This window comes from Nicotiana tabacum, chromosome 23, assembly GCF_000715075.1.
Source record: "Nicotiana tabacum cultivar K326 chromosome 23, ASM71507v2, whole genome shotgun sequence".
Taxonomy (NCBI): domain Eukaryota; kingdom Viridiplantae; phylum Streptophyta; class Magnoliopsida; order Solanales; family Solanaceae; genus Nicotiana; species Nicotiana tabacum.
This window is the reverse complement of record NC_134102.1, coordinates 72240026-72312114: the sequence shown is the minus strand read 5'-3', so window position 1 is coordinate 72312114 and position 72089 is coordinate 72240026. Positions and strand designations below refer to the sequence as shown.

At 36.6% G+C, this 72089-nt stretch overlaps 1 protein-coding gene across 2 annotated transcripts; it reads left to right on the top strand.

Moving 5' to 3' along the window:
• The first annotated feature begins 36403 nt into the window (after positions 1-36403).
• LOC107801815 (uncharacterized) lies at positions 36404-68257 on the top strand. 2 transcript variants are annotated; one of them, XM_075245438.1, is made up of 23 exons: positions 36404-36598; positions 37347-37644; positions 37748-37816; positions 38737-38874; positions 39015-39132; positions 40086-40168; positions 40598-40693; positions 43015-43183; positions 43267-43409; positions 43483-43569; positions 43719-43904; positions 45523-45690; positions 46827-46947; positions 51862-51931; positions 52760-52847; positions 52952-53072; positions 54220-54413; positions 54520-54628; positions 56711-56866; positions 62453-62555; positions 63810-63983; positions 66470-66615; positions 67707-68257. In XM_075245438.1, the coding sequence occupies exons 2-23, from the start codon at positions 37399-37401 to the stop codon at positions 67898-67900; spliced, it is 2979 nt and encodes a 992-aa protein (XP_075101539.1). In that variant the 5' UTR covers positions 36404-36598; positions 37347-37398; the 3' UTR covers positions 67901-68257. The 2 variants fall into 2 exon arrangements, with proteins under 2 accessions (XP_075101539.1, XP_075101538.1); XM_075245437.1 differs by having other exon boundaries at positions 36542-36880.
• The last annotated feature ends 3832 nt before the right edge of the window (positions 68258-72089 follow it).

Genomic DNA, 72089 nt, shown 5'->3' with positions numbered 1-72089 from the left:
TTTCCCACTTTAGTTAAACTTTCTCTTTTAAGAAACTCCTCGGCTCCTGCTTTTCCGGCACCATTTCACACTACCCTGCCCCGAAGGCAAATTGATGAAGACCATAACACCAGTGAACCTTAACGCGTTCAACAAGGACGATGACACCACATCACAATTCAGAATTCTACCACGCTCGAAAATACCAAGTCGCATTACTCCATTATCCCAACTTGAACATTCATAGTCCGATTTCCTTTTCTCCGCTAGAAATAAAATGTTGAACCTCTGAATCGTTCACTGATAAAAACCTCTTTTCAAGTCATTCACTGCCCTGATACATAGACAAGCACCCTACCATTACACGAACAGTGGTGATAATAACGTTTGAACATCATAGCAACCTACGCGTAGCCTTGAACCATCGAAAATACAGTTATTGGGCTGAAATAACAGAACCTCCTTCCACAAGAAAACGATAATAACCTGCTCGAATGCGTAGGGAGAAACACCCTGCTCCCCGTCTGTAGTACCAATGCAACTCCTCGATGCCCAAATGATACAAGCATTGAACATCGTATTAAAATGAGTAGGAAGGATATAAAGGCATAAGCCTCAAAGGAATCAAATCACATGATGAGGAATCAAGAAGGGAAGTGCTCTTAACAGCCATGTAGCCTCTCGAAGATAAGTACAGACTTCTCCATACCGATCTGAAAGACTCTACTAGACTTGATAATGACTCGTGAGACCTAAGTGAACCTAATGCTTTGATACCAAGCTGTCACGACCCAAAATCCACTAGGGTTCGTGATGGCGCCTAACATCGCCATCAGGCAAGCCAAAAGTGAATGTTTAACTTAATTACTCATTTTAGTAGTTTTTGAAACCATAATTTTCACCAATTAAATAATAAAAAATATAATTTACAGGGTTACTGATAATTGTTTCATAACTATAATAAAGGGCAACCCATAAGCACCCCAAAAACTCGGTGTCATAAGTGCATGGGCATCAACTAGGAAATAAAATAAAATAAAATAAAATATCTGTCTGAGATACAAATTAGGCAGGAGAATACAAATAACTCTGATGGAGACTCTTCAGGCTGCGGATCGTAACATGAAATGTAGCTCATGGTAATTCCCCGCAATAGTCGTGCCTATATACCCAAAAGATCACCAGACGTATATGTACCTGCACAAAAATATGCAGCAAGTGTAGCATGAGTACGTAAATCAACGCGTACCCAGTAATTATCTAGCCTAACCCCAGAGAAGTAGTGACGAGGGGTCGTCATCGACACTTACTAGTGGTCCAATAAGACAGTTATAATAAGAAGTAAATAGATATGGGGAAATGTAAGGAAACAAAATAAATAAGTATAAGTACGTGGTGCAATCCTTTCTCTCAACAATGGACTCAAACTCTCGATTAGCAGTTGCCTCCTCCACCAGAGTATATGTGTGTGTGTGTGTGTGTGTGTGTGTGTGTGTGTGTGTGTGTGTGTGTGTGTGTGTGTGTATATATATAAAGGACCTCACCAGATAGGTCGTCATAATTCAAATCAGGAAAACTCCCAGATACACTGGCTTTTTGATAAATGATACGCACGTTTCCATAGAAGTATTTTATAGAAATGTCGATGCGTACGACCCGATCCCATCAAAATCTAGTATATAACCATAGATATATCTATTATATATTGCCGAGGCAAATGGCATGCTCCCATGAGAGTGTGGTACATAATCCTGCCTAGGCGAATGGCCTGATCCCATAAGATGTACGCACTGTCGAGGGTCGAATGACACGAACCATTGATGTCTCTATTCTACTGAGGCGAACGGCCCGATCCCATTAGAATAAGAAACTTTGACGGGTTCTCAACCCCACTCACGAAAGGACATGTGAGTTATAAGAAGCTTTGGGGAAACCTTTTGATGAGAACGCATAATGCGGGAGGAATTCGTAAGAGGAATACAATTATTCCGTGGAAAATCATGAAATTCGTCTGAATCTCTACAATAACGAGTCTACCACTCTACACAAATCTAGTCTCAAATTGTAACGTTAAGTAAAAGAATTTAATAGGCAAGAGATAACTCTAATAGTACAGTTATAGCATAGTATGAACTTGAGTCTACCCGGACAATAACATGAATGTAGTTGCATACGGACTCTCGTCACCTCGTGCGTAAGTAGCCCCCAAAACTAGTACCAATTATCAATTACAACACCTAGGGGTAGTTTTCCCCACATAGAGTTAGACAAGAGACTTACCTCGTTCCGAAGTTCCATAACCTTCTCCAACGCCGTTCTAGCACCTCAAACTAGTGTCTGTCACTCCAAAACTAGTCAATCAATGTGCAAATCCATAAATATATACTCTAATACTCATCATAAATCCAACTATAATAATTTCCAACTCTATTCAAAAAATCGATAAAGCCGACCCTCGGGCCCACATGCCCGAATTTCAAAAACTTTCGAAGATAACCATTACCCATAACATTACGAACTTAAACATATAATTTATTCTCAATTCCAAGTCATATTTCGTGGTCAAAATTTAAAAAAATCATGTATTTAACTCACAATTTAAAGAAATCACTTATCCCTTAATAACTGATTACGATGGCACTCCAAAATTGCTACAAAAATCAGATCCTATGGACGAAATGAAGTGGAATTAATCCAACCCCTTTGTATAGAAATAACACTGCCCAGCGCGACTACTGCACCTGCGGCCGCTTCACCGCATCTGCGGTCTCGTAGGTGCGGCCAAAACATCGCACCTGCACATACCCTCTACACAGCACAACTCCGCACCAGCGAAGCCAAACGCGCTCTTGCGGTCTCGCACATGCGAAGACCTTCCGCTTCTGCGACTCTAGTTGCCTAGCTCGCATTCCGCTTCTGTGGAGCTTTCCTCGCATCTGCGGCCTTTTTCACGCATGTGCGATTGCACCAACTATCAGCTGCCTCAGCACTTCTTCCAAGTCCAAACTCGATCTGTTGATTATCCGGAATCCACCCTAGGCCCTCGAGACCTTAACCAAATATACCAACACGTCCCAAAATACGATACGAACTTAGTCGAAACCTCAAACCACGTTAAACAACATCAAAACTACAAATTGTGCATTGATTCAAGCGTAATGAACTTTTGAACTCCTAACTTCCACATTCGATGTCGAAACCTATCAAATCACGTCCGATTGACCTCAAATTTTGCACAAAGGTTACATTGAAATTACGAACCTACTCCAATTTACGGAATCCGAATCCGACTCCGATATCAAAAAGTCCACTCCCAGTCAAACTTTAAAAAAAAAAAAAAAAACTTCCAACTTTCGCCAAATGACCTACGGACCTCCAAATCAATATTCGGACGCGCACCAAAGACCATAATCACCATACGGAGTTATTTCCAGACTCAAAATTCCAAACGGATATCGATAACATTAAAATACACTTCAACCCAAAATTTATGAAATTTTTCCAAAATGCCAACTTTCCATAATAGGCGCTGAAACGTTCCCGGGTCATCCAAAACCTGATCCGGACATACGCCCAAGTCCAAAATCATCATAAGAACCTGTTGAAACCTTCAAATCCTGATTCCGAGGTCGTTTACTCAAAAGTCAAACCTTAGTCAATTCCTCCAACGTAAAGCTTCCGAAATTAGAATTTTCTTTCCAAATCAACTCCGAACTTCTCGAAATTCAATTCTGATCACGTGTACAAGTCATAATACCTAAAGTGAAGTTACTCAAAGCCTCAAATCTTCAAACGATGTGCTAGAGCTCAAAACGACTGATCGGATCGTTACAAATTCACTCCATAGTAAAAATATATTTGTATTAGAAATTAAAAAATATCACTTTATAAATGTCTTGAGAAAAATGGCATCATCATTATAATATAACTACGTTCATATTGAGAATTCTATGCAGTTTATTTATTTAACATGTTTTCTTGTAGTTCCTCTTACATAGGTATTTTGTATATTCTACTAGTTGCTCATACACTTGTGACACTGGGTCTTGGGAATATGCTAGTAGACACTTTATAGTTTTGGGTATTTATTTCCCATATCTTGCTTTTTCATTGGTCCACGCTTTACTTTACTATAATCTTTTCACTTCTCATTCACTTAATAAATTAAAAATCAACTATCTTGAAATTATTAAAAAGAATTAATATATGGCTAGTTCATCGTTGGCTTGCCTAGCGGCGACGTTGGGCGCCATCACGGCCTATAGGAAAAATTAGGTCGTGACAGTAACTATTTCTTCAAGCATGAGTCTTGGTTTTAGGCCATATTGTACACATTTATCCCGTGAAATGTGAAATACGACCACTGTGCCATGAAAGAAGAATCATAAGTATGGCCAAGATGGCCAATGAAATAATAGTGATGTTGTGAATGGTTGAAGTTACTAACGAGTCTATATATAGTGTGAAAGGTAATGGGGTGAATATAAAAATATATTTGTACTTTTATTTCCCTTGTGTGCAAAACAAAAATATTTTTGGGAGTATCATTAGCAAACAGAGGAAGGGTGGGTCATAAGTCCCAAACCCGAAACTACACATGTCGGTGTAGGGGTGGATTGTGATTATTTCCCTTATTTGAGATGAGATTGAAATCTTGATGTGATTGTGATTATTCCCCTTAATTGGGATGATATTGATATTAGTTTTGAATTGGAAAGTCAACCCACATTGTCCGTTGGGAGATGGCCTAGCCGATCGGGCGTGATCGAACTCCGTGCTAAAAATACGATGGTATATCGGTGCTAATGATCTCCCAACCAAAAATATATATTATTTTTGTATTTTTGAAAATTGTTATGTTTTAACTTGGCATTTGGATATCATTGTTTGTTACTTGTTGCTTCCATGGTACTTCCCCTTCTGATATTGGCGTTCTATTTCGAAATAGGACATTTAGTTTTACATACTAGTACTATTCCACATGTACTAATGTCCCTTTTGTCGGAGGCATTGCATCTTCAGTAGATGCAAGTGGTTCATTAGTGGGCAGCTTTGGTCCTCGGTAGCATTCACTCTCTATTCAGCAGGTTTTGGTGAGTTCTACTCGGTTCCGGGCCTTGTGTCATTTGACGAGGTATTTTGAGCTTTGAGGTATAGGCAGGGCCTTGTCGCCGACACTTCCATTCTTCTCTTATGTTGTACTTAGAGGCTCCGTAGATAAAATGTGGGTGGTGTTTGATGTTGGGTAATGAACTAGAAGTGTTGGTATGTGGCAAACATATTTTTTATCATATCTATAAACTTGTAATATTTTGGAAGTCGTAAATGAATCTCTTTTGAATAATGGGAAAAAAATGGGGAACACTTAACTCTTCTCATGTCTATGTCTTGTACTGATTCTTATATTGTTAATGGGCAAGGTTGAGTAGAAGATATCTAGTAGGCTTGCTTAACCGGGGTATCTCGGTTGAGCGCCAGTCATGCTCCCCAAGGTTGGGGCGTGACAGATAGCCTACTCTTTAAAAAATAATTACAAATTAAATATTAGTGCAACTTTAGCCACAATCAAACTATAAAACACTGATCTAAAGTTTGAACTGCTACAGTCGAACTTCAGACCAATTTGAATTTTTGTAGCTTAACTTCAGACCATCAATTGAAGTTTGAATTTCTTTAGCTCAAGTTTAGACCCTTGTTAATAATCTGATAGTTAGTTTTGTATTGTCCATCATGTTCTCTTTTTTGGTTAAAAAAGTGAAATATTGCGAATATAAAAATAAAAATAATTGAAGAAAAACTCAGAAAGAATATAAAACGACATCACTCATTATTGGAACACCCAATTGTGGAAAAATATATTAAGATGAGTTCATCCCATGACGACTGTACTGTTAAATAAGTAATCTTAGTAAATGTATTTTACTACAATAATAATCATAAATGAGATATACTTCATCACTTTGGAAGAGCTTCTAGAATCACAGTGAAGGGGTCCTTCAATTCCAATGGAACTTTCATCTTTCATAAAGAAGAAGAAGAGGAGGAGGAAGAAAGAAGAAGGCGTAGGCAAAATAAGATGAGAGATGAAGTAGAGGAGAAATGGTGTGTGTCGATGATGGTTAAATTTACAATATCTTTTATATTGTGGCTAAATTAAATGCATGCCACAAAATGGTTTCATGATGTAAATAATACCCTAAACTAGTTTATTTTCAAGACATGGGAAAAAATGCAAAATATTTTTCCATCAACATAATTAGAGGAAAGTTGTTCAGTTTCTTGCAAAAATTAAAATACTACTACTTCACAAGCGTATTTCAATTTTCAGAACGTTTTTCAATTTTTACAAGATAAAAAACTTTGAAAAGAATTTCAAACATTTTTTTGAGTTTTTTTGGATTCTTTTTACTCTTTCTGAAAACAAAGCCAATAAAGTGCTTTGATTAGATTTTTTGGGGGGCAAATATTCGTAATCTATTCTCTACCTACTTGTTCAGTGACATCTTTAAGAACTCTTATTTTCAACATCCCCTTCAAGTTGGAGGGTGATAAAACCCCTAACTTCGCAAGATAAGGTGATGCCCAACACCAGATAAGACCTTGGCGAACACATCAGTAAGCTGGGAAGAGGTAGGAGTATGCAACAGGTGAATGAGATCCTCATTGAGCTTTGTCTGATCAAAATGGCAATCTAACTCAATGTGCTTGGTCCTCTCATGAAAGACGGGAATGCGAGCAATATGCAAAGTAACTTGATTATCACAAAACAAAGGCACAGATCAAGGAGCAGGCAGACCAAAATCAAATTGCAGTTTGGAAACCCAAGAAACTTTAGCAACTGCCTAACTCATAGCCCTATATACAGCTTCAGCTGAAGATAAGGAGACAATGGTTGTTTCATGGATTTCCAAAGCACCAAACTACTAGCTATGACACAAAAACCAGAGACATGCCTTCAAGTATCATGGCAAGCAGCCCAATGACTATCATAGTACACAGTTAAGTTAAGATCAGGAGAATTGTTCAAGAAAACCCCAAAATCGAAGAAGCCAATTAAACAAAAGAAATAAAATAGGCTTTGAGGTTCCCATCGATCGATTATAGAGGTTTCTACCACTGAACTCATTTTGTTGATTGAAAGAGAATAAGCGCTATCCATTGAGTAAAGAGAGGATTTTCGGTCGGTTCCCGTTCGCCTTCCCTCCCTCATAGTCCATTAGTGGGTAGGGTGGTCAACTTAGAGGATCACCCCAGCGGGGTCACTCTAACACAGAGGGCCCTGAGAAGCGCAGTACTTATTAGTCGCCGAGGAAACTAGTGTGCGTAGATCAAAGCTTAGTGGAGAGACCATACATAGGAAAGTTACAAGTACAGGTTATCAATAGGGATCGATGTTAACCAAGACGATTTCTTTTTGCCCATCAAAGGACCTCGAGATGCTAATCCACGAAAAAGAATACGAGAAATTTTTATCATATACAGAATGAGGGTGACCCGTGTAAATACATCGGTTTCTTACTCGTGCAAAGGAACTCTTTTTTGGCTATTTATTTCATCTTTGGTGCCATTGCTGGAGTGATGGGCACATTCTTCTCAAAACTAATTCGTATGGAATTAGCACGACCCGGCGAATAATTTTTGGTGGGGTCCCTTTTAAGTATCTCAACAAATGCAAAACAGCTTTCATGTGTGGGAGGCAGATTCTGCATAAACTGGGAAAGGTGTTGGATAACAAAGGATATGTCCGGCCTAGTATGGGTCAAGAAATTCAAATTACCCGCAAGACATTTGTACTTATCAGGATGAGGCAATATATCACCTTCACCAGCTCTCAATTTGGAGTTGATCTCAAGTGGACATACTACTAAGGTAGCATCAGAAGAATGAAACTCAAAAAGAAAATCATGAAGGGATTTCTTTTGCTGAAGCAGAACACCAGAAGCAGAAGGCAGAACCTCAATTCCAAGAAAATAGTGGAGAGACCCCAAGTCCTTATCTTGAACCGAGCATGTAGAAAACTTTTAAGTGCTGCCAACTTAAGAGGATCAGTCCCAATTAAGATATTATCTTCCACATAGACTGCTAGGATGATAAGAGAATTACCAGAAGACTTGGTAAAAACTGAGTAGTCATTAAGAGAGTGAACATATCCTTTGGAACATAAGGCTTATGATAATTTGGCATACCATTGTCAAGAATCTTGACGCAAACTATATAAATATTTCTACAATTTACAGACTAATGGAGCAGAAGAACAAGAAGAGGATGGAACGACTAAGCTAGGAGGAGGTTTCATGTATACCACCTCATTCAAATCACCATGAAGAAATGCATTATTAAAATCCAACTAAATATAGGCCAATGCTTCTTAATGGCTACAACAATAAGAGTTTTGACAATGGATAATTTGACAACAAGAGAAAACGCCTCAGTAAAGTTAACACCCTCAACCTAAGTATTACCTCTAGCAACCAACCTAGCATTAAACCTTTTTTATGGAAGCATCAATCTTTTATTTAACTTTATACACTCATTTGAAACTAATGGGCTTCTTCTCTTTAGGAAAGGGAACAAGCTTCCAAGTCCATTAGCTTCCAAGGCATCAAATTCCTATCTCATTGCATATTGCCACTCAGAAATAGTTGTATCCGAAGAATAGGTATGAAGTTCAAAATCATGATGATGAATCAACATAAAAAAGTAGAATTGGATCAAGGAGAGGATACAAGAGGAGCACAAATATAATCCTTGAGATAGGAAGGAGGATTATGAGGTCTAGAAGATTTCCTAAGGGAAGGAGCAGAAGGAGTAGGAATGGCAGGAGAAGGACAAAGAGAAGGTGGAGAACAAGAGAATTTTGAGGAAGAGTAATTAGAAGAAGAAGAAGAAGAAAAAAAAGATGAGGAGGAAGTAAATGAAGAAGTTTAAGCAGGCACCACAGAAGGAGGAGAGTTATCAGAGAAGTCAAAAATAGAGAAAGAAAAAAGAAGAGTTGGTAGAGAAGCAGTAATGCTGGAGGATTGAGAAAAAGGGAAAATGAGTTCATGAAAGTAAGCATCTCTGAAAATAAAATAAGACTTAGAGACAAGAGAATATAACTTATACCCCTTTTTAGCAAAAGGATAATCTAAAAAGTCACAGAGAGTAGCTCTTGGCTGAAACTTATCCCTGTGAAACTTTGGAATAGTAGAATAACAAAGATAACCAAAAGATTTAAGTTGGGAAGATGAGGGAGTTTTGTGATAAAGCACTTCATAAGGACTTTTGTTCTTCAATGAAGGAGATGAAACCTGTTGATAAGGTAGGTAGCAATGAGAATGCAATCACCCCAAAATGTAATGGGAAGAAAAGATTGAAAAGGCAAAGCTCTAGCAGTTTCAAGCAAATGTCTATGTTTTCTTTCCACAACGTCATTTTGCCCTGGTGTGTGGGGATAGGAGGTCTAATGAATAATGCCCTTTTCAGAAAGAAAAAAAGAAAGAAGAGCCAGACAGACTAGAGCCAAATTTCAAGGCATTTGCACTTCTAACATTATGCACTTTGGTGGAAATTGTGTTTCGACCATGGATATAAAAGCTTTAAGAAGGTCAAAAGCATTGCTCTTAGCTCCCATAAGATGAGTCCAAGTGGCTCTGAAAAAGTCATCAACTATTGTTAGAAAATATTTGGCCCCATCTGAACTGACAATATGATAAGCCCCCCCAGGTATCCAAATGAATTAATTGAAAAGGTTTAATAGTTTGTATAGAACTGTCTAGGAAAGGCAACCTGGTTAGTCTGGATAAAGGGTAAACAACACAAGGAAATGATTGTTTATGTGAGATGGATGAGGAAATATCAGCAATATATCTCATTTTTTGAAAAAGGAGCATGATCAAGTCTATAATACCAAAGAACATCCTTTTTATAGATATTATTTACACTTGAAAGACTACCAGACTCATTAGATGAAGAACTCTCAACAACAAGGAAAGAAACAGATTCAAAACATGCAAGAAATGAAGAAACATGAGTAAACCTATCAACAACATTAGAACTAGAAATGGAACTTGTAGAATTGAAAGGAATGGCACATTCAGTGAGAGGTGTCACCGTAGGCGTGGAGTAGAACTTGTACAATACATTGTCCAATTTACCAAGTACTAGTGGCTTCTTTATTGAAGGCCCCTGAAACATACCTATAGTACTGGTAAATAGAACAATACATTAAAGTTGAATGGTCAATTTGTGAATAGATATTAGGTTGTAGTGCAATGTGGGAACATATAAGACATTGTGAAGAGTGATGCCAGCAGACAAGGTTATAGAGCTTATGTTAGTAACCTTAAATTTATAACCATTGGGTAATTAAACGAGATAGAGAATATGCAGGACTTAAATATTAAAGAGAAGGGAATTATTTGAAGTCATCTTGTCTGATATTAACTAAGTGTACCGATCTTTAGTTAGACCTGGGTAAAAGACCTCTCCTCATTGCTGGAACCATCAGAAGTGGATGGACATGCATGCACGTTGGCAGCAAACTCAACTTCAACATTACTTGCAGTATTTCTAGGTGCAGAAGATGACTTGTTGAACTTAAAATTTGGAGGAAATCCATGCAATTTATAACTCGATAGAATGTCATGGCTTCTTACAGTATTTACAAACAACCTCAGTCTTTAGAGGCTCAAAATTGATTTTAGAGGAAAAATTCTGCATAGGAAAACTCTGCTTGTACACTCGAGCATTAAATAAAGCAGAACTGGAGGAACATTGAGACGTATATGGAAAATGTCTTTTTGCTTCTCATCCAATAATAGGATGCTATAAACTGTGATGAAGGAAGGAAAAATCTTAATCATAAGGATGTTGCTCCTAGTTTGGCTATACATGTCGTTCAGTCCCAACAAAAATTCATAATGTCACGACCCTATTTTACCAATAGGTCAGTGATGGTGCCCAACATCACCGCTAGGCAAGCCAACTAGTGAATTAGACATATTATTCCTATTTTAAATAAATATTCGAGTAATTAAACTTTCCTTATTGCAAGATTTAAGAAAAAATAAAAGGGTTTAAATAAATAAAACCAAATAATAGTTCAAAATCACAATTCTACCAGTGTGTGTTCCAAGACCTGGTGTCACAAGTATAAGAGCATCTAGTATATTATACAAAATTCAACTACTGTCTGAACATAAAATAGACAGAATACAAATATAAAGGAGAGGCTCTAGGAGCTACAGAATAGCTCAAAAAGCAGCTCACCACTAAGCCACGGGATATCTGGGATGCGCGTCGGTAAGACCGCCTGATGCACCTATCTCAGATCCTGCACAAAAAGTGCAGCAATTGTAGCATGAGTACGTAAACGACGTGTACCCAGTAAGTATCAAGTCTAATCTCAAAAAAATAGTGATGAGAGATCGACTTCAACACTTATTATGGGTCAATAATATTAAGATAGGAATATTTAAATAAACACGATTTATGGGTATAATAACAAATTTCCTTACCAAATAGGAAAAAAAAAAATTTTCACAAGTTTAAAATTTTCCAATAAGTCATTTATCTTCACAAGTTGCAATAATAATGTCAAGACACCGTGTAATTGTTATTATTAAGCACAATTTATGCCGAGGTAGTACGGCCCGATCCAGAATAGTAGCTACGCACAGACAATAGCATAATAGTAGCTACGCACGGACTCTCGTCACCTTGTACGTACGTAGCCCCCACAATTACAAACAAATATTTATTTGAAAAACCTATGGGGTAAATTCCCTCTTACAAGGTTAGACAAGAGACTTACCTTTTCTCAATGCTCACTTTTCGATCACAATTTCGCGTTATAGCTTCAGTTTGGTGCCGAAAAATCCAAAACTAGTCAAACGTTATATAATTTAATCAATAAATACTCAAAATTTCATAATTTATCTATTAGACTAATTACCCAACCCAAATTGGTAAATTTCTAAAATTCACCTCAGGCCCACATGCTCGGATTCCGGAATGTTTTGGAGGGAATCGTCACCCATAACCTTAAGAACTCAAATATACAATTATTATCCCATTCCATAACCATTTTCGTGGTTAAAATTTTATTTTTATCAAAACCTAGGTTTTTCATCTAAACCCATAATTTTTACTAATTTACATGTTAAAATCTACTCATAATCTAAGTATTTAACTCACAATAGGTAGAATTAATTTACCTCCAAGTTGATAGGTAAATACCCCTCTCAAGAAGCTCAAAATATCGCCCCAAAATGAAGGAAATGAGTCAAAAATACTCAAACCCCAACTTAAAAGAAGGTTCTGTCCTTCTTTTTCTTCGCACCTGCGGAGGTACAGCCGCTTCTGCGGTCCCGCATCTGCAGAAAAATCCTCGCAAATGCGGTCTCCTCCAGTTGGGCTAAATTCCGCACATGCGGACCATTTGCTCGCTTTTGCGTGTCCGCTTCTGTGGGTCTCGCGCGGCTTCTGCGACTTCTCCCTCGCACATGCGCGCTCGCAGGTGCGCCTAATAGCTCCACTCCTGCGACTTCTGAGTTGCCTCTGCTGGACCGTTTATACGGCTTCTTGCTCGCATCTGTGAGCTCGCACATACGGCTGTTCATGCGCAGGTGCGGTTACACCAGAAGCTGGAAGCTTCAGCCATTGCTCCTAAGTCCAAACTTGGTCCGAGCATCGTCCGATTAACACCTGAGGGCCCCGGGGCCCCGCCCGATCATACCAACAAGTTTGAAATCATAAAACGGACTTGCTCGAACCCTCAGAACGCATAAAACAATATCAAAACTAAGAATCATACCCCTAACCAAATTGATTCAACTTGAAAATTTCAAGTTCTTCAAACTTACTGCGAACGCGCCGAAACATACTTCAACTACTCGGCATGATACCAAATTTTGTGTGCAAGTCTTAAATCACCATACGGAACTATTCCCAATCCCGAAATTTCAAACGGACTTCAATTACTCCAAAGCAAATTTGAAGAACTTTAAACTTTCAAATAGCCAACTTTCACTATTAAGCGCTAAAACGCTCCCGGGTCGTCCAGAACCCGATTCGAACGTACGCCCGAGTCGAAAATCATCATACGAACCTATTCGAACTGTTGAATTCTGATTCCGGGGTCGTTTACTCAAAACGTTGACCGAAGTCAAACTTACCCTTTTTAAAGCCAAACTAAGGAACCAAGTGTTTCGATTTCAACACGAACCCTTCAAATTTCTGAACTAACCATCCCCGCAAGTCATAAAATAATGAAAGAACATATAGGGAGTCTTATTTAGGGGAACAGGGTTCTAAAAGGCAAAAAAATCACTTGGGTCATTACACATAAACACTCTGGACATCTTCATCTATTTGGTAATCAGATTTAGCTCCACAAGAAGAACAATTCCTCACTCGACTCACGGATAAAGCAAGAAATATCAAGAGATCCTTGCGACATATGGGTTAAATCCTTATTAAGTTCATAAACCCTAGCAACATCAGCTTTTCCATAAAGTTCCTCCAATTCATTCCAAATATCCTTGGCGAATTCTGAGTACTCAACACTCCGCGCCATTTCTTTAGCGAAAGAGTTGGTTAGCCGTGAGATAACAAGAACGTTGCACCTTTGCCATTGTCTGGTAAGAGGTGAAGTAAAAGGCGGCTTCTCATATGAGCCATTAATGAAGTCTAAAATGTTCCTTATAAGATAGAGTGACCAGAATAGTTCGCCTCCAGCTCCCATAACAACTCCCATCAAAAGGATCAAAAACCAAAGATGTTCCTAGAACGTCCGATGGATGAACATGTAGAGGATGGAACTGATGCGTGCAATCATCCTCATGAAAAATGATGCGAGATGAGGAGAAGGTAGTAGATAAAGAATTGTCATCTGGTATTTCAGAAATCAGAACCCTAGCTTTCAGGAGAACAATCAAAACTGATGAATCAAACGAATCAATATATGAAGATTGCAGAGTATAAAATCACCAAACAAATCCCAATTTTTTGGTGAAATCGTCGAAAATATAGATCAGCGGAAAGTAGAATCTCAACAAAATTGAACGAAAACAAGATCGATATGCAGCTAGTCATCATCAAAGGCTAAATCTCTAGCTCTAATACCATGTTAACATGAGAAAATTGAAGGAAAATGATGAAATGACACGAGGATTCATATGTATTGAAAGAGCCAACTCAATCTCATTATCAGTTGAAGAGAAAAATGTCAGAGAGCCTTTACAAGTATTGGGTCAGTGCTATATATACATGACCAGAGTCCACTACCGATTGACTGGAAAGAATAAAAGAAATACATGGGTACATAATTATATTTTAGGCCAGCCCAATATTATCAATAGCAAATAAAATAAATCTGTAGTCTGTTAAGTAAGTTCATCAACAAGGTGTTCAATTGAACTATTATTTCCAACATCATCTAACAGAGAAGAATTTTGTTTGATTCCTTTACAAGAATTAATCTTATTCAACTTCTTTGTATTTATAAGGAAAATAATGCATCGTCTATATCTGCTAAGAAGACCCAAAAATTGATTCTTTATATTGATCTTTCACGTTTAAATACAAAACCTCCTTTTCCACTGTACATTTTGCAAAATTAGTGTTGCCAAGTTAGCTATATTCCTTGGAGATCGATGGAGGGGAAATTGACACCAATTGTGAAAGCATTATTTTATTGGTTTCCTCATATGTTCTTGGGATAAAAAAATTGGTGTACTGGAAAAAAACAAAAAGAGGTTATTCCCGGGATTTATCTTGGAAAAGGGATTTACTTTAGTTGTGAAGGGAAGCAGATTGCTTCTTGGGTTTTTATTTTGTGAGTGGTTATAGTTTATAATTCACCATTAGAGGAGGTTGAAGAGAGATTGTGGTGACGATGTTGAGCAGGTTATGATGTGGAGAAATTGGTTGTGGGTGATGGGTGGTTGGGTGATGGGTGGTGGGATATGTTGCAGATTTGAATAAAATTGTTGAAGAAGAAATTAAACAAAAGTAAAAAAGAAAAAAACTATCTCTTGGAAACGTGGCATAAAGACCCTGTAATTTTTAATTTGCATTTATCTTGTCATGCGCTAGATAAATGTGCAATACATTACTAGTGTGTCACAACCCGAAATCATAATCTCGAGATCGTGATGGCGCATAACATCTACTTGCTAGGGAATAAAATGTTAGAGAGTCAATTAACCATTTTAGCAGTTTTTAAATAGATCATTAATAATATGAAACTGAAGAAATATGAAATAGTGGTGATGTGTACAACATGGTGCAGTCTAAAGATATCCTATAAATACGGAGTCATGAATACATGAGCATCTAGAATACTACAAACAAAGTCTCAACAAAAATAATATAACTGTTTGAAATGAGGTAAACAGTAAAGACTTAATAGAAGGGGAGTTCAGGGATTGCGAACCTCAGCAGCTCTACCTCAAGTCTCCTACTGAAAGCTGGTCCATCAAAGATCTCCTCTACACGCCGTTGGGACCAACACTGGTATTTGCACAAGAAGTGCAGAAGTGTAGCATGAGTAAAACCAACCTCATGTACTATGTAAGTGTCAAGCCTAGCCTCGACGAAGTAGTGACGAAGCTATGTCAAGTCACTCTAAAATATAATAATAATAATAATAATAATAATAATAATAATAATAATAATAATAATAATAATAATAATAATAATAATAATAATAATAATAATAATAATAATAATAACAACAACAATAATAGAAAAGAAATGAGGACCCGAAAGTAAACTCAAATCTCATATTAAAATACCTAGAACAATCTCTACAGCTACAAACAACTTGCAATACATGAAATCCTTAGTGGCGCGCAATCCGGTCCCACTATATCATCATCTGTTCATGTTGTATTTTGTCCTTATTCCTTCATATCATTTCAATACCATTCCGGCGTACAACCGGATCCCAACAATTTTAAATTTATCAACATAAACAACTCAACAACAATATTTACGAAATATCAACACAAAAGAATATGAAACGTATTGAACATTTAAGAACTACCAATATAACAGAGAATATCTTACACCTCGAAATCCCAAACCTTTCTCATTCATCAATACAAGAATAGCTAAACTGCTCACATAAGCGAAATAACATAATAGAGTGCATCGAGTAATATAAGGATAATAAAAATAGGTAAAACATGTGACAATGAGAATGTACAATTAAGACAAGTAGAAACAAGTAGCAAATAAGCTGAAATCGTGTGAGAAATGAACAAATTAAAACAAGTAAGAATCTATATATTTATATAATTGAGGGACATTAGGTAGTGATGTGGCAGCGTCCATCAACTAGGTATTCTATTTATCTTTTTTGTCCCTTTTTTTTCTTCTTTTTACTCCTATTTTTAATTTTTAATTTTATTATTATTATTATTATGAAAACCCAACAGTCATTTAAAAGATCCTGTCCTATTTTATCGGAGGTGGCTAAGCCATGTTTCAAAAGAAACCGTAAAGAAAGCGGTGGTTCCCTCCTATTAAAGGAGTTAGGGCTTTTACTATCAACCAACTCCTCTGCCAAAAGTGAGATGAAAATCATAATCGAACACTTCGATCGGACAGCATTACTCAACCTATATGCATTGGATGCCTGTCACTAATCTTCTTGGTAAACCGCTGTAAAATCATAGCCTAAGCTCACTTTGGTCCGGATATTTTTCCGAAAAAAGCCACAAATTAATAAAATGGCTTGCTTTCATTACAAATAACTCTCTGAAAGGCAAGTGAAGATCGAATCTTTTGATGTTTGATGTCTTTCTATATTTCAGTAAGGAATAAAATTGTAACATGGTTCTTTAAAAAAGAACTACTTTTGATTTTGCGAAAAATATGATATCATGATTAATTCTTTTGCTTAGATGCAATTTAGTACATATATATTAGCGAGGACGAGGAGACAGTGGTCCGCATGAAGTGTGTTAATTTCATATAGTATTTTAATCTATTTTCATTTAACTCTTTTTTGTTTCTCTTGTAGTAATTTTATTGTATTGGACAAGCTTTTTGTTTTCCTTTTTTTTATTTTGTTTTTGGCACGCGTAATAGTGGTCATGTATTTTCATGTAGATAATAGTGCTTAATTGAGATAATAGTGCACCTTTTAGTTTTTACTGGTCATGTAGATAATAGTGCTTAATTGAGGGGAATATTCTCTTTCTGGTGCGTAGAAGGGCTTTGATATACTACTAACCTAACCTTGGAGAAAACTGAAAAAGGAGTATTTTAGTTAGATTAGAGGCCAACTGTGTTGTAGAAAACAAAAGAAAGAAAAGAAGAAAGAAGGGAAAGAGAAAAATAAATAAGAAAAATAGTGACAAAAATTGCAATTTGATTCCATCTTCGAATATTAGTGCGCGAAATTGGTGCCATGATTTGTTATTTTCATTCGACTGTCCTTCATCCTTATTTCAAGTTCCGCATAATTATTTTGTAAAACTTATATTTTCATCTAAGATCTCTCCATTTGCTCCCACTTTCAGAGAAATATTTTAATGCGGAGAAGAGTTTAAAATTATACAAAAGTAGAGAAAGTTGACAAAAGAATTGTTTCGGCCTATCTATCTTAATAGTTACTCCTATTGAGCCATATTAGTTCGTTTTTCAAAAACTATACCCAATTAAAATTCAAGTTGCTCTTCATTTTTTGGTGTTGGCCATTTGAACGCATTTATTGATCATGCATATCTTAACATCATTCTTGTACTATCAAATTTGATCTGTTATATTTTTTTGCTTATTCTCTTAATTTATCATCTTTGTTTAAGATAAGATGAGTTCAGGGAATATTGAAAAAGAAAGTAACAATTATTTGAAATCGTCTATAACATTGACAGAAGAAAATAGAGATTCGTAAGCATAAAGAAGGTGGAAAATATTTTTCTTTTTCAAAATAACGTACGAGAGATGGACAAAATTAAAGGAAGGGAACAAAAAAATGTCATATAAGAAATAGCAGTAGGAAAAGAATGAAAAAAAATAATAAAAAATAATAATAATAATAATAATAATAATAAACAAGTCCAGTTCCCGGTCAAACGGTGATTTCTGTTTCATGTAAGTCTTTTTCAGATAATATTCTTTCTGCTTCAATGGGCTGAGAATCTTCAGCAATATCATCGTTGCTTGTTTCACTTTGCATTGACGTATCTGACTTTTCATATTGAATAACGGAAGACAGTAAATTTCTTTTAACTTCTTCCAAGTAACTGTTAATCATCTCTGTTTTATCTCCTTCTTGAAAGGAGATTCTTCTGGCAATATGTCTCATCGAACTGTCATCAATTACCTCTTTTTGAGGTTTGTTGGAATATTCTTGGATCTTCATCTCGATTGAATCCAAGAGCTCTTGACCGTATAAGGTCTTTGATTTGGGATCCTTCTTCATTAATTTGTCCCAAAAATTATTGTAAAAAGTCCTGTATAAGCAGGGGACTTGTTCTTCAGTGAATCCTACCTCTGGATTCCATTTATGTATCCAAGGGATAGAAAATTCCAGAAAGAAATATATTTGGTTAATTTTTTCTGGGTAGCAGATATGATCTGCGTGATATAAATCGTTTATAAAAGGAGAAATTTTTATCCATTCTTTGTATAACATGAGGAATGGATCTGGTAAAATCTTTATTGTTGGACCGTGGTATGACCACCAGTTTAGAAACCAATTAGGAACAGTTGCTGCAAATATCTTTGCACATACTTTTATAAATCAAGTATGTTTGTGTCTATCATTATTGTAGTATAATACTTTATCAAAAGCTTGGATATAATCCCAATAGGTAAAATTTATTTTTACTTTGTTAAGGCTTATCTGCCTTTCTTTCATTGTGGATATACCCCAGTCTTCAACAGATATAATCTGTTTAATTATAATCTTCGAGAAGTTATAAACGTTCTCGTCTGTGCTATATCCAGAAAAGTGCTGAAAATCTGCACTGCCAGTACTGGTTAGTATCGTCTCATAGTAGGAACGGGTTTTGTATGACTCACCCGGATAATATAACCCATTTATCAAGTACCTTTGGAATATTTTCCATGGTTCTTCTTTTCTCTAAATGTCAGAATTTTCTAAGAGAAATATCATTTCTCTTTTTGGTACTTTTTCGTATGACTTGATATCATCATTGTCATCTTTAGTAATGGAAGCAAAAGTATCACTTTGCTTAACAGAAGTATTTTTCTGTTTCTGAGCAGTCAAATATACCTGCAAATATGCGTATAACGGGCTATCTTCTGGAATATCTTCCAGGTGGACGGATGGTCCAATTGATGATTCTTCTCTGAGAGATATCCTCTCATTGACTAAACTCCTTCTTCCCATTTGTATAACTGGGGAGTTTGATGAGGATCCGTATGACGATCCTGAAGGTGATGACCTTCTTTTGATTGTGGGGATGATCTTCCCCAACCTCTACCTCTTCCCCTACCCCAGGGGGGTTCCATCCTATAAATATTCACGAGATAAGAAATCTGGCAGAGAATTTCAATTCCCTTTTTATATTGTATTTCGAAATCAAAAGGGGCTAATTGAGCCTGCCATCTTGCAAATATCATTTTTGAGGCATCATGTTTAAAATCTTTATTAAACATATATTTAACAGATTGTGCGTCAGTTTTTATCAAAAACTTTTGGTTGTATAAGTCGTCCTGAAATTTTAAAACACATTTTACTATGGTTAACATTTCATGTGCCACAGTAGCGTATTTTCTCTGGGCTTCAGACCATTTACCAGAGTAAAATCTAATCAGATATTCATGTTTATCATTGGGATTTATCTGTTTCAAAATCACTCCATAACAAATATTAGACGCATCAGTCTCTATAATCTTTTGCCATGCAGGATTAGCAAGGGTTAAGCAAGGTAAAGATTTAACATGTTGCTTAATATTTTTTACCAAAGTAGTGCGACTATCAGTCCAAGCATTTTTATAATTCTTTTTTAGCCTATCATATAAGGGGGCTAAATCACGTGACAGATCTTTATAGAAAGGTGAAATATAATTTAAACTTCCCAAAAATCTTTGTAACTGAGTTCTATCAGTAATAACATCGGGAAATTTTGAGGCAAAATCAATCGATCGTTGAATAGGAGTAATTTTTCCCTGACATATATAATGCCCTAGGAATCGAATGTTAGTTTGAAATAAACTCATTTTTTGTTTTGAGATTACCAAACCATTTTGTATAACAATTCTTTTGAAAATATCTAAATGCTTAATATGCATTTCAAGTATTTTGGAAAATACCAAAATGTCATCGATATATACAATGACGAAGTCTAGATAAGGGTTGAAAATATCATTCATAATTTTTTGAAATTCTGAAGGGACATTTTTCAAACCAAAAGGCATAACATTCCATTCATATTGCCCAAATGGAACATTAAAAGCAGTTCTATAAGTATGCTCTTTAAATATTTGAATCTGCCAATAACCAGATTTTAAATCAAATTTTGAAAATATATTGGCATCATATAATCTAGACAATAAATCTCGTTTATTAGGAATAGGATACCTAACCCATTTCAAATATTTATTCAAGGGCTTATAATTTATGACTAATCTAGGAACACCACGTTCCTTTTCAGCTGCGTTATTAACATAAAAAGCTGTACAGGACCAAGGAGATTTTGAGGGTTTTATCAAACCCTTTGATAGCAAACTATCAATCTCTTTTTTGCAAAATTCTACTAATTCTGCATTCATCTGACAAGGTCGAGATTTAGTAGGAATATCATCCTCAGTGAAATTATCTTCATAAGGAAGAGTGACAATGTGCTTTTTTCGATTCCAAAAAGCACTAGGATGCTCAGCACAAATATCAATAGCAATCTGCTCGGAAATCAATTTGACTTTTTTCTGTATTTTAGTAGAATTCAAAGTATCAAATATATTCATACTAAACAGTTCTAATTGTAAAGAATCAACATGTTTTTGCTTCATATCAATTAAAGCATTAATATCTCTAGTTACAGGATCTGTAACAAAAGTATAACTAATTTCTTTATCCTTATAAGTAGCAGTAAAACCTTTCGAGTCTATGCTAGTAAAAGGATAAATGGCATTAATAAACGGTGTTCCAAGTATAATTGGAGGGTATAACTGGTTCTTTACCAAAAAAAAGAAGTGAGGAATACAGACTTTATTCTGACAAATACTCGTATTAAGAAGTTTATACTTTATATCTAAAGCATGTCCGGATGCAGATCTAACCATATGAGTAGTTTTTTGAAAATATTTCGTAGGTACTAAACCTTCTTGAATGCAGCTAACATCTGCTCCACTATCAATCATAGCAATGTTTGTGATAGAGAAATCATTATCAATGAGAATAGTACATTTAATATACCATTTATGAGCAGTAATAATTTACATCATTCCTAAAAACATATCATGTTTAGGATTAAAACTAATAGGTTTTTCTTCAATATCATTTTCAAAAATACCTTTGTTTTTATCATTAGATTTCTCGGCTGGAGAATTGATTTTCTCAATCTGAGTAATCCTATGATCACAAATCATTTGATTTTGTTTAAGATATTTAATCTCTCGTTTCAAGTTTTCAACTTCAATTTTTAAATCATCGAAAGAAGAATCTCTTGCTGGAGTTGCATTTTTGTTCAAAAGACGGTTATTAACCTCTAGTAAATAATAAGGTGGAGAATATTCAAATTCTTTTTCAAAAGGTTTTGCAAATTTAGAACTTGAATTAGAACTTGAACTAGCAGTCAAATTAATAATTTTTTCACGAAGTTTTTCATCAGTAACTTCTTTTAAAAGTTCTATTACATTATCAGATGTAATAGTTTTCATATTTAAATTTTCAAATTGTGATTGTAATTTATAAAATTCATCATCACAAGTACATGTATCACCTTTGCAAGTTGTACAAGTATTATCAACATTTTTATCACTATCAGATAAATCAAGTAAATCAATTTCAGCTTCGGATTCTGACTCAGAATAATAATCTGATTCTGATCCAGAAGTGTATAACAAACCATAAACCTTATCACGTAACTCATCATCTAGTCCTAAGGTTTTCAGCTTTTGAAGCTTACAATTCGGAGCTATATGGCCAAATTTACCACACTTATAACACTTAATGTCAGCTAGGTCTCTCTTAGACCTATTTTTGGTAAATCTAGTAGCCTTACGATGGGCTTTCTTAGCTTCTCGTTCTTCTTTGGATCTATATCTAGATCTCTTCCTCCTATAAGGACTGTCTTGGTTGGGGTATCTATGATACTTATGTTTCTTCTTCCTATGAGTAGAAGTCTCGGGTAAACCGAACTGGGTGCAAAAGTCTCCTAATTGGTTTCTTTCCTTAAGCTTATCCATTTTAAGCTGTCTGGACAATCTTAATTCATTGCACAGGTTTAACCCTTCTTGTGTGCAAATTCCTATCAACTCACCATAGGTATAGTCTCTATATGGAATTTTACCATAATTACCTCTTAAAATTTTTCTAACTCTTTCAGCAAATAAAGAAGGAAGGCCATCTATAAACTTAGCTTTCCAATGTTCAAGCTTATTTTCTGGTAGTTCCATCACTCTACTCATAAAAGTGTCTTTATACCATCTAAACTCACTTAAAGTCTTACATCTAAGGCTATTAAGGAGAGTACGAACAATCTCGTTCTGGTTGGTAAATCTACCATTAAAGTGTTCTAATATAGTAAGAATAAGGGTATAAACGGCATCTTCCCTATTTGCCACTAGGGCCATGCCTAAGTTATCAACTCCTTCGTCAGTGGCTTGAGCATTAATAACCATTGCTCTTTCTTCTATAGTCAAATAATTGTCCCACCAGCCACGCAGTTGGCCAGTAAAACCTGCAACAATCATTCTGCAAATATTCCTATCTGTATTTTTCACGCTTTTACAGATAGTTGCATACATAAGCATTCTATGTACAAGAATAGTTAATTGCCTATCAGTCAAACCATCAAGATTCCATTCATAGATTTCGGAACCACTATAAGACGTATTAGTCTGATTCCAATCACGTTCCTCTATTAAAACATCTTGAGGAGTAGGACGATTGTAATAATAAGTCTCCATTCTAGGTTTATCAGCATATCTGCTATCTGCAAACTTACTATTCTTTTTGGGGTAACTACGGAGTTTATTAAACTTTGACAAAACATCCTTTTTATAGTCAAAAGTAGAATCTAATTTATCATCAAAATCATTTGATAAATCAATGGGTTTGATATTCAAACCGGATAACTTTTTATCAAGAAGTTCTTCTAAGTCACCAAAAGATTTAAATTTAAAATCCTGAATATCAGGGGGTCTTTGAATATGAGTAACAACAATTTGAGGTTCTGATTTGCTTCCTGAAGAAGAGGCAATATCAGTCAAAGTCTTTTTAGTACTCATATCTTTAATTAAGACTGTTAAATCATCAAGTTTTTTATTAAGAAAACTAATATTTTCACCCAAAACTTTAACATATAAACTCAAATAATTATTTTGAGAAATTAATTTATTAATTTCTGCGATGCTGACTGCAGCAACATCTTCATCAATAAATTTTTGAAATGCAGTAAAAGTAATACCTGTATTATTAGGTAAAACAAAAGGCGTTTGAGGAGGGTAAATGGCTTTAGTAATATTGCCACTCCCGTCTTTATAAGATCTTTCCAAAACTTTTATAAAAAGTGGTAAATATGTGGTTATAAACCAAGGAACAAAATACATAATTTGATTATGTAAAGCACAAGTTTCATAAAACTCTTGAGAAATATTGTTTAAGTCTTCTTTACTATAAGTATCAAAAAACCAAGTTTTAAACTGGTTCCATTTATCAGTGAAAAATTCTTTTTGAACATAACCTCTAGCTTGTGACCCTGGACTAAAATCAATTTGGTGTGGAATCATTAAGTATCATTGGGGTCAAAATCCATTTCGGACGCAGAAGGAATATCCTTATTAGAAATATTATCACTATTCTGAACAATATTTATTTTGGGGTTAATCTTAACCCTTTCAACAGGTTTATCACCTACTTTAGTAGAAATTGTGTGTAAAGATGCAGCACGATTTCTAGCTGGTCCATAAACTGGTTCAACAGGAGAAATATGTTGAATATCAGGCAACAATCTACGATTAGTAAAGGAATGTCTATTATAATCAGAACTAATAGTAGGTAACAGTCTATTATTTGAAAATGACTGCCTACTATAAGTGGAACTATTAGTGGAATTATTATCGTCAAACTGAATGCAAATCCTACCATCCGGATTTTGAGTAATATGAGAATACTCAGTATTACTGACAGCATCAATTATCTGACTGGGGGATATAACCGAATTCAAAGTCCATGTAGTTGGAAAATTAATTTTCTCCCACTTAATAGGTCTCCTCGTGGTGACCTTAGACTTTGCAAAATTCGTTTCCACTAGAATAGTCTGATCAGATGTATCATATAATTTACATCTAGGGTTTAACGTTGAAAGTAATTTAAAATAAATCCTATACGATAAACATATAAGTTCAGAACCAGGCGCATAATTATAACCATGCGTTTTCACATTTAATGTGAAAGCATCTAGTATATTAACATCAGACAGAGATAATTGCAGATTGGGTTGAGTATTAAAATATACTGGGCCATAGGCGACAATAGATTCAATAGAACCCATGAGAGACTGTCTAAAATTTAAATTTCTGGTATCTTTGAGAGCAGCCAAAAATGTCTCTGGTAACCCTTTAAGGGTTAAAGGCTTAAAAGCAATTTGAACCATACCAATATACAAATAATTATACTGGTGTTTATAAATATCTACATCATGCTTGTTTAACAAACGAATAGTCTGTTCAGACGAATTCAAAGCTAAAGATTACTCAGTCGTTTTAACAAGTTGTTTAGAAGAGAGTTTATCAAACCATCCATAATCATAGATTGTTCTAATAGGGACTTTAGGAATAGTCCATTTGTTTAACAAATCAAGGTTTTGAGGTATATCTACCTCTTCTAATCTAGTATTTTTCATACTAGTTTCTCCTAAATCCATATTTCAGTAACATATCTATGTCGAATATTTCATATCTATCTTATATATACCATGAAAGTACCTAGGCTCTGATACCATTTTAACAGGATCAAGTGGCGGGCGGTAGTCCGCCATGACTTCTCAATTAAATTATTAATAATAATAATAATAATAATAATAAAGGACAAGGGAAAGTGGGTAATAGGGTTTTATTTAGAGGATAAAAATGAAAAGAACCATATGCTAATTATCTCTCCTCCACACACATAAGTAAAAATTTCCCCTTTTTGGTTTTACAAGATTTTTTATAATAATATATGTAGTGGGTTATTTGAGCTCTAACTTTACTAAATGCATGTATATTCATTATTTCAGTTTTGACGGATATATATACTGAAAAAAATATCTATTCTATCTCCATTAAATTTATAAAAAATATTATTTTCTACATATATGAGTGTCTTTTAAAGTCGGCGCGCGAAGCGCGGGAAATTTTCTATTTAAACAATAATTAACAAGTATAACATCGATGTCAAGTAGGAACATGTAATAATTAAAGCATGTAACAAGAAATAATATAGAATAAATGAAGACATGAAAATATATAGCCCAATCCCGCATGCTAAATCCCATGACAACGCATATACACTCGTCACATCCCATATACGTTGTTTTCCCACATAATTCACATAACAAATAGTTCAACAAGTCCTAATTCCCTCAAGTCAAGGTTAGACACAACACTTACCTCTTTCTGCAATCAAATAATTATTCAACCACGACTTTTAATTTAGAACTAGCCTCCAAATCGGTCAAATCTAGCCAAATATAGTTCAAATAATTCAAAACAAGCTTTAGAAACTACCTACGAGTGAAAAAAATTCAATCTATAATAAATTTAAAAATAGTCAACAAAGGTCAACCCTAGGCCCGCTTGGTCAAAGCTAGAGATTAGGACCAAACCCAATTACTCATTCACCCCCGAGCTTGGTTATGTGATTTGTTTCGTAATTCGACTTCAATTTGAGGTCTAAATATCAATTTTGCAAAATCCATAAATTCTACCCAAATTTCTAATTTCTATCATTAAATTCATGGATTAAAGGTTAAAATCAATGGATGATTATGAAAATAAATCAAAAATCACTAACCAATGAAGTGGGGATGAAATTACTCCTCAAAATCGCCTCTAGGCCGAGTTCTAGCCTTCAAAATGGTGAAAAATGACCAAATCCTATTTTTTAACACTTTAAATATCTGGTTGTCAAGTGTTCTTCGCGTTCACGAAGCATCTGACGCATTCCCGATGCACTAGCCAATTGGCCTTCGCATTCGCGAGGTGCTCTTCGCACCTAGAAAGTGAGTAAAATGATCAATGGCTACAAGCATAGATACATGGGGAATTACACTCAAGTAACGATCCATTGTATTTCATGATTTTATTCTAAGATCTCGTGGGGTGAGTTTTGTTTAAGGATCATGGTGTTTTGGCAAGGAGAAGTGTCACCTTAAGGGTAATTCGGAAGGAACTCGAAGAAGTAGGACAGTTACATAGTAGGTTGGATCAGCACGGTAATGGGTATGATCAGTTCTTTGGGCATTTATGATGTGGTGAGTCTCTATAGGTGTTTCGTGGTAATGCACTGGGGTTTGGCGACCTACGTAGCTTGGTTGAGGTAGAGAGATTCAGTTCTGATGGCTTGGTTATGTGCAAATGGGTTTCGAAGAGTTCTCAATAGTTTCTACCACAGTTTGGGATGGATATTTCCTATCGGTGTGAGGAGCATGTTCCGTATTGTGATTTTCTCCTGGATGGGATCAAATGGAAGGTTTCTGACCGATTGAGTATGTATTCTGACGGTGACTCATAATGGATTATGAGATTCTCATACTTTTTATATGATGGCATGATGGATGCGATGTGTGTGGGGATTGAGATTTGTGTGTGCAAAGTCACAGTTCAATTTTAGAGGGAAGGTCATGAATTTTGGATAGCATGGACAGTTTCAGATATTTAAATAAGTGTTATAACTACTTGGTAATTCCTCAGAAGGGTGCGCATTTCATAAGGCGCACTATGTGTTAACTTACGAATGCTTCATTGGTATTGCGGTACTCGTATGGTTGACTGACTGTTGATATTTAGATTTTTGCTATGTGGCACAGAGGAATTTTAGAAGTATTCATTGTGGGATGATCGGGTATGAGAGATGTGTTAGACATTCGAGCGGTGGAGTTGGGATCAAATATGGTGATTCATGTGTTCTATGGACTTGGAGACCAGGAATTCTCAGAAATAAATTGTTTCGTGGTTATGAAATGCGAAGATGTGGCTAAAGCTAGCCAGATATTAGTATGTGTTATGGTTCAGTTATTGTGGACTTTCGTAGGGTTATGTATCTATTTGTGGGTGACCAGGGTGGATATGGGGTCCATTGGCAGGCTCAATGAGGATGTGTATTCTACATCGAGTCGGATTGGTTGACTTCGTACTGCTGTTGTTGAGGGATTTGCCATTCGGGTAGAGTTGAGCTTATTTGTGTTCTGAGATGTTCTATGAGTTACATTTCTATGCTACGAGGGGTTGGGATCCGTTGGTTATAGGCCCACATGGTGCAGTCCAATTTGGGCCTTGTGGCGGAATTTGAGCGAGATGGATATTAGGGTGTTGGATGATTGATTGCGTATTTGGTTATGTTCTTTCCAAACTGTGGTATTGTGTTATTGGTTCCTCCGTGGTTATGGTCATGCACCTTGGGTACATGATGTTAAATTGCATGTAGTTGTTGATTTTGAGCATGGTGGCTTGAGGTATTCATATAGGTCGTGTTTGGATGGGGTCACGCATTGCAGCGAAGTTATGTTGAGATACGGTCCTTTGTGTTAGATTCGTGTGTTATGGTTCTACGATGTGTGATGGGTTTCTAGCATTGCGTTATGGTGGTACTTGTTGAGCTTGCGAGACGGTTCTCTCATTGGAGTCATTTTCTACGTTTGATACATTTCAATTGTTGCGTATTGGTGCATGGATTGCACGGTTTGTGGCTTTGGGTAGTATTGGTGTGGCATGTTAGTAGAGTAGAATAAGGTTGTCGAATCTAGAATGGGTGCTATCGGAATTGATTGCGGTATATTTGGAATAATAGTGTCGTTGATCAGCTTAGAAATTTGCGATAGTTCTTGTCGAAGGAGATAGAGCTCTATGACTTGTTGATTTGATGAATGGTTATGAGTTTCTGCATGTTTCTTTCATCATCGGCAGTGTGCAAAGGTTTTAGAACGGGGTTTTGTTTGATATGAGGTTTATAACCGGTATTGGGTTATTTTGAGCAGCTACTGTGATCGCAAATTTTGCTACAAGTATGCGAGTCATGTGGTATGTCATGTGATTATATCTTGGGTTATAGTTATGGCTTGATGCAGCTTGTTCAGACTTATACAGTGTGTAGATGTGAGATTCAGGTCTTAAAGGAAATTTCAGATGCTGTAAATTGGATTTTAAGGTTTTCAGGCTAAAGTCGAAGTAATGATCTTCAGTTATGTTGTGTTGTCAGGCCTATATGGAATAGGGTGATGTGGGATCACCCACGCGTATGTGCATGGTAAGGTTACACTATGGTTTGATGACTTTTGGAGAGACTCTCGGCACGTTCGAGGACGAACGTATGTTTAAGTGAGGGAGGATGTAACGACCCGACCGGTCGTTTTGAGCATTTGCAGTTCGCTCAGTAGTTTAAGGGCATGAATAGCTCCGTATGATGTATTATGACTTGTGTAAATCATCTGTTTTGGTTTTCAGGTTATTCGGAATCGACTTGGAAGAATGAATTTCATTATTGAAGCTTTAAGTTGAAAGACTTGACCAAGTTCGACTTTTTAGCATTTGACCTCGAATTTGTATTTTGATGGTTCCGTTAGGCCCGTACGGTGATTATGGACTCCGGCGTATGCCCAGATTTGCATTTGGATATTTCTAGAAGGTTTCGGCACAAAGTGGCGAAACTTGGAAATCCGAAGGTTTGGAAAGTTCATAACTTTGACCGGGAGTTGACTTTGAGGATATCAGATTCAGATTGTGTTACCGGGAATTGGAATAGCTTCGTTATGTAATTTGTGAATTGTGTGCAAAATTTGAGTTCATTCCGAGTTGATTTGATATGTTTCGGTGCAAGTTTTGGAAGTTGAAATTCAAAGTTCATTTAAGTTTGATTTGAGATGCAATTCGTCGTTTCGATGATGTTATGCATGATTTGAGGCCTCGAGTAGGTCCGTGTTGTGTTTCGAAACTTGTTGGTATATTCAGACGGGGTCCCGAGTGGTTCGGAGGAGTTTCGGACAAAGTTCGGTTCGTTTGGAGTCTTGTGGATGTTGTTGGAATTTTTGCCTACTGGTGTCTTCGCGCATACGCATAAGGGACCTCAGGTGTGTGCTCGCGGAAACGTGGAGCTGATCGCAGAAGCGACCTGGGGAATGGCTGGCTGGGGAGGCTTCGTAGAAGTGGCTCGTCATGCGCAGAGGTGCCATCGTAGGAGCGAACCTGGGCATCCAAGAAGCGGACACTACTGGCCAAGGCTGTCTCGCAAATGAGACTTTGTTTCGCAGAAGCAAAGGTTGCAAAGCAAAGGTCGCAGGTGCGACCAACTGTCCGTAAATGCGAAAACGCTCGGTAGAATGCTTTAAGTTGGGGGATTGGCCATTTTTATCACATATTGTGCTATAGACTTCGGAATGGAGCAATTTTGGAGGAAAATATCATCGCAATGATTGGGGTAAGTGTTCTACACTCGGTTTTGATTATATTTCGCGAATTTGTCTTCATTTTTGGCAATTGGTAGATGAATTTTAAAGAGGAAATTGGGAGATTTTCCACTAGCCCGGCCCGACCCGGCCCCTTGACACCCATTCTTCTTATTCACAATACCAATAGCAAGTTCGACATGTAGACGATATATTCATGAAAATAACATCATAAACAAGTCATTTCCCAAGGTTTTCAACCATTTAAAGTTCATGAACCTTCCCAAAACAATCCATTAAGAACAATAACATCTCAAACTATTTCAAGTCTTCTCTTGTAGTATCGTGTTACAATAATGCAACCAACATACAAACAACTTCAAGAACATGTAGTAGAGTATTATACATACCTAAACCAACATTAACCACTTGAAATTTCAGCCAAACAAAGCCCACAACTATCCTCAATGACAACACAACCTCAAAGAGGTGTTGTTCTTCACTAGAACTAACTTTTGATGTTGAAATATGGTGTAATCACTTCAAACCCTTACGGTATATGTTTAGGAGGGTTAGGAGAAGTTTGGAGACGAATTTGAGTCGAAAATGAGCAAAAACTAGTGCGTCCAAATCGCTTATAAAGTGAAGTAGGTCAACCACTGCCTAAGTAGGTCCCATTGAGAGCTGGTTGCGCGGTCTCGTAAAAATGCGAATATCTCTCTACTCCGATGTCGTATAGATAAACGGTTTAATGAGTTAGAAACTAGACTCATAGATCTTCAATTTCATATATGTATAATCCCTTAATTATAAGTATATTGGGAGAAAATTGCACCTACATTTGACCTAATGTTCAGCACATTATGAATGTAACTTATGATGACCTTTGCCAACGTTTGTTCCACAACTCGCTTGATTTCAAAACATAACACACGACTATCATAAGACTAAAATAAATCATAACATAACCGATTTATCATGTTAAGCACCCTAGTCTCAACCCGAAAGTACATGTTATAATATTCCAAACTTGTCGACTTTCGACAAAATTTATTTTCCTCAATTTGTTTAACTTCTAAGCCTTCCAACCCTCTTGGTACTTGTTATCCATGATCTTAAAGATTTGTAGCCTCCAAGGTAATATGATTAACTTACTTTATGTACTTTCAAAGACGATTTCATTTCTGAGCTTACATCAATTGATTTACGACGTACTTTTTCGTACGAAAACATGGGGTGTAACAGACTCTGTTGTAGATGATGTAAAGCCATATTTTGGCCTCAGTTGTGAAGTCAATGGGTTTTAAACCCTTCCTCGTGTTGGCCCACTTTTCTTTCTTGTCTGCGGGATAAAGTTTAGTAGCTAGCCACTCTCCGTTAGAGCATAGATCTTTTTCTCGTACCGGCTCAAGTGGATGGTCCGGAAGCCTTAAACCATCATTGATCTACTAAGGTCCAAAACTCACTGTTTTGCCTCTTATGGTGAGTTGTGGGTCGTTGAAGTTTGTACGCTTAAGGTTTGAGTAAAATTTGTGAACCCATTCCTCATTGGCATCACACAGAGTAGGCATGAAACAAGACCATCCGATGGTCTATAGAAGGCCATAAAAATTTGGAAGTAGCTCGACCAATTTATGCTCTGAGGTCCCCTTTTCAAGTACGATCTATTTTGTAAGAATGTTGTCATAGTATCAGCGATGACAATCAGCAGACATGAAGCAATCAGTGTCAAATTATTTCTCCACAGCCTCTTCCTCAATTTCATGATCAAGTACCGCATTTTCATTTGTGTTTGGGTCAATATTTGAAGCTTAAAGTACCTAAAAATCAAAACCAAGTTAGTCGGGTATTATAATCATGTTGAGCAATTTAAAACAATGCAATTAGGCCAAAGAATCAAGCCAAACGGGCCCAGCAAGCTATAATTGCAAAAACTGCCCAGTCACTACACCTACGGAAAAACCATCGCAGGTGCGGTTCCGCTTCTGCGGAAATCATTTCGCTTTTGTGAACTTTCACTGCTGAACAAAAATCGCACATGCATAAGGGACATCGAACATGCGAGACCGCATCTGCGGCCCTTTTTCCGCTTCTGCGGTGTTCATCTGGGGTTTCAAGAAGCCCAGCAGCTATCGATTTCTTTCACTTCCAAACATGATTTTGGCACAAAATTTATATTCAAGACTTTTAAATTAGTGCAAATCATGTTTAAGTGACTTGATTAAACTAGATTTTACGGCACTTAGCAACCAAAATTCTTTCGGACAATTTATCGAACACATGACAAGCACAAAGTGCTTTGAAAAACTAAATGGGTAATCAGACTTCCCCAATTGTTTTCAATATTAACAGCACACACAAACACACTTTCAACCAATTTCCCTCACTCCTAAAACTAACATGAATCTAGAGGGGAAAGCGGGACTGTGGGGGTTCATTCATGCAAAATCAGAAATGAATAAGAAGAAGAAAATAGAAATAGAGAAGAAAGAGAGGAAGAGTATACCTGGTTGCCTTATGTGAGAGCAATCGAATGCGAGAGAAATGGAGATGAATAGTAGTAGTTGTGTGAGAGATAGAGGAGTTAGAGTTTTAGGGAAGATGTTTTTGAATATTACCTGCTGAAGAACATATTGCATCTAAAAAATTACCAGACGAGTCACAGACGCGGAAACCTGACTGCTTCTGCGAGGTCGCTTTTGCATTTTTTTGTAGCGCTTGCGATAAGTCCGCATCTGCAGTCAAATTAGCGCTTCTACGAGGCCACATCTGCGAGAAAAGTTCCACAGATGTGGTTGCACCAGATGACTAATGCACAAACTGGGCAACCACTGTTTTGGTTCACTCCAACACCTCAAACTCCTCAATTCAACTCCAAAAAATCTGAAACTTTGCTTATTAGTCAAAAATAATATAATAAACTATTCTAAAAAAGAAAATTTCAAAAACGACTTCAAAATTTAAAATGACGGGTTGCCTCCCATCAAGCACTGCATTTAGTGCGTGGCACAATAATTACCAACTTCACCACTTTTCTCTCCACTTGAAGGATATAAATTGAGCACCTAACTTGGAATCAAGCTTGTGACCATGAGCGGCGGGGGTGGTAAGTAGATGAAAAAGCCAAATAGAATTTGCATCATTTTGCATTTCTTAGCTTTCATGTGAGGAATGTCATTTTGCCTTCTTGAACTTTCAAATTGCATGACTCTTATTTTTCTTCTTTGCACTTCCATATGGATTCACACTGTTCAATTCTCATATCACCATGAAATTCCAAAATTGAAAAATGCTTGGAATGTGACATCAAGCCTTCAAATTGCAATTCTTTCCGGATTTTGACATCTTTTTTATCCCCCGAACTAGAGTCAATTTCAAACATCTTTTTAATTACACCGATTTACTCTAATTTCATATTTTTCTTGGCATCACCAATAAGCATGGAGTCGGCTGGCGGATGTTTAATTCTTGATTCCTCAAAAATGAAGCTCACTTTCTTCCTCGAAGTTGGACTCTTCTTGATCTTTTTTCACACTCTCAAATTGGTAGGCATAATGAGCCCCGTCCAATGATTTCATTTGATTTTCCAAAGTGCGGATAGTCTCATCATTTCAATTTAGTGCTTCTCTTAAGTCCTCGAGTGCCAAGTTTTGCTTCTCCTCATTTTCAAGAATGACCTCCAACATGAGCATTAACCTCTCATTTGAGCATTTGAGAGTTCTTCTTGATTTGGATAAAGTGCCAAAGAAGGACTTTTGGATTCAACCTCTAAGGAAGGTTCTTGGCTATCATTCACTTCCGAGACTTTTTTGACCTCTAAAGCTTCAAGCATTTCTCCCATTTGTGAGTTCAACCTTTCAAGCGCCAAATCATTAGGAGACTATTTTCCAAAAGCTCCTCCAAGGATTTTTGCTCTTTGTTTCCTCCTTAAGTAGGCATTCCTTCCTGAGCTTGAACTCTCCATAGCGGGTCATCAAATTATGAACAACTACCATCCGAAATTTTTTTATTATGCGATGCCGTTTTTCAAAACTAAGGAAATATACAAGAAAAATAAACAAGAAAACAAATAAGAACATAAACAAAGATAAGAAAATAATTACACAAATATTCACAAGTTTGGACCAAAGAACGTACACTTACTTCTCAAACAACCTAAATGCGCCAAATTGTTCCCCGGCAACGACGCCAATTTTGATGACGTCCATATCTACTACTAAAAAGTAAATGGACACTGTCGAATGCAATATAATATACTCAACTATGAATCGGGATCCAATACCACAGAGAACAATATGTAGGTGATTAGGCAATGTAAGAAAATTATCGCTTATTATGCTAAGCCAAACACTTAAAAAGTGATTGTAAAAATATCATAACTAAATGCGATAATGTAAACTAACTCAGAAAGCGAGTAAAATGATCAATGGCTACAAGCATGGATACACGGGGAATTACACTCAAGTAACGATCCAATGTATTTCACGATTTTACAAATATGAGCAAGTTTATGTTAATTAGCCTCGGATATTAATTCTTTATTAGCTTCTTCCGAAGACTAACAAGACTTTCTAATTGAATTATCCCTAAAACAATTAAGAGATTAAGCACACCCGAATATGGCTACAAGTAGTTCAATCCTATCCCTAGGTAGAATCTATAAAGTGAGGGTTAACGCCTCAAGTTCTTATTAATTAATCTTTTCCAACCCAAATTACCCTTTTCAAGATTAATTCGAAGTTAATGGACGAGTCCTAGGGTTAGCTAATCCCTTTGGAAACATTAAATAACAAGAATAATTAAAGAAACAATAACTCACTTCAATATTTTCTGAAAATCATTCAATACATAAGCACAACAAGATTAAAATTTAACCCACACTTTAAATATAAATATTTCCATAAACAACATTCAAGTGTTGGAATCCCACTTAGATATTCAATATAAATCAAGAAAATTAAGAAATGAGAAAAAACAAGGGTAAGAAAGTCTCAACCAAAAGCTTCAAATCTTTAAGTCCCAAGTGTGTGTGCAAGAATCCTAGCTCGAATACTTGTTTCTCTTAGTCAAGAGACTTAAAATATGCCAAAGACGTGTTTTCAATATGCTAGGTCGCGTATTTGTGGGTTTGGAATGGAGAATGTGAAATGTCTAAGTTGTTCAAGTCTGAAGCTCGCTGCCCGCATCTGCGAAAGGACCATCGTAGGTGTGTCTCCGCATATGCGGAATTATGCACGCAGATACCATGGTGAATAGACAGTTAAATCTCCACAGAAGCGCATACGCAGGTGCAAACCTTTTGCGCAGAAGCGCCTCCGTAGATGTGATCCTAGCAAAACTTGGTAATTCCGCAGATGCGGCCTTCTACTCGCAAATGCGAGTTCGCATAAGCAAAAAGTGTTCCGCAGATGCGAGATCACTGAAGGAATTTTGCCCATCTTTAACTCTTTTTTTGCTCAATTCCACTTCAATTGACTTCAACTCTCTTCATGACATCAGTTACCTAAAAATCTAGCAATACACACCATAAACATCTAGAAACACGAACCAGACATCAAAACGCATGAAATTCAATAGAAAACTCAAGAACCTCTAGAATCACAACCAAGCATCCGAATCCTATCAAACCAACACCGAATTGCACCAATTTTTGCAGACAAGTTTCAAATATCAAAACGAATCTATACCAAGTCCCAAAACCAAAATTTGAACCCGATAGCCATAAAGTCAACCTACGGTCAAATATAGGAAATTTCCAAACATTCAAATTGCTAACTTTCGGCAAAACAAGTCAAATCAATCTATGGACCTCCGAATTCAATTTCGGGCATATGCTCAAGTGCAAAATCACAATACTAAGCTACTGGAATCGTTAAAATACCGATCCGAGGTCTTTTTTCCAAAATGTTGACCGTAGTCAACTCAAGTTGTTTTTAATGCCAAAAATTACATTTTCTTCAAAGTTTTACATAAAAACCTTAAGAGATAAAAACACAGACCACACACGCAATTCAAGATTCACTAAATGAAGCTAGTGGAGGTCTCAGAACATGAAAATAAGGGCTAGCACTCAAAATGACCTATCGGGTCGTCACATGTGCTACGTCAGCTAATAAGGTGGAACTAATTACACTTGAAAATAGTTCAACGGGGTTAATAGGATTCCCCCCTAATGTATAAGTGTGTAGTAGCAAATCCAAGACAAGTTCAGGGGATTTTTTTAATGTATTTCCCCTTTAAAAAAAACTAGAACTAATGTATTTGCCTTTAAAAGTCAGTTTTAATATTGTTTTCTGATTAAAAAAAAGGACTAAGTAGACGTTTAAGCATAAAAATTATGATTTTTGAAAAAAGTAGTACTTGTAGTTAAGTTAAAAAATGATATTTGAAATTTGAAATTTGAAATTATGTTTAAACATGTATTTTATCTGAAAAAATATTGTAGTTTTGTTAGTGAGAAAAATTATTTTTCGAAAAAACTTAAAACTTAAAAGAGTGGTCAAGTTTTTGAAAATTTCACTTTTGAAGAATCAGTTTACAAAGACAAACATGATTGATTTTGAAAAAATTTCTAGAAAAAAACTTAAATATCACTTAATTTGTTTTTTCATTCGGTATCAAGTACTTCACTTTATGTGCGAAAAGATAGAATGGACATATTAGCAACGGCTGAAAAAAGTGCCTTCACAAATGGACAAAAACTCTCACCACGTATCCAAAAGTGTACACTCACTTTCCACTTTCTCAAACAATAGTTCGTTTTTATATGACTCAATAATTCACTCATTGTTTCTGGTCATGCACTCTTTTCTGACTCTACGGATATGGCCATACGGCTAACTCATACGGACGTAGTACACTACTCTATGCTATTATACTCATTTTATTCTGCACCTTTTTTGTTTTGTTACTGAATTATTAAGGTTTCGGTTCAGGAGGAACCCATATATGGACAAACTACAGTTTCCAAATAGCATCATTATATCACCAAAGTGTCACATATTTGGCCATTCCATTAGTCCTTGTTGTGCCAATCCTAGGGTTTCAAATGGGTCTCTGAACAACACAATATTTTTGCATTGCATTAGTCTGCTTAGTTCTAGAAGTACAACTTGTGTTCATCGTTTAATCAGGTTCATTTTACTCTAAAGTTTTAATCTTTTTGTTGTCCCATTTGGTTAAATTTGATTAAGGATTGGTTAACGAAGAGTTTGTGTAATGATTATTGAATCTTTAATTCACTTTACTTTATTGGGTGTTTTGATTTTTTCTTGATTGACTGGAAGTTGAAATCTTTGGAATGCATTTCTTAGAAAGTTGAGAACTTTATTTCCCGGTCATTTGATAATACAACCCTTTGAGTTTCTGTGCTTCACTTTTGGGTCTGATCAAAGTGGTAGAATTTTCTTGAATTTCATTGCTTCAGTATTATTGAGTTGTTGAGCTGATAATTGGATGGATATTTTCTTTACTCCAGTATTCCAATTGAGTTCTTGAATCTTATGATTGGACTGAAAATTTGCTTTCGATGTACTGGTCTTGATCAACCATGAAAGGCATGTTTTTTGATAAGTCCTAAATCTATTCTTTTGCGTGCAGAGCGAAGACCGTTAATAAGAGGTCTACTGGTGTAAGTTTTGTTGTGTCGAAGATGGCTAGAATAGATGGTAGAACTTCAATGTCAGATGCCAGAACGGGGAACATGATTTTCGAACGTATTTTGGAGGAAGGAGTCTTTCGTTTTGATTGCTCTGCAGATGATAGAAATGAAGCATTTCCGAGTTTTTCCTTTGTTGATCCCAAAGTTAGGGAGACACCGATAATGTCTATCCATAAAGTTCCATCACATATTCCTACTTTTGAATGTATCATGGGACAACAAGTTGTTAACGTTGAGGTAACACTTTCAGGTCCTGGTGGCTTATTCCATTTCCTATCCGTTTCACTAATGAAAAAGGTCTGAATATGTCAATGATTGAGATGTTTCGACTTCAATTAAGCTTCCACCAGGTACCTCATTCTATGGAACAGGGGAGGTTAGTGGTCAGCTTGAAAGAACCGGAAAAAGGGTGAGTTTCACATACAATTTTGTTGAACAAGATATACTCTAAAGGCTTTTCTAGTTTTAGCTAAGTCTCTGTCTTCATATTTTACGAATTCTAGGCAACATATAAAAAGCATTTAAAAGGAATTATTCTTATGGAGGACAAACTATCCAGAAACAAAGACCAGTCAAAAGCTATTTCCAAGAAGAGGCGTAGATAGAACACTGCCAATCCGATCTCATGACATATCAATAAAAACCTGTTTCTTGAACCTATAGCCTTGCACCATGAAAGCTAAGAGTAGCAGCGGTCCTGAGCATATTTATTAGGGACAATGGTATTGAAAGTTACATTTCGACCAAGCCTATCATGCAACAGCATACCATACATACTGCAGATCTTGGTAGAGCTTCACTTGCTTAATACTTTACACAATCCCTGGATTAATTGGAAAAGAAGTTCAAGTTCTGTGGTACTAACACATTATAAGTGAAGTAGTGAACTACAGGAAAGAGCCTAACTATGAACAATCAACAGTGGTCAGTTTGCTAATGACCACTGTTGATTAATTAATCCAATCCCTGGATTAATTGGAAAAGAAGTTCAAGTTCTGTGGTACTAACACATTATAAGTGAAGTACTGAACTACAGGAAAGAGCCTAACTGTGAACAATCAACAGTGGTCAGTTTGCTAATGACTAATCTGTCTTTTTGATTTTGGAACATTTGATGAAACAGAAATTGAATAAAATGCATATATTTGATATCAATTGGTGCTTTTCCAAATTAAAGAACCAAGCGTAAGGTCTTGGTCCCTTTGATGATGGGAATAAAACACAATAAGAAAGACCTATGCAGAAAACTTGACTTTCCAAGAGCAAATCACAAGATGAAGGTGGTTAACAGATTTATTACACTTGCAAATTTAATTTTATTATTTTCAGATTTTTACATGGAATACTGATGCATGGGGTTATGGTCCTGGAACTACCTCCTTGTATCAATCACACCCGTGGGTGCTAGCTGTTCTTCCTAGTGGAGAGACACTTGGAGTTCTGGCAGATACAACACATCGCTGTGAGGTACTAGCTTACTCTACTTTCTACACCCATGCAAGCGCTAGCATGTGTTTTCTGTATGTCTGTTTGTGTATGTATCAATGCGCATATTCTATACTAAGCTACAATTATGTGTCACTGAATGATTATTGTCGTTTGAGCAGATTGACTTGCGACAAGAATCCAGTATAAGGTTTATCAGTCAACAATCCTATCCTGTCATCACATTTGGCCCATTTGCTTCACCAATTGATGTTCTCGTATCATTCTCTCATGCAATCGGTAATTCCCTGCAGTATTATTCTTCATTTTCTCATAAATATACAAGCTTATCTTTAAATTGATTTTTCAAAGTATAGAAAGTCCTACTCACCGAGGCCCAGGCATCAACCTAAATATGTTTATTTTGTCTTTTAATAAATAGATATGTCCGGATTATCTGCTCGGCACCTAAATGGCTAGCATCAGTTTTTGGAATTTGATACACATATTATTGTGGATGAAATTGAGAATCTACAGCGAAATCAATCGAAGATGAATGTTAAAATTGTGAGAATGACCTCATTGTCGAATCACATTTACCAGTTACTAATTGTTCTAGGTAGATTTGTGGAGAAATTTGAATTTACGAGACCTTGCCTTTGCTGTTGGGCAGCATAATTTTGACTCTATGTGTAGCCTGTCATCTCTATGTTGACTATGGCAATAACTGGCTGTGATCGGGCTGGGCACAATTGAGTAGATGGCATGAATATTTGAACATTTTGCAAACAAATTACAAAAAGATGAAGATTTATGCCTATTTTCTGCCTTACATCTCTATCATCAGCCATGTGTTGGTACACGTATAAAGCAATTGAATCCAGTTTGACACAGTTGTTTAAATGGTTTCTGATGCATCTTATGTGAACCTACAATTTTTCGTTCTGCTGCTGCTTTTTCCATATCTCAGAGTGTGCCATTTTCTTTAGATAATAACTTACTGCATTTGTTTAAATGAGTTTTGATGCATTTCATATAATGGGATGTTTCTGTGAGCCGATTACCTTCGTTCTGCTCCTTCTTACGTATCTGAGTGTGTGTCATTTCTTGTGGAAGATTAAGCTCAAAATATAAACTCTTATAATTTGATAAATCTTTAACCTAATCCTCCCCCCAACCTGTTCCCAGATTTCATTTCCCCATTTGTTATATTTACTTTGTTTGAAGTATTAGTCACAGCAATTTGAACTCAGGAACGGTGTTTATGCCTCCAAAGTGGGCCTTGGGTTATCACCAATGCCGATGGAGCTATGTGCCTGATGCTCGTGTTCGAGAGGTATGGTCACTTCATTATGTGAAATAGTCTCTTACTCTCCTCATGGTGTTTGTTTTGCAAGTTGTCTCTTGATTCTGGCTGCTTGAATGCAATTTACCTTATTTATTTTTCTTTTCTCTTCCTCTGCCACCAACTGTTGCCATTTTCTTATCCTGTTCTTTGTCCCTCCATTTATGTGCATTTGATTGATTCTGCCCGTTTACTGGGCTGGGGGTAGGGGAGAACCTCAGATATGAGAACTACTCGGCTAGGGGACAATATGAGCTCTAATTTTGTCCTTACTTTGCAATGCTTGTCCGGTTTCATTGGTCTGTTTTTATCCTCCACTTACATTAATCTTTCGTATTTGTCTTCCTCATACTAAAGTCTGATAGGTATATATCTGGCTTTTGAATCTTGTATTTCATTGCGTCTGAATACTTCACGCAGATTGCAAGGACCTTTAGGGAGAAGAAAATTCCTTGTGATGTCATATGGATGGACATTGACTACATGGATGGTTTTCGATGTTTCACATTTGCAAAGGTACTCTGTCTCTCTCTCTGCCTCTCTCTCTCTCTATATATATTTGATTCTACAGGCAGTTAGTCCAAGTCAATGATATATGTCAGACAATGATCAATTTCTTTTATCCCCTGCCAATTAACATTAATGTTTTCATGACCAGGCATTAAATTATATGCAGTTAAACTGAGAAGAATGCTTGTTAATATTTCCTATGTATATGAAATAGGGAAATTCCTTATTACTGAGAAGATGTTTATGGATTTGCTAGGAAAGTCCTTAGAATCTTCTAGGCTTGTAGAGAATTTTAGAGAAAGTCCTTGTCTTGTAAATATTAAGGACTTGTATAACAATTAATATTTACATACCCTAGGAGATTAGTATATAAAGAGGGCCATTCATTTGTCTTTCATCAAGCAAACAATTCAAGTTTTCTCTAATACAAAGCTTCCTTTAACAATTCTCGTGTTCTTTCTACCATTCTCTTAGCGATCTTGAGTGTAGTAAGGCTGACTTGGCATACCAAGAACGTGAGAAAATTGTCAAGTGCCGCACGTGTACTTAGTTAACGACTAAGGACGTGACATATTGCTACAAAGTTTGTGAAGTCGAATGATCAGCTTGCAGATATTTTCACCAAGTCCCTCACTGGTCCTCGTATTAGTTACATTTGTAACAAGCTCGGTACATATGATTTGTATGCACCGACTTGAGGGAGAGTGTGAGATAGTTATGTAATTAGTCCGAGTCCCACATTGAATAGGAGTAGGATATGTATTATCTATACTATATTAAAAGCACGAAGTCCATTGTTAATTTCCTAATATTTAGGATTTTAAAATCAACTAAAATTTTAACTATTATAGTAGGAAATCCCAATATTTAAGACATTAAAACCAACTAAAAGTTTCCTTTTATAATTCAAAATCCTAATATTTAAGACCAAATATAAGAACTAATTTGGAAGCTGAAATACGTTTTAGAAATTTCAAAATTTCAATATCTCACCACTAAGCATTATATTTGGATTCAAGAGATTAAAGGCAAAAATTGAAGAACTACAACTACTTTTAAATTTGAAGAAAAGAACAACTATTATTGATTCTTTTTTTTTTCTTTCTAAGTACTATTGTTAATTATTCTAAAAGTAAATTGCTAGATGAGGAATTGGAGTTAAAACAAGCCAATATACAACTAATATAAGGGAATTAATTTCTACTCCCTCCATCTCAAGTTATTTATCGTAATTTTAAAAAATAGATGTTTAAGATTATTTATCATTTTAGAAGTTTAAGATTTTTTTTTATTTTTTTTTATTTTTTATTTTATTCTTAGTAGTAATTGTTCTTGAAGATGAAGCTATCACATAAATAAAGTAAATGTCAATAAAGAGATATTATACTTAAGACATAAATAATGGTTAAATAGTCAAAAATTCCTTCGAATTAATGTTTTCATTAGGTGTGTGTAAAAGAGAAATGCGATAAATACTTTAAGATAGAGAAAATATTTATTAGTAATCGAGAGCCTTTAAATAGATAGAAAAATGTTGAACTTATTAGTAATATGAAACATTTAATTTAACAACAAGAACGTAACTCCAACCAAACAAATCATTGATCAATGTCAGAAATCACATCAATTGGTAAATGGCGATGAACGATTACCATTAAGATATTAGTACTGAAGTTGCACTAATTAATAAACTCATAAAGTTTACTAGCAAAATTAACTAAGTTCTGGTTGGTGGAATTGTATTTTCTAAAAGTTGAAGGCAATAAATTTTATTGGTATTTGACATAAAAGAAAAATTATAACTCACAAAGTTAAAACCATGTATCAAAATTACTCAAAGTCGCAATAACTCACAAAGTTAAAACCATGTATCAAAATTATTCAAAGTAACAAGTCGAAAGTTATATTTTTTTAATTATAAAAGGACAAAAAATAATTAATATTAAATCTTTGTTTAATTTTACTATTTATATATGATTTTTGTCCACAACTAAAAAATGTACATGAATCTATCTATATATCTATCCAATTTTAATAAGAAAAATGTGTTATATAAATTGAAATAGAGGAAGTAATATTTATATAACTTTTTAAAAATTTAGCATCCGTTGATATAGGTACACGCGTAAAGCGCGTACCCTAAAATTAGTATTTTATAAATAATACTCATTATATTGAGTATCTAACATTAATAATATATTTTTCTCCCGTGCTTTGCATTAAATTTGTCTTTTCTTTATCATTTAGTTATGTTAACTTAGGTGAATCGCCTTTGTTTACTAATGTCAAAATTGACATCCTAAAATGTTTTCTGGACATGTTGTCAGGAGAGTTTTCCAGATCCAAAGTCCCTTGTGGAAGAACTTCATCAATCAGGTTTCAAAGCAATCTGGATGCTTGATCCAGGGATTAAGTATGAAAAGGGATTTTTTGTTTATGATAGTGGTTCTGAAGCAGACGTATGGGTTCAAACAGCAGACGGGCGGCCTTTTATTGGTATGTCTTTATCCTGCAGTTTAAACTTTTATTATTGTTTGTATACATTTTCAGATTTGTCATCTTTTTGCTTCCATCTTTAGGGGAGGTGTGGCCGGGGCCTTGTGTGTTTCCCGATTTCACTCAATCGAAAGCCCGATCATGGTGGGCTAACCTAGTTAAAGATTTCATCTCAAATGGTGTGGATGGTATATGGAATGACATGAATGAACCAGCTATTTTTAAGGTGGCCTACTGTACAACTTCAGAAAACTTATTATGCTGCACTGTTTTCGTTCATTGAGTCTTTTCTGTTGCAGACAGTAACAAAGACAATGCCTGAGAGCAATATTCACAGGGGAGATCCTGAATTTGGAGGTTGCCAGAATCATTCATACTATCACAATGTGAGCCCATTTTCCGCGTTATACATAGATGAAGTTTATACTTGAACAGCTCTGAGGAGAGTTGTACTTAATGTGCTTGCTGATGATACCCCTGCTCTTTTGCCTTTTGTAATGCAATATGCTTATAATTGGCTTGACTGCATTTTAAGGTTTATGGCATGCTCATGGCAAGATCAACCTATGAAGGAATGAAGCTAGCTAATGGAAATAAACGCCCTTTTGTTCTCACACGTGCTGGGTTCGTGGGTAGCCAGAAGTACGCTGCTACATGGACAGGGGATAACCTTTCTACATGGGAGCACTTGCATATGAGTATCCCGATGGTTCTTCAACTGGTTAGTAGCTAAGTATGATCACTTATGCTTTTAAGTTTATATCAGATGCAGGCTTTTACATTTGATTTTATTTTGGGAAGTTCCTGAAAGGTAACTGAAAACTTTTGAACTCAAAATCTGGGGAATACAGTTGGAGGTTTTGTTCTAGCAGGCTAGTAATTTAGTTGTTATCTTTGCAACTTGTGAGGTGCATTCATATGATTCACCACATTTGAAATTCAAAAGTTGTAGTTACCTGTTTCCTTTATTAGTCCTCATGGAAAACCAATACCTTCGCTTCCAGGAAATCTATAGAATGTCTATCTGTAAAGCTTCAATTTGTTCCAATAAAAAATGTCTGATCTATAGAGGTTCGATCATTATGATTCAAGGTTAATGCGTACTACCAGTAAAAAGTATCGTCAACATAATCCTTAGGATGCACAAGGCAAATTTTTTGATTAGCAACAGTTCCATCCCTGCCACAATGTTGAAACATACTCTAGTGTTGTGGTTCTTGACGCTTTGTTACAGCTCTCAGGTCCAAGCACTGGGTACAGGTATCTGTTTAAAAAGCCAGGTTTTCTATCAATTAGAGAAACCCACACAAGGTAAGCATGATTGCGTCCTATTTGACATGGAATGGCAAGCACTACCAATCAAATGTGTTGTATACGAGTTCGTCCCTGACCGCCTGACACCACTTGTACCCGTGTCCGACACTAATCCAACCGTGTCTCTTTGTTGTTGTTATTTAATTTGTTAATATGTTTCGTTTCAATTAAGCAGACTCCAACAGGGCACTGCTTCTTGCTTCTTAGGTATGCTTCAACTAAAATTTTAAGAATAAACGTGGTTGTTGCATTATGAAGGATCTACTAAAATGGAGTCTTCAATATTTTCTGTTTGACCTCGCCCTATATCAATTACAAAAATGGTGAAGTCTGCTAAGAGAGTAGGACAATTGATAAGGGGTTTTGATGATCTTTTAGTTAATGAACTGCTTGCTTTTGTCGACTGAACTTTAAAGTTGATAAAGTATCCATGAGACATGTCCTTGATGTGTTATGCTATAGTAGATTATGGCTACAAAGAATGTTGCAGATATTAGTATTTAATTCCTGTCTTGGTTCCATGCCTGTGCTACTTAGGACATGGTTATTTCAATGCAAAGATGGTAGATTCCATATTGCCCTATCATACAAGAACAACGACAACTACCCCCCAGTTCCAAACAAGTTGGGATCGGCTATATGAATCCTTCTCTCATTTAAGCTCAAATCATGTCCTCATCATATCAAATAAAATTAAAGTGAAAAATAAGTTAAATATTTATAAATAATAGTGATAATAATATTATTATTATTATTATAAGTTCTCTAGAAAGACTAAATCCTATTCCCACTAGTAGATATCACCTATATGGATCATGGCATTTATTTTCACGTGACACAAAAAATCTCTTTTGCTCTTTAGTATAGTCAAATTTCGCACAATTAATCTCCATGCTCTGTGTGTGTTGTACATACATATTACATTATTATGTGTGTATGCTTCATAAGTAACAGTAGCAGTTTCATTTAGCATTGTAATGGGTTGACACATTGCACTCTTCTGATGAGGGAAATTTAATGTTCAGGGGCTCAGTGGCCAACCACTTACCGGACCAGATATAGGTGGCTTTGCTGGAAATGCAACTCCTCGGATGTTTGGAAGGTGGATGGGTGTTGGTTCCCTGTTTCCCTTTTGCCGTGCGCATTCGGAGGCTGACACAAATGATCACGAGCCTTGGTCATTTGGGGAAGAGGTTTGCTCTTTTCTGTAGTAATGAGTAGTCAACTATTTGAAAGTTCTGTTTTGTCAAATGACTTATTTAACTGTGTCATATCCTATGGCATGGTCTGAAAGATCCCATCTGATTGTGTCAAATATGAAAGTTTTGCATATGTTTCAGAGTGTGAACTGGTCCCTGACGGGAGTTTGAGTTTTCAAGTTAGATTCATTCATTTCTTCAAGCGCGTGCACTCTCTCAATACCTGTTATAGTTTCAATGGCTAACCAAGTTCCTAAGCAATAACTGTCTCAAATATTCTTGATCCTTATTCTGAAACTTCAAACATGTAGATTATAGTACCAGGTTCATGACACTGATACAATAATAGTTGGCATGTATGCTCGGGATACCATGTAGAAAAATGTGATTCTATTTCGCACTTTGATTGCATGGATGATTACAATTCTTCTCTATTAATCTCAAATTTTTTTCTAGAATATCTCTAACTAATTAAATATACAAAAAACTGCAATCATTCTAGAGGTACAAATCCCTGTTATTAACTCCGGAGATACAAATCTGTACAATCACTCTAACTGATTTGACTTTCTATAGCAATGTAATATATCCATTTTATTTGCATTAATTCTTACAATTTTGATGCAAGCTTAGTATGTTGGTTCTTGGAGAAAAATGGATTTTATAACTGTATGAACATTTGAATTGTTAACCATTGCTTTCTAGATAGCTTTGTTCAAGAATTCCATTGCTTCGTCTAGTTGAATGGTATCTTAAACAAAAAAAAAACGAGGAGTTGCGGACATACCCTCTTCTCCTGATAAACTTCAGTTTCTGGTTACCTCATTTCCTGAAATCTGGGTTGATGATTGGCCTAGTTGTGCTATAGCATTCTTTTCCGTTGGCATTCCCCTTGTGGTCTCGTTGCTGATCTCCCTCTTTTCATATTTACTCTTGGAAATTTATGAAGATGGATACACTTGGATATGGCTAAATTGTGCAGACTGGATTAATCTAGTTTCTTAAGTGTATTCAAGATAATTAACCAGAATAATAGTATAACTTTTTCATGTCTTTTCTGTATGTAAGACTTCTTATTTGATTTTGGAATAAGACATCTGATTTGACTTGGGACCTTACATCTCTAACAGTGTGAGGAAGTTTGTCGCTTAGCATTGGAGCGGCGCTACCGTCTTTTGCCACACATTTACTCCCTCTTTTATTTGGCACACACGAGGGGTACACCGGTGGCCACACCTATCTTTTTTGCCGGTAAATTTCTCATCACTGATCAAATTGTTTTTTGTCCATGTGAGAAAGCACGGGAGAAAATATATTATTGATATTAGATACTCAATATAATACAAGAGGTCCTATTTATAGCTATAGTCTACAAAGTACATATTACTCCCATTTCAATGTGGGACTACACATAACTAACACTCACCCTCAAGCCGGTGCATATACATCATATGTACCGAGCTTGTTACACATGTAACTAATACGAGAACCAGTAAGAGACTTAGTGAAAATATCTGCTAGTTGATCATCCGACTTTACAAAATTTGTAACAATATATCTTGAAAGTATTTTTTTCTAATCAAGTGACAGTCGATCTCAATGTGTTTAGCCCTCTCATGGAACACCGGATTTGACGCAATATGAAGAGCAACTTGGTTATCACACACCAGTTCCATCTTGCTGGTTTCTCCGAACTTTAACTCCTTGAGCAACTGCTTGACCCAAACTAACTCACACGTTGCCATAGCCATGGCCCGATATTCGGCTTCAGCGCTAGATCGAGCAACTACATTCTGTTTCTTGCTCTCCACGAGACCAAATTACCTCCTGCTAGAACACAATATCCAGACGTAGAACGTCTATCAAAAGGTGATCCTGCCCAATCAACATCTGTGTACCCAACAATTTGCTCGTGGCCTCGATCCTCGAATAGTAATCCTTTGCCTGGAGCTGACTTTATATACCGAAGAATGCGAACAACTGCATCCCAGTGACTGTCACAAGGAGAATCCATAAATTGACTTACAACACTCGCCGGAAAAGAAATGTCAGGTCTAGTCACTGTGAGGTAATTCAATTTGCCAACCAACCTCTTATATCTCGTAAGGTCTCTAAGAGGCTCCCCTGTCCAGGCAGAATCTTAGCATTCAGAATAGGAGAGTCAATAGGTCTGCAACCCATCATTCCAGTCTCCTCAAGAATGTCTAAGGCATACTTCCGCTGTGAAATAACAATGCCTGAGCTAGACTGAGCGACCTCAATACCTAGAAAATACTTCAATCTGCCCAGATCCTCAGTCTGGAAGTGATGAAAGAGATGCTGCTTTAGTAATACCATCATGATCATTGCCAGTAATAACAATATCATCAACATAAACCACTAGACAAATACACAGATTAGGAGCAGAATGCCGATAAAACACAGAGTGATCAGCCTCACTACGAGTCATGCCGAACTCCTGAATAATTGTGCTGAACTTACCAAACCAAGCTCGAGGGGACTGTTTCAAACCATAGTGACCTGCGCAATCTGCACACAACCATTAAACTCCCCCTGAGCAACAAAACCAGGTGGTTACTTCATATAAACTTCTTCCTCAAGATCACTGTGGAGAAAAACATTCTTAATGTCTAACTGATAAAGAGGCCAATGACGTACAACAACCATGGACAAAAAGAGACGAACAGGTGCTACTTTAGCCACGGGAAAGAAAGTGTCACTATAATCAAGCCCAAAAATCTGAGTATATCCTTTTGCAACAAAACGAGCCTTAAGCCGATCAAGCTGGCCATCTGGGCCGACTTTGATTGCATAAACCCAACGACAACCAACAATAGATTTACATGCAGGAAGAGGAACAAGCTCCCAAGTTCCACTCGCATATAAAGCAGACATCTCGTCAATCATAGCCTGTCGCCATCCTGGATGAGATAGTGCCTCACCTGTAGACTTAGGGATAGAAACAGTGGGCAAAGAAGATATAAAAACATAATGAGGGGATGACAAACGCTGATAACTTAAGCCGACATAGTGGGGATTAGGATTAAGTGTGGATCGTACACCTTTGCGGAGTGCAATTGGTTGACTAAGAGGAGACAAGTCCGCAATAGGTGCAGAATCTGATGCAGGGCGTGAATCACCTGGGCCTGATGCTGGATGTAGACGACGATGATAAGTCAAAAGTGGTGGAGCTGCAGAAGGTTGAACTGGATTATGTGGAGGAACTGGAGCTATAGGTGGTGGAGCTACAACTGGAGCTGTAGGTGGTGGAACTGGAGATGTAGAGGAAGATGAATGGGAGATAGTGCCTAAATCTCCAAAAGATGAAACTGGTAGCACCTCGGAAATATCTAACTGATGACTTGAACCTGTGAAGTCTGATTGGGTTTTAAAGAAGGTAACATCAGCGAACATAAGGTACAACTGGAGGTCAGGAGAGTAGCATCGATACCCCTTTTGCGTTCTCGAGTAACCCAGAAATACGCACTTAAGAGCACGAGGAGCTAACTTATCTGTTCCTGGAGTAAGGTTATGGACAAAACAAGTGCTTCCAAAGATACAGGGTGGAAGAGAGAACAAAGGTAAGTGGGGAAACATGACAGAGAATGGAACTTGGTTCTGGATAGCTGAAGATGGCATACGATTAATAAGATAGCAAGATGTAAGAACGGCATCCCCCCAAAAACGCAACGGAGCATGAGATTGTATGAGTAAGGTACGAGCAGTTTCAATAAGATGTCTATTTTTTCTTTCAGCTACCCCATTTTGTTTAGATGTGTACGGACAAGATGTTTGATGAATAATCTCATGAGATTTCATAAACTGCTAAAATGGGGAAAACAAATACTCTCAGGCATTATCACTACGAAATGTGCGAATAGAAACTCCAAATTGATTTTGAATTTCAGCGTGGAAGGTCTGGAAAATAGAAAACAGCTCAGATCGATTTTTATCAAAAATATCCAAGTGCTCCTGGAATAATCATCAATGAAAATGACAAAGTAGCGGAATCCCAAGGTGGAACTGACCTGACTAGGACCCCAAACATCTGAATGTACTAAAGTAAAAGGTGACTCTGCTCGATTATCAAGTCGCCGAGGGAAATGGGAGCGAGTATGCTTACCGAGCTGACATGACTCACACTCTAGAGTTGACAAGTGAGATAAACCAGATACCATTTTCTGAAGTTTTGACAAACTGGGATGTCCCAACCGTTTATGTAATAAATTTGGCGAATCAGTAACAAAACAAGTTGTTGAAGGAAGACAAGATGCGAGACCATATGATTTAGCAAAGATAAGGTAATAAATAAAGTCTGTTTGATTCACGCCCGGTACCAATGATTCGTCCCGTACTGCGTTCTTGTATAAAAAACATGGTCATCAAGAAATAAAACAACGCATTTAAGTGATTTGGCTAAGCGACTATCAACTATGAGATTAAAAGGACTATTGGGAACATAAATGACTGAATCTAAAGGTAAGGAAGGAATTGAGCTTGCTTGACCTATTGCAGTTGCCATGGTTTGAGACGCATTGGCCATTGTGACTCTCGGAAGAGATTGAGAATACGAAATAGTAGTGGAAAGAGATTTGTTACCAGAAATATGATCTGATGCACCTGAATCAATGACCCAGAGGATGAAGATTGGGAGAAATAAGCGCGAAAATTACCTGTTTGAACAACAGAAGCTATCTCAGAAGATGTCTGCTTACATGCTTTGTACTGAAGGAACTCAATATAATCTGCTAAAGAAACCATCCGACTATTCAAAGTATCGGTTCCCATGTCGCTACAATTTGTAGTTGTACGGTTAACTTGAAATAGTGGAAATAAGTAACTCCCGTGGGAAAACTGAAGAAATAGCTGAGGAAATACTGTTTACAGCAGAAAACAGAAAACTATTTTATGCCGGAAACATTGTTCACACCGGAAAACACTGTAGCTTGCCGGAAAATTGTAAAGTTGTCGGAGTTTAACGTAACCAGGATGGATAGACTCAGAATTCCCTTGCGAGCAAGCTGTCCTGAAGAAATGTTTTAAAAAAAAAAAGGCTGAAAAATATAAAAGTGGTCGGAATTTGATTTGAATTAGATGGGTAGGCTTGGAATTGTGGGGAGAGCAGACTGTCCTGAAGAAGCTTCGTGAAAAAAATGGCCGGAACCCTCGCCGGAAAAGTTGTTATTGCCGGTGCGTGGCAACTTTTCTGCCGGATAAATTTTCAGGGATTGATCGTCGGAGGGTGATTTACCTCGTGGTGGTGTTGGTTTTAGCACAACACCGACAGAAAATGACTTTCACCTAGACATGCCTTAGGTCACCGGAAAAAGTGCACGACGACTAAGTTCTTTCTTCCCGGTTAACGCTAGAATGACGCACAATGATTTTTTCTCACAAATGCTCTGATAACATGTGAGAAAGCACGGGAGAAAATATATTATTGATATTAGATACTCAATATAATACAAGAGGTCCTATTTATAGCTATAGTCTACAAAGTACATAATACTCCCATTCCAATGTGGGACTACACATAACTAACCGTCCACAATATATGTGCATGAAAGCATGGCTGATAGTGGACAAGATAGTCAAATTGTACAGGATTTATGCAGTTTTGGCTGGATAATCATTTGAACGGAATTTTCAAATGTTAGAGTTGTCATCTGTTTAGGAATTTTTTGTTTACTTTCTGTAAAGCCCAAAAAGGAAAATCTGGTCTATTGTTGCGGACTTTGTGGAAGTCACTTAATCCGAGAACAACTTAGACATTTCTAATTAAGGATTTGGTTTCTTTACGAGTTCCTTTCCCTATCAATAGTATCTAATCTATTACTGTTTGTGTCCATCTCATCTAAAAGCTTAAGCTATTAGAAAGAACACACTTTTATTTACTTAATTATGTCTTCAACATGCCCCCTCGCGTGCGAGCTTGATTCTTTTTGATGAGCCAAGCACGTGGAATTTGTTTTTGATATTGGGTGACGGTGCGCCTCGAACTCAGGACCTCTGCCTGCTCTGATACCATGTTGAAGTGTGTAACCATCTCATCTAAAAGTTTAAACTATTAGAGAGAACACACTTTTATTTACTTAATTATGTCTTCAACACTGCTTAAATTGAACAACAATCAATTTCGTAGTAATTAGTCACTTATTCTTGCAGATCCAAAAGACCCTGAGTTAAGGAAACACGAGAACTCATTTCTGCTGGGACCAATTCTTATATATGCAAGGTTTAATTCTTTTTCTTCACATATGCATTAGTAGGTGATTGTAGAACTCTGTGTAGGTGGTTTCTTTGTTTGCATTCTACAATATACACATTGTTAAGATTCCTAATGTCCATCAATCAACTTTGTAGATAACTGTCTTTCTCATGAGATGAGAAAAGATTAACATATCTTTTGGTTTTATCATTTTAATCCAAAAAAGTAGATTAAGGGGGCAAAACAAAATGTTTTGCTGGTTCCACTGTCTATGTAAAATTAGTTACTAGTCAAAGGAGAAAAAAGGGCGTTTTATATTATGGTCAGAAAACAGTTAAGATATTATATATTCGGCTATGTAGTAAATAAATAATACAGGCTATTGTGGTCTAATTTTTGTTCTAATAACTGTAAGCCCAAAAGGCAATTTCATTTACCATTTGCCAAGTGTTTGGTAGCAGGTTTTAGAGACACTACTAACATTATCATGCAAAACCTCTTTCTTTCATGCAACATAGTCTGTTATCTATTTGTGAAAATTGATTTCATAGATTTGCGTATCATCCAATAATCTGATGGATTAATCTTCGTTTTTCACTTCCCAAATGACGTCCCTCAAGAATCTCCACATTCACGAGGCAATTGGCATGCATAGAGGTGACTGACGTAAAAGTGTGAACGCGATATTGCTAACTGATGATCCTTTATGATGCAGTTGAGATAGATGGAGAATTTTGCTTCATTTAGCCTTAACCTGATCCATGTTTACGTCCTTATCTTCATATTTCTGGATCAGTGTGGATGGTTTAATCTGTCCTGTGCATGCATATACTAATGTATGTTGTACTTGAGCAGCACTCAGCGTGGTGAGGAATTGGGTACAATTCAGCACAAGCTACCAAAAGGCACATGGTTGAGTTTTGACTTTGAAGATTCACATCCGGTATTTATTCTTGGGAACTGGACACACACAATATCACTTTATGGATTATCAGTACTTTAATTTGCTTTTAGTTATCTTTGTTCTTGTTCCTCCCAAAATTTTAGGATTTGCCTGCATTATATTTGCTTGGTGGATCAATCATCCCTGTCGGTCCACTTTATCAGCATGTGGGTCAAGCTAATCCTAGTGATGATTTAACATTACTCGTCGCCTTGGATGAAAATGGTAAATTTCTATCTTTTTGGTAATGCTAATGTAGTTGACTCCCTTTTTTTTTGGGGGGGGGGGGGGGGGGGGGGGGGGAATTATGGTTAACTAGCTTTAGTTGGTTTAGCATTATCAGGGATCTCAACTTACTTTCTCCATTCCAATTGGCCTATTCCATTTCCTGAGTGTCAAGTCAACCAAATCTTATAATTGAATCATGTAATTCATTTTAGAAAAAATAATATTTTATATTTTTAGTAAATAAAACTAGATTGAGAGAAAACTTCAAAAGTGTTCGAAATTTCCAAAATTACAATTCAAAATATTAATAACACAGAGAGATCAATCAGAAATTATTTTATTTGAAATTTAGGAGCGAAATGGGACCACTTTTCCATAATAGATGCAATGCTACGTTAATCTGATTTTGGCACATGTTCCAGAATTAGTTGTGGTCACTGTAGAGTGTATAGTGTGGTATGGAGTATTTATTTCTTTCTTCCCTTTTCTTCCTGTTTCTTGATCGTAACATAATTCGTTGTTGTGAGGAATTCCGTGTGCCAGTGAAGATTGCTTCCAATGATGATACAGGAAATAAAAAATGCTATCATCTGGGTAGCACACATGCGTGTACCTATATTAACTATATCTTGTTAAAACAGGTATGCAACTTTGATAGTGTAGTGAATTTGGCTGATGCACCAATATGTCCTTGATAAAAAGGAAAGGATTCATGAAGTTATCATGAGATGGCAGGTCTTAATTCAGTAAAGGTCAATAAAGATAGGCTAGTAGGGCTAGGAAGAATGAATGTCTTTTGTGGTACATTCTAGGATATGTTATCCCGAATAAGAATGACAGAGCTAGGACACTGGTGGAACTTGGGGGATAAAGGGAAGATCACACTGACATTGGAATTGGTGTAATCAAGCAAAGAGAAAGACTTTAAACTTCTCAGCAACTCTTTTGCTTTCTCCTGTATGTTTTTGTTTTCTGCTCTATGCATCTATTCTTTTACAAGTTTAATGGTAGTTTATTTAGTACTTTCTCTTGATCGTGGGATCATTGGCGCATTGTACAACAACGGTGACAAGAGGCAGTGAAAGGGAAAAGAGTTCTTTAGCAGCTATAGCACTCAGCATCACTCATACTTTTGCAATTTCAGGTAAAGCTGAAGGTCTTCTTTTCGAAGATGATGGTGATGGATATGAATATAGTGAAGGTGGATACCTTTTGACAACATATGTCGCTGAGCTTCAGTTTTCTGTTGTTACTGTGCGAATCTCCAAAACAGAAGGAAAATGGAGAAGGCCAAACCGCCGGTTGCATGTCAGGATATTGCTTGGTAAAGGTGCTATGGTATGTTTCCTCTTGCCTCACATATATTAGCTTTAGGGAAAACGAGAGACCATTTAAGACAGACATGTTTAATTGGTGATTGTTTGCTATGGTTCCCCTTATCCAGCTTGAAGCTTGGGGTTCTGACGGAGAGATTGTACAAGTAGCAATGCCATCAGAAACTGATGTATCAAATTTGGTTTCTGCAAGTGAAGAGAAGTACAGAAATCGTCTGGGTAAACCTGCTCTTCCACGTGTCCTGCTTTGCTTATTTCTTTCTTTCTCTAACTTACTGCATAACTCTTTCTTGGATTTGCATCAAACGTAGATATCTCATCAAATTAAATGACATATGTGCAGAACGTATTTCACAACACCCAATCTTAGGTATGTTTAAAAGAAGTACTCAAGTCAGACACCTACACCCGCTGGAAACTCCCTGTGGTTCATGTTCAACGCAACCCAGCATGTCTTAAAACTTTATTTAATTCTTTAACGACAACACTGGCATCACCCATTTTTGGTGCTTCGTCTGTGCTGGATGCAGATGCTTAGAGAATGCTACAGTATTTCTATTTTTATTAAAATTCTTTTTTACGCATAAAGATAAAATAATCTGATTTTTAGAGAGAATCATTAGGGTCCATTTCAATTAAAGAGCATGATTTGGTAAAATGTTTTCCAAATTCTTTTAATGTATCACCCATAAAGTTGGCCCCAAATGTCTATATCACACTCCAACTTACCAGGTGACCATATAGACACTTTATGTTGGTTTTAGTGTGTCTAAGTAAACACACGTGTCTGGAAGGTATAATGCGTGAGACACAATCGCTCCTACGTGGTTAAATGAACCAATCAGAATTTAACACGTAGACTACACGTGGTTAAACAAAAAAAGTGATAAATAAAAACTAAAATGAAAATCCAAAAGTAGACTCCACCCTTGTCCCCTCCCCAGCTCTCCCAACTTCTTCTTCATCCAGAAAATCTAAACCAGATCCTATCCATCTTCTTCTCTCGCACACCCCTCACCCCAAAACCTATCACCCCTTTTTAAAATTCCTACTCTAAAATTCTTCTATAATCCTAATAGATTTGAAAAGAGAACCAAACCAGCAAAAAAATACCGAGAAACCATCTTCAACTATCATTGGACCTCACCGGAAAAGCTCTCCTCCAACGACCTCTCTCTTCGTCTCCTTCCCACCTGCTTTCCCTAATCTCTTTCCCCTATCCATTTTTTCCGATCTCACGTTTTATTTTTCTGACAAGTTTTCCGATTTGTAGTACAAAATAGCCAAGCATATATACAAATTGCGAATTCTTTTCGAATTTTCTATTCATTCTTACTGTAATTTTACAATTTTAACAAATTGCATCTCCTCTTTTTAGTTTCAAGCACTAATTTTTCGTCTCTTTAATTCAGTTCTTTTGCCACTATTTTTTATTTTGATGATTTAGTGATGGGGTTTTTGATAAATTTTGGCTAGTTGAATTGTATATTTGGTGTTGTTCTTATTAAGGTGGTGGCATGAGGGTGGTTATGAGGTTGTGGCTGGGTTGTAATGGTGGCGAAAAGGTGGTAATGAATATGGCTTGATTGGAGATGAAGAATGTGGGGTTCACAAAAAAATAAAAATATAATTTTATGTGTTTTCACGCGCTCAAATTTGAGTGAGAAACACTCATTTTGCTATGTCAGTCACACATGCTCATGAGACACACTTGTACCAAGTTAAAGTGTCTAATTGATCATGAGATAAGTTTAAGTGTCAAACTGACAACTAAGGTCAAATTTAAGTGTCTATTGCCCAAAACAAAACATTCACAAGACTCTTTAAAAACGTATTTTAATTTCTGATCGGAAACTCTACATTTCTTCTGGCTGCCGCTGTTTGTAATCAGATAGATTTACTGATTGGGCCAGCCTTTAATGAGTAAATCTTGAAAACATGGAGTTTCGAAGGAGGATAGAAGGGAAAATCATTTGCAGGTCTGCCATTTTTCATGTTTTTCAGGGCAGTGAGGTTAGAATTATGTGAGGATTTTTTTGAAAACACTACATGGGACCTCTTTATCAGCTGTTGGATGTAGTGTGTTCTGTATCGATGAGAACTAAATAGCTGGTTTTTACAATTATCACGCCTTACAGATTTGCAGAGGAATTGGGGTTCTTACTTTTGATGTCTGTTTTATATGTCTACCAATTCTATGCCATCTTATCCTTTTTACTTCAACTTCTTCCCGTGCAAGTAGTTTTCTTTTGTTTCAAAATTTAAAGAAAGTGTTGGTTCCTTGTTGAAAATTAATTGCAGAAAGTGCTAAACGTATACCAGAAGTGGAGACTGTCTCTGGACACAAGGGAGTGGAACTTTCAAGGACCCCCGTTGTTCTGAAGAGCGGTGATTGGGAGCTGCAAGTGGTCCCTTGGATAGGTGGTAGAATCTTTTCTATGGACCATATTCCTTCAGGTATTGTGAGCTCCATAGTTATTTTTTCCTTCAGTAATTCGATAATCTTTCACTTTCTTTGCATTTTTGCTTGGTCAAGCTTGTGAGAAGGCACGAGAGAAAATATGTTATTGATATTGGATGAACAATACAATACAAGAGGTCCTTATTTATAGTTATACTATACAAGGACATACTACTCTTTTACCAATGTGGGATAATACTACACTATATACATGCTGTAAACTAACACTCCCCCTCAAGCTGGTGCATACAAATCATATGTACCGAGCTTGTTACATATATAACCAATACGAGGACCAGTGAGAGACTTGGTGAAAATATCTGCAAGTTGATCATTCGACCTCACAAACTTTGTAGCAATCTCTCCTGAAAGTATCTTTTCTCTGACGAAGTGATAATCAATTTCAATGTGTTTAGTTCTCTCATGGAACACCGGATTTGATGCAATATGAAGGGCAACTTGATTATCGCACACAAGTTCCATCCGACTGATTTCACCAAATTTCAACTCCTTGAGCAATTGTTTGGTCCAGACTAGCTCACATGTTGCCATAGCCATTGCTCGATATTCTGCTTCTGCACTAGACCGAACAACTACATTCTGGTTTTTGCTCTTCCAGGACACCAAATTTCCTCCTACTAAAACATAATATCCAGACGTAGAACGTCTATCAGAAGGTGATCCTGCCCAATCAGCATCTGAGTATCCAATGATCTGCTCATGACCTCGATCCTCAAAGAGTAACCCTTTGCCTGGAGCCGATTTTATATATCGAATAATGCGGACAACTGCATCCCAATGACTATCACAAGGAGAATTCATAAACTGACTTACAACACTCACATGATAAGAAATGTCGGGTCTAGTCACTGTGAGATAATTTAATTTTCCAATCAGCCGCCTATAGCTTGTAGGATCGCTAAGCGGCTCCCCCTGTCCTGGCATAAGTTTAGCATTCGGATCTATCGGAGTGTCAACAGGTCTGCAACCTATCATCCCCGTCTCCTCAAGAATGTCTAAAGCATATTTTCTTTGAGAAATAACAATACCTGAGCTAGACTGGGCAACCTCAATACCTAGAAAGTACTTCAATCTGCCTAGATCCTTAGTTTGGAAGTGCTGGAAGAGATGCTGCTTCAGATTGGTAATACCATCCTGATCATTGCCAGTAATAACAATATCATCAACATAGACTACCAGATAAATACAGAGACTTGAAGCAGAGTGCCGATAAAACACAGAGTGATCAGCTTCACTACGAGTCATGCCAAACTCCTGGATAACCGTGCTGAACTTACCAAACCAGGCTCGAGGAGACTGCTTTAGACCATAAAGTGACCGACGCAAGCGACATACAAGGCCACGAGACTCCCCTGAGCAACAAAACCAGGTGGTTGCTCCATATAAACCTCATCCTCAAGATCACCGTGAAGAAAGGCATTTTTAATGTCCAGCTGATAGAGGGGCCATGGATAGAAAAAGGCGGACTGAAGCCACTTTAGCCACGGGAGAGAAGGTATAAAAGCATAATGGGGAGATGACAGACGATGATAGCTCAAACTGACATAATGAGGATTAGGGTTAAGTATGGTCCGTATACCTTTCCGAAGTGCAATCGGTGTACTAGGAGTAGGGTCTGAAGCCACTTTAGCCACGGGAGAGAAGGTATAAAAGCATAATGGGGAGATGACAGACGATGATAGCTCAAACTGACATAATGAGGATTAGGGTTAAGTATGGTCCGTATACCTTTCCGAAGTGCAATCGGTGTACTAGGAGTAGGGTCTGAAGCAGGAGCAGGGTCAGGTGCAGGACGAGAACCAGTTGGGCCTGATGGAGGACGCAAACGACGATGATAAGTCAAGAGTGGTGTTCCTGTGGCTGGGGAACTAGGGGGAACAACACTAGACTCTTCAACGGTTGGTATGGATGAAACCTCTGTGGTCGAAAGTGGAGGAGGAGCTATAGTAAACTCCTCAAAGGTCGGTATAGGTAAGACCTCAGATATATCATGGTGGTTAGTAGAGGTAAAGAAGGGTTTAGACTTAAAAAATGTGACGTCAGCTGACATAAGGTACCTACGAAGATCTGGAGAATAACAACGATATCCCTTCTGAGCACGAGAATAACCAAGGAAGACACACTTGAGAGCACGGGGAGCTAACTTATCTTTCCCAGGGGTTAAGTTATGAACAAAACACGTGCTCCCAAAAACACGAGGTGGAAGAGAGTATAAGGGTGACTGGGGAAACAATACTGAATGCGGAATCTGATTCTTGATAGGAGATGAAGGCATCCGATTAATCAAATAACAGGCTGTGAGAACTGCATCGCCCCAAAAACGCAACGGAACACGAGATTCAATTAGAAGTGTGCGAGCAGTTTCAATAAGGTGCCTATTCTTTCTCTCAGCAACCCCATTTTGCTGAGAAGTATAAGGACAAGATGTCTGATGAATAATTCCTTGAGAAGTCATAAACTGCTGAAATTGAGAAGATAAATATTCTAAGGCGTTATCACTGCGAAAATGCGAATAGAAACACCAAATTGGTTTTTGATTTCAGCACAGAAACTCTGGAATATAGAAAATAACTCAGAACGATCTTTTATTAAGAAAAGCCAAGTACATCTTGAATAATCATCAATGAAACTGACAAAATAACGAAATCCCAAGGATGAACTGACTCTACTAGGACCCCATATATCAGAATGAACTAAGGAGAAGACAGACTCTGCATGACTCTCAACACTACGCGAAAAGGAGGTTCGGGTATGTTTCCTAAGTTGACACGACTCACAATCTAATGTAGACAAACTAGATAAACTAGGCACCATCTTCTGAAGTTTGGATAAACTCGGATGTCCTAAACGTCTGTGGATTAGATCTGGAGGATATGTAACTAGACATGTTGTGGAAGGACTGAGTGAGTTAAGGTAGTAAAGGCCTTCTGATTCACGTCCTGTACCAATTGTCTGTCCCGTATTGCGGTCCTGCATAATAAAAGAATCGTCAATAAAATATATACCACAATGGAGGACACGAGTTAAACGACTAACAGATGCAAGACTAAAAGGACAGCCAGGGACATAAAGAACGGAATCTAGGGTGATAGAAGACAAGGGATTAGCTTGTCCAACTCCTTTTGCCTTAGTTTGACATCCATTGGCTAAAGTAACAGTGGGAAGAGACTGTGAATATACAATATTTGACAAAAGTGATATATTACCAGAGATGTTATCAGAAGCGCTGGAGTCCATGACCCATGGGCCAAGAGTGCTAGACTGGGAAACACAAGCAAAAGAATTACCAGTAACAGAAGTATTAGTCTGAGCAACTGAGGCTACTTGTGGAGATGTCTGCTTACTTGCTCGATACTGAAGGAGCTCATTATATTCTTCTTTAGAAAAAGAAAATTCTTGGTTACCTGGAGTCTCGGTCTGAACAATGTAAGCATTTTTGGGTGGACGACCATGTAAGGAATAGCACATTTCACGAGTGTGTCCAAGTTTGTGACAATAAGAACACTTGGGTCTAGATCTTCCAAAACGATCTCCTCCTCGTCTATGCTCCATAGTTTGATGTGCCCGAGCATCCATTGTCTCGGATGCAAGAACAGAGGAATCAAGTATCTGTGATGAGATCACTGGTGGACTTGGTGCTGCAGCAAGGCGGAGTAATCGAGAGAATAATTCATCAACTGTCGGGACAGACGGACTAGCCAAAATCTGGTCGCGTACTGAATCAAGATCATTAGGAAGTCCAGCGAGGGTAAGAACGAGAAACATCTTTTGTCGCTGCTCTTGTTGTTTTTCCACACTAGCAGAAATTGGCATCAACTTCTCAAATTCCTCCATGACTGCCTGTACTTGACCCAAGTAAGTAGACATATCCAATTCCTGCTTCTTTAAGTTTGTCATCCGTGATATCACATCATAGAAGCGAGATATGTCATTAGTGTATAAGGTGCGTGCCTTTGCCCAAACCAAATAACATGTCAGGAATGGACGAAACAAGGGTATCAACTTGAAATCAATAGATCGCCACAAGATGCTACGTAACTGAGCATCGATTTTTGCCCAAAGTGCTATTGCCTTTTCATCTCCATCGCTAGACTGTTTGATTAGATGATCTTGAACACCTTGACCTCTACACCATAACTCGACAGATGAAGCACACGCTAAGTAGTTTGAACCTCCCATTAAAGGTTCCGAGGTAATAATAGCACTAGAGCTTCCAGAACTCATGTTTCTAGACCCAAAAGCATCAAATCCCAAAGAAATTGTTGCAAGTTATTACCAAATAAGAGAAAGAATCAACTGTAATCCACTGAAACAGTGTACGGAAACACAGAAACAGAATACTAAAATACTGTAGCTGCCGGAATCTACTGTAGTTGTCGGAATAGGACTGTAGTTGCTGGGAAAAAAACTCAAAGTTGTCGGAATGAAATGAAAACAGTAGAGGTAGGATCGGAATTACCAGGCGACCCAACTGTTCTGAAGGAAGATTTTCAAAAAATGGCCGGAACTGGTCGTACGCGCCGGCGCGTGAGCTCAAGCGCGTGAGCTTCTGGTGGCGCGTGAGGAGGCTGCTGCCGGAGTTTTTCAATGGGGTTTGGTCGCCGGACAGTGATGACTCTTGTGGTAGTGTTGGATTTTGCACAACACCGACAGAAATGAAGCAGATAGAAAACAACCTTAAAAATGTACTGATTTCTCTTTCCCGGAATCGCTGGAATTTATGCACAGCGATTTCTCTTTCCCGGAATCGCTGGAATTTATGCACAGCGATAAGTCTCTCACAATTGCTCTGATACCATGTGAGAAGGCACGGGAGAAAATATGTTATTGATATTGGATGAACAATACAATACAATAGGTCCTTATTTATAGCTATACTATACAAGGACATACTACTCTTTTACCAACGTGGGACAATACTACACTATATACATGTTGTAAACTAACAAAGCTTATTCATGTGCACATATTGTAAGTGTCCCTCTATTTGAAATATCAGTGGATCTGTAAACCGACAAATGCTGGACACTGCTTAAATGGGTGATGTTAAATGGGTGATGTTAAATATCTTGGGAAGGTTCTTTTAGTCGTCCCAAATGACCATTTAATCAGAATCTAAGCTATACATGCTCACTTATTGTCTCTTGATACTACCAACCATTCATTTCTCTAGAATCTTTTCAACAACTGACACTTAGGATTTTGATTGTCATTGTAAACAGGCTTCAGTTTAATCAACTTATAATCTTCCACTTATCTGAACAGTGGGTCCTTCTTCAGTTATTCATTCGACAAAGTTTGAATTGAGAAATCATGTTTCCATCTTTTGATCTAATAAAAGAGCCTTTAGCTGTTAAACATTTTTATCCTTTGTTTTGCTATAAGGAGCAGTGCTGTCTGAGCTCGCATCTTTTTCTCTACTCTGTACTTTGCATCTCTGTCCAACTAAATTGCTCCCCTGTTCTGCTCCTCTTTTGTAAACCTATAAGCGGTAAAGTACTGATAGCAGCAGGAATGTCGAATATATATACTGTCTTATTCATCTATTTTCCCTGTAACAGGAACTCAATGGCTTCATAGCCGAGTGGAAGTAAATGGGTACGAAGAATATAGTGGCCGTGAATACAGATCACCTGGATGTACCGAGTATTATTCAGTTATTGAGTAAGTTAATAAGAAGTTCATCACTCTAGCATTATGTTTCAAATAGTTTCTATTTGGTAACAGAGAAGAAATTAGTATTAGTCAAGTCCTAGTAATGACAAGGATTTGTTCTTCACTGATCAAAAATGGAAAACTGAAAATGCTCCGTGTCTGAATTCAACTTTCCTATTTTCATTGAAGAAAATGGTAAATCCTTTGCGATTCAATTATAAGGGAGACTTTATCTCCTCACCTGATAGAAAGTTGTGCATGTCTCTGTGGTCCGAAAGAAAGAAAAGTAAGTGTAGCTGAACTTCAAAATTAACAGCTCCAAAATGTGAAAGCAATGAAAAGCATGAGATAATAAAAACAGGAGCCATTGTTGGTATTGAGCTGAAATCTGGGTAAGGTGAAGTTTTCTCTTATACTTCCCATTTGAATCGTGAAAGAGAAAAACCAGCAGCCTTGTAGGGTCAGCTTCTTTTTGTATATCCTGGAATGGTTTACTCATCTCATAGTGAAACTAGATTTGAATATTTAATTTTATGTGGATATAAGTAGAAATGGATTACTGATGTGGAAACAGGGAAAGAAAACTCAGCTGAATTTTTATACATTGTAGAATTAATCCGTGAAACAATTTTTTTGATCATTAAACTTCTCAACCGGCTATGTATAGAATCAATCGTCAGAGAGTGCCTTATATCAGGTAATGATATTTTGCTGGATTGTTCTCGACTCAAATCCAGGAGACATTACTACAGTTTTTTAAAATAATCTGGTAGTGATTTTCCTTGGTCACATTTTTAGAGAATTGGTACTGTTTTAAATATCAAGAAGGGTCAAGTGTTTGGCTTCTGATATGTTAATCATCTTAAGGTGAAAATATGGATTTGAATTGGGTAATGTTGGGTATCACTAGTAGTTTCTAGCTATTAATATGGAAAACATACTTGGAAAAAGTGATTATGTTTTTCACGTAGAGAGAGGGGCATATATTTCTCAAAGTTGTACCCGATGCATGTTAGAACCACTTCATATATGACATCTTCAACAAGCTCTCGTGTGATTGTTCTGTTGTATTTCTTCATTTCTGTCCCAACTCATAATGCCGTTCAATTTGGTCTTATATGGTAATTCTTCATTTATGGAAATTATCTTTCCTTATTTGCTTACTAGTAAAGTTAGAATTTTGATTACACTATTGTATATTCTACCCATAAGGGGACTTTTTCTTCTCCGTTACTCACTGTACAAATTCTTTCTGTTTCATAGACGGGATCTGAAACAGGAAGGGGAGTTGGAGTCTCTGAAGCTGGAAGGTGATATAGGTGGAGGATTAGTTATGGAACGATACATATCTTTGCCAAAAGACAACGCCAAGGTTTTCCGCATTGATTCTGGAATTGCAGCTCGCGGAGTTGGTGCTGGTTCTGGAGGATTTTCTAGGTCTGTTCTGTCCTACATCTTATTATTGAAAACTACTTGTAGGATATCTTAAATTCACCTGTTGAAAAATTGATTTTCTTACTGTTGTTGCATGGTTAGAAACATCGTAGATAACAACTTTTACATTTCCTATTTGATAATGAGTAATGAAGTTGTAAACTTTGTCAATTGACTTACTTATCACCCAATGTGGGCTGGGTCAATCCATGGCGAGCCTGATATTTTCTATCAGTTTTAGTTTGTTAACAGTTCATTTAAATAAAATTCGAATGATTGCTTAAGATTGTCTAACATTTGCTTATCTTACAAACTGAAATGAAATTTGCATTGGTCTATCCAAACTTGAGCTAACTTTTTCTTTGTGAAGTGTCCCAAAGTGATGCGCAGTCTTATAGCGAAAACCTGATTTTACCACCTTCTTACAACCTTTTCCCCATTCTATTCTGAAAAGATAGAAATAGAAAGAGTAAATTGTGTTACTGATGTCTTATTCAATACTAAGGTGTTAAATAATTATATTCTTGACTATCATGCAATAGGATATTTGGTATACACGGCGTACTGGTGTTAATGTAAACAATTTGTCATTGAATAAGCATAAATAGGATGTAACAACATAATATTCATAAATATAGCATCTCCACTCTTAGAATTTTAAAATTGCAAAATGCATAAGTTGCATCCTAAACTTGTTCGGAAAACTCAGTTTCACACTGGAATTTTACGCGTTCAAGTTCCCCCCTAAACGCCTTTGGAGTGAATTCCCCCCCCCCTCATGGCCCTGAGGCACGTGCGTTGGTAAACTATCATTTCTGGGCGCGTTTTACACTAAATTTTAAGGATAAAACAAATTGAAAAAAAAAACATTTTAAAACATCTCTTCTTCCTCGTCTCTCTCAAGAACCCTAATGTTCTATCTAACCCACTTCTTCATCTCTCTCAAAAACCCTAAGTTTTTCTCCCTCATCTTAAATCAGCCCCAATTTTCGCTCGAGATGTGAATTTTCTAAGTGATTCTTTGCCTTGGACCTGAATCTTTGTGTTAAGCCACCCTAATTACAATTGTTGAAACCTAAAATATGCATTTATCATTATTTTTACACTTTGCTTTACTTTTTGACTACATGCTGACTCCAGCTTTCATTCCAAACACTGCATAGGTCTCAAAACATCCATTCCGTTCCTTCATCTCTTTCAGTTTCAGAATTCTCTTGCTTGCTTCTGAGTTACTCATTTGCTCCTTATGGCTATTGATGATGGGATTTTGGCTTCTTTGGTTGTAGTTTCAGTCGAGTTCCATTTATCTTTTTTTTTTCTTTTGAGTTTTTGATAGTTTCTCTATACTAATGTGACGTGTGAAATTTTGGGGGGGTAAATATTTGGGAATGGGTCGGGTCTTTTAATGGTCTTGAATTAAAAAATAAAAAATTATGAAAATACCACGTGTCAACGCGTGTAAACACTGCTTGGGTAGAATTTGGTTGTTACATTTTAGGGGGTAAATAAATTCATCTTGGACAATGATAGGATGGTATTAGAACGCCCATAAAGGTTGAGTCTGAAACTGACTTTTCGGGACAAGTACAGGATGCAACTTATGTATTTTCTCTTTTAGTTTTTATTAAACATAGAATGTGTAGATACTACTCTTGTTCTGAATGCTGGTGAAGTAATGTGTTTCTCTATGATTGTTTTCAATTTGTTGTGACCTTCATCATTTTCCTGAACTTCCAATAATACTTTATAAACGTGTTTGATAGTTATATATCATGACCTTTGCAAAAGATTGTTACTTTATTTCAGTTTTTGTATAAAATGAATTGCAAATTAAAGTGTTTTCGTTATCAAGCTGATTGAACTATACTGGTTCCAGCCTCCTTTAACTTTGTGCCTGTTAAATAAAATCTCAACCCTTTAGGCTTTAGCCTTGATAAGAACCTGCCAAGTTCAGGTTGTGCTGCATATTGCTTCATATGCCCCCACGGCCGGTGCCTTCATCGAAATACTCTTGTCTAAAAACCTAATATGCAATTCTACCAAGATCACACTTTTTGTGCCTCAGGTGAAGCTTTTTGACCCCTTTTTTTTTTGGTATGTCAAATCATCATAAGCTTTTTTCTGCAGATACACGAATTTTATCTAGTCTTCCTCCACATCATTTTAAGCATGTCCAGCCTTCATCCACAGGGTCAATTTAAGCATGCCAACTAATACAGTATTGGGATATCATTGTTATCATGTTGTGCATTTTTCGCATCTGTGTAATATGTCATCTCATCAAGAAAGCCTGGTTACAAGCTGCATATATAAGAGGTTTTAACATTCATTCTGTCCAAAAATAATTATTTTGTCGTTCAATTTTCTTATTTCTGGATAGTCATGTTTATAATAGCTGATTGGAAGGTGCTCTCTCTCTCTCTCCTTTATATGGTGTAGAGCCTCAGTTTAATCCATTCCCTCTTCTCTTACTTTTTTTGCTTTGGTAGGCTTGTGTGCTTGCGTGTGCATCCAATGTTCTCGTTGTTGCACCCAACGGAATCATATGTGTCCTTTACCTCCATCAATGGGTCCAAGCATGAACTTTGGCCAGAATCTGGAGAACAAGTGTTTGAAGGAGATCTTCGCCCAAAGGGTGCGTTTTACCCTTGATCTTTTGCTCTCCTGTGCAGATGTTTTTATTTTTTATTTTTATTACACTCACATAGATCTTACACACATATTTGTGGTGTTTATATTTCTCTAAAAAAACTGGTGTTGCCTGACTAGAGGATACATTTTCTGCGCAGACCGTACCATCTTTTAAAAGCACAGCAGGAAGTAAAAGTAGATAATAGCGAACTGCCAGAACTAGGTTGTGATGTATGCATGTCAGTATATGTAAATTTCCACGAGACTGGACCTGTTTTTGTATCAGTAGATACCTTAGTAAGCCTAGTAAATTCACCAGGCATTGCTTCTTAGGGGAATAGTAGTAAGGCAGGGACTGGAAGATTAGAAAAGACAAATTGGGAGCTAACTGTTTTCAAGATTCCAAATGAAGGGAAGTGCACAAGTTGTGCAAGTTACTGGTTAATGTTCCAGTAAGCAACTTGTTATAATTCCCTGTTTTGGGAACTAGGAACATTCTCCCAATTTGGTCTGGTTCCCTCGTTATCAGTTTCATCTATTTAAACTTCAGGTGAGAGCTAGAGGAATATATTAGAAGGGACACGGAAATACATTACCCTGGTTTATTCAGACACCTTGAGTAGTAGGCACTAAAAGCTTAATGGAATGTCATTTATCAAATAGGAAAAGAAAATGTTTACGGATCGCCTGCAAATATTTGAAAAGACTCACATCCGTTCTCAGAATATATGCTGAAAATACCAATTTGAGTAAAGGATTTTAGCTGTGATGTTCGATATGAGTTGCTTTCTTGGATCATCTATTTGCACGTTCACCTACTTAGCCCAATTTCTATTTCAGCTCGCAAGCACCTTGACTTCCATCCGATATATGCTATCTCCCACCAGCACAGATAATGGGAAACTCTGATCACTAAAGCTTAGGTAGATGAGTAGGAATCACCTAGGGATTTTTGTCTCTGCTGTGATAGAACCAATGGTCTCCCATGGTTTTCACCCACTTTACTGACCGCTAGGCCACACCCTTGGGTGCTGCCATGGTGGTAATCTGTTCGGTGTCCATGTTGATGTCTTTTACTTGTGAATTCTTTTTCAGGTGAATGGATGCTTGTTAATAGATGTCTTGGTCTGGGGCTAGTCAATCGGTTCAAGATTGATCAAGCATACAAATGTATGGTGCATTGGGGTACGGGAACAGTGAATTTAGAGCTCTGGTCTGAAGAGAGGCCCGTCTCAAAGGAATCGCCTCTTAAAATATCTCACGAGTACGAAGTGCAAAAAATAGCCTAAAACTCTCATCTGCATTTAGAATTTGTGAGCCACATGACCGAGTAGTTCAATGTGCTCATTCTGCATTTTCTGAAGCCTGAAGAACAGTTGACATTTTCGCAAGCTATGTGGATGGAATAAAGACTATAAAAATTGACTCGACGTCATCCTCACCTTCCTCAATGATCCAACTAAACATGACTAAATAGAGTTTTCCTAAATAACCTTGCTAGTCGGGGGAAGACCTGTATATAATCGCGGAATGTCATTAGTTTCGGTGTGTGGACCAAATAATTACAGTAATGCAAGCCTCTCGCTACAGTTGACAATTTCACTAGCTACGTAAATGTCATAATGACAATTCCTACTTTGCGAAAATTCCAATCTTGATGCTATTGAAGCTACTTCTGGTCCTGGAAAGGGAACCAAACTATTAGTTTCTACTTTTTTCTTGTTACTCCCTTACCCTTCTGGATAGGGGGGGATCTCTGGAAAAAAGAAATTACTCTTGATGCTGTTGAAGCAAGCCTTGAAGTGAAGAATGTTATCGCATTAATTGATTAAGTGGAATAAATATTTGACTCCCTTTTCCGCAAAAGAAGATTTCAGTTTTTTTTATTAGAACTCTCTATCCTCACAAGGTAGAGATAAGGTTTGCGTACACACTACCCTCCCCAGACCCCACGATGTAGGATAATACTGGATATGTTATTGTATTAGAATTAAAGCCCCTGTGAAAAATATGTATTCTATTTATCGATTTCCTATGTAATATATAAAATACTTCCTTTGTGCCACGCAATTACTCTTTGGAGACTTAAACGAGTTTTTCTTTGGAGACTTGGAGATTCTATGTTCATCGAAAATTAGAGTTGGAATCATCTAACATAAAGCGGGTCAAAGAGTGTAATCAAAAGAAGATCCGTAAATGGGCCATTCAGTGTTCCTACTTATTCTTTTCAAACAAGTCTCTTCATCGAACCATTCTTGTTACCGTTCATTCTTCTCACAATGATTCAAATCAAAAACCAGAAAAATAAGCAGAATTCAGGTGGAAATGTAGATCTAGTTGCTTACGCAGTTAACAAAGTCCAAGGTCATGTCTTTCTGTTAATAACATACGTTATTTATATTTTCCTTTATCGTATATGCAAGCGTTTGTTAATAAAGTCGTAAACCTAGGTGAAAGTAGCAATACCAAACAAGTCAAGTTGGTGAACAGAACCAAAAAGTTAAGCAACTAAATTAATAAAAGCCTATTACCCTTTGCATTCATAACCACCGTACTCCAACCCCATTACTTTAATCCAGTTCTTGAATTATACACTCAAGTCCATTTCTGTTTTTTTATCACAAAAAGAAGTAACTTATATATGACACTGCCAAAACAGCCATTTTCCTTAATATGGTTAAAGGGCCTTCTCCATTAGTCCATCTTCTTCTTGTACTCAGTTTAGGATTACTCCTCCATGGCCAAAACATAACTGAGAGATTCTGATTAGCCTTTGATACAGAAAATATAAACGTTACTTTTTATTTTTTTGTCCCTCTTCTAGCCATTTTCTTTGTATACTCTACTACTAAATCAATAATAGTATCTCTTGCTGTTATTCTACTAACTTACAGTGTCTTCAAAATCCTTCTTGGTCCTCTTTTACTATGTATGGCAAGTATTTATGCACCTTCTCTTCAAAGTTACAATTACCATCCGAGCCGAGCTTATCGGATGAGTTTAGGAAATGGGGATTGTTGTTCCTTATTTTGGTCTTCTTTGCTTTTCAAGTGATGTTTTCCATGGCAGAAGGAAATGAATGGGGACTCGCCATGATTGCTTTGGTTATTTTCTTCTTATTTAACTTTTCTAGTGACTAAGTCTCAATGGATAGAGTGATTCTATCTTGTGATAGTGGAAATTGACCTCACAAAATAGTTATTGTTGTGAATAATTTATGATAGTGGATGCTTGCTATGGTGACCCATTTCCCTTGCTTTTTGCTTAGATCACTTTTTAGACTTATAAATAACTTTGTATTCTTATGGAAAAATTGCACACATAAGATAAAGAAAGAAAATAGTTCTCTCATCCCTTATATAATTTCTATTCTTGTTACTTTATTTTGCTACATTATTTTTATTTTATAACACGTTAATAACACGAAACTCTAATTTCATCTTTATCCCCGCTAAGTTGAGTCATATTTTACTAAGGTATGTGTCATTATATTCATTTTGTTTATGACAATACATATCATATGATTACTTATGCTCTTGGACATCTTAAATAATTTAAGTACACTGCAATGATAAAATAACTATTAGATGACCTCAAAGTCTACTAGCTACACACTAATGAAACTACTTATAATATTCACGGACTTCTTGAATCAACAAAACAGTAATCAGGAAAGTTATATGCAAGAAATTCTATAATTATTGAATTGGAACATATAAATAATATTAGTAACGTTCAAATATATTAACACATATATAGTAGCTTGTTTACATGATATAGCTGCATTTCTGTTTCTTTTTCCCTTAATTGTTTTGTTTCATTAATTGTTTATAAACATAATTATTTCTCTAACTTATTCATCTTTTATGATAGTTTTCACTATGTCAAATTTATCAAAGCTCGAATTTGTGGCACTTGACATCTCCGGAAAGAATTATTTATCATGGGTCCTTGATGCTAAAATTCACCTTGCTGCAAAAGCTCTTGAAAATACTATTATACAAGGAAATGAAGCATCGGGCCAGAATAAAGCAAAGGCTATGATTTTCCTTCGTCATCATCTCGACAAAGGGTTAAAGACTGAATACTTAACCTTAAAAGATCCATTTGAATTATGGAGCAGTTTGAAGGAACGATATGACCATCTTAAGGCAACGATATTGCCAAGAGCTCGATATGAATGGATTTCACTTACGGTTACAAGATTTTAAAACTGTAAGTGAATATAATTCTGTTATATTCAGGATAACTTCCCAAATTAAATTTTGTGAGAAAATTGTGAATGATGAGGATTTACTGGAAAAGACTCTTTCTACTTTTCATGCCTCAAATATGGTATTGCAGCAACAATACCGTGAAAAGGGTTTAAAGAAATATTTTGAATTAGTCTCATGCCTCCTGGTGGATGAGCAACATAATACTCTTTTAATGAAAAATCATGAAGCACGTCCCACTGGATTTGCACCATTTTTCGGAGTGAATATGGTAGCAGCTACTCAAAAGTCTGAAAGAAAAAAAAATATTATTGTTGTCATAGCCGTGGCCATAGTCGTGGACGTGGACATGGCCGTGGCCGTGGAAGGGGACGAAATAATTATCGTCATCATGGTGAAAATAAACAAGAGAACAATAAGGATCCTCAAAATAATCCTTTAAAAGGTAGAGTTAATATTTGGCACAGGTGTGGTATGAAAGGTCATTGGGCACGTGTTTGTCGTATACCTGACCATTTTGTCAAACTTTATCAAGCATCCAATAAAAGAAAAGATAATAATGTGGAGGCACACTTGACTTTTCAAAATAATGATGATAAAGCAGGTCCCTCAAACAAATATGATGATGTTGAGGCAAATCCTACATATAAAGATGATAATTTTGGAAGCCTTGCAAATATTACTCATTTAAGAAGGTGAAGACTTCTTTGAGGATATTGACTGAAGAAGTGATTATCTTACTGGGGAATAAAGCTTTAAGAAAAGTTGCTATTTTCATATTATGTCTTTATGTAGTTTGTTCTTCTTAGTGTACTTTCCTAAAGCATCATATATGCTAGTTTCTACATTCCTCGTGTAATTTCTAATGTTTCTTTTATTTATAGTCTTTCGTATTTCTTATGATGTACTTTTTGTTTATTTATGAAGAATATAGAAATTTTTCAATCTTCAGTTAGATCCAAGATCAATAAAGATGATATATGTCTTTTGGATAGTGCTACAACCCATACTATTTTAAGAGATACGAGAAAAGAAGCCCATGTTAATACAATATCTGGCAGTACAAAATTAATTGAAGGCTCAGGAAGAGCAAATTTATTACTACCCGGAGGAACAAATTTGGCTATTAATGAAGTATTATATTGTAGTAAGTTTCAAAGAAACTTACTATGTTTCAAAGATATTCGCCAAAATTGATATCACATTGAGACTACAAATAATGAAAAGATTGAATATCTTTATATTACTACAATAAAGTCAGGTA

Coding starts and splice junctions, on each gene's coding strand:
- LOC107801815 (XM_075245437.1), top strand. CDS start 36,696: ATGGACAAACTACAGTTTCCAAATAGCATCATTATATCACCAAAGTGT. Junction 39,133..40,085: donor ATCATTCTCTCATGCAATCG/GTAATTCCCTGC, acceptor ATTTGAACTCAG/GAACGGTGTTTATGCCTCCA. Junction 62,556..63,809: donor GAGTATTATTCAGTTATTGA/GTAAGTTAATAA, acceptor TCTGTTTCATAG/ACGGGATCTGAAACAGGAAG.